Source organism: Prionailurus bengalensis, chromosome D2, assembly GCF_016509475.1.
Source record: "Prionailurus bengalensis isolate Pbe53 chromosome D2, Fcat_Pben_1.1_paternal_pri, whole genome shotgun sequence".
NCBI lineage: Eukaryota > Metazoa > Chordata > Mammalia > Carnivora > Felidae > Prionailurus > Prionailurus bengalensis.
Genome location: NC_057351.1, coordinates 70,041,318 through 70,113,406, shown reverse-complemented (window position 1 = coordinate 70,113,406; position 72,089 = coordinate 70,041,318).

Here is a 72,089-nt window from a genome sequence, read left to right as displayed (position 1 = left end):
CTGTCTTCTAGCAATCAGTCTCTAAGCACCTGGTCCAGGCTCCGCTTCTTCATTTCAGAGGAGATCCTCAGATGAGGAGCCCAGGATGCGGCAGGATTCTGGGAGGGACGAGAGACTGCGAACATTTCTGCTGACTCGGTGCCCTCGCCCTGGAATGGCAAGTGGCTTTTCTCCCAGGCGCCCTTGTGTGTGTGTGTGTGGGGGGGGGGTGTTTTGCTGGTGCCCTCACCTTGCAATCGGCAAATGGCTTTTCTCCCAGGAGCCCTTGTGTGTGTGTGTGTGTGTGTGTGTGTGGCGGGGGGGGGGGGGGGTCTTTTGCTGGTGCCCTCGCCTTGCAATCAGCAAATGGCTTTTCTCCCAGGAGCCCTTGTGTGTGTGTGTGTGTGTGGCGGGGGTGGGGGTCTTTTGCTGGTGTCCCTGATCAACAGATTCTTTAACTCAGGCCGAATCTTTTAGTGGAACACCATAGAGTTTGCAAAGGAGCTTTCGGAAGCTGAGGGTAAAACTCACATCGACCACAGGGTTTCTGCGGCCAGCAGGAGATGCTCTGGTCCACGCAGGTGGAGCCAACATGTCTAGCCTTCATGGCCTGCGCGCTAAGCAGGGAGGATGCCGCACACACTGGGGGCTCTCCTCATGGACTCCCGAAGAAGTGCTCTCTCTGAAGAAAGAATTCCAAACAGCTCCTAAGAATTTAAAAGTGCATTCGAAAGTTGTGCTCTTTTCAGAAAGAAAAATTCCAAATTCCCCAACGATATTCAAACAGGAATTTGTTGCCACTCTGGAGCAGGGGGGGGGGAGGGGGGAGGGTAATGGCAAGATGGAAAAAGATGAGGAAAAGGGAAATGTGAATTGGGGAGGAGCCCTCCAGGCGCTGGTTTGTTGGAGATGTTGGCTCGAGTACCTTGCTCTGGCCTGAAGGCACCACAAGATGGCAGCATTTCTGAAAGTTCTAGGGCCCCACCCCCCCCGCCCCCAAAAGGCTGCCTCTCTGGGCGCTGGGGCGCCTTGGCGTCCAGTCAGGAACACATCCTCCTTCATGTTTAGAAGGATTAAGAGTCCCGACCTGAGATGCTCTTGTCCTCAGCCAGAGAGAAGAGGGCCAGGGCCGAAAGGCTGGATCTCTCCGGTGCACGTTCAGCTGTTTAAACAAAATCAGCGTTGAACCCAAGTGCCTGTTGGCCAGTGGCCACTTTGGACGTTGGGCTGGGTTGTCTTAGTTTGTCTGAGAAACAGAAAGCTTGTTTGGCCAGATGTTGTGGGGGGGCCAAGGAACTTTGTGGTGCTTTAGAGAGTACGTCCCCGCCAGCCAACCTCGGTTTGGATGCACTGGGGGACTTTGCACCCCTGGTAGAGCCTGGCACCAGCACCTGCATTCAGGTTCCCAGCCCCCCCTACCACCACCCTGGATGCCCACACTGGTCATCCGGTGTGAAATAGTGGACAGTTGTTGCTATTAAAACTCTTCCTGCCGTTTTATATGCTCTGTTCACTCATTGATTCGTTCTTCGATACACCTACTCTGAGCCAGGAGTCCCGTGGTGTCCCGGGGATACAAGAATGACCGTTCTGCCATCCTGGAAGTTGCATCTAGCTGGGGGATGGAGGGGAGACTGAATTATTTATAATCGTAAGGGGCGCCTGGGTGGCTCAGTCAATTAAGCATCCGACTTCAGCTCAGGTCATGATCTCAAGGTTCTTGGGTTCGAGCCCTGCATCGAGTTCTGTGCTGACAGCTCAGAGCCTGGAGCCTGCTTCGGATTCTGTGTCTCCCCCACTCTTTCTGCCCCTCCTCTGCTCATGCTCTCTCTCTCTCTCTCTCTCTCTCAAAAATAAATAAACATAAAAATTTTTGTTTAATTGTAATTATAAAATTATATTCCTACTATGCAGGAAAAGTGCAGGATGTTGTGACAGGGATTCTGGATGCCTCTGCCATTTATTAGCTGGTATCTTGGGCAAGTTACTTAGCTAGGGGCCCTGCGTATGGTTTCTTCGGTTTTGCACGGGACGGCCGTGAGGACTAACGAATTAAACAGGTGTAACCGTGCCTGACGTATGGTAAATGCAAACAAATGCTGCCTGCAACCTCTAATACTGTTAGGCACCTCACAACCCCGGGAGGGGCGAGATGCACACAGACCACACGTGCAACTGATCTGGCAGCTTTGCACTGTTCCGAGACTCAGTTTCCTTATCTGTAAACAGAGTAATAATAGTGATATCATGGGACTGTTGTGAGCATAAAGTGAGATATGGGAAGAGTGATAGGCTCCAGCTCCATGCCTGCTGTCTGTTATTATTATTAGAACTCGAAGCCATGATATCAAAGCTCAATACAAAGGCTTAAACCTGCATTTTGGAGCCGTAGGTAAAGCCCCAGGTGACCATTAAGGTGTGTGTTTGGCTAATTAATGGCCTATTTTCAGCTACGAACTGCTTCCTCTTCCTACCACCTGAAGGGGGCGTGTCTGAGCTTTCAAGATCAGGTCAGTGCCCACCTTTAGGGGACCCGAAGAAGATCTAACATCTGGTCAGTCGGGTCGGCAAAGAGTCGGCTGAGGAAGGGAAAAGGGAAGGCCTCTCCCTTTGCGGAGTGACTCCCACAGCGGCAGCCACCGGACCTCGTATTTGTTATCCCATGTCACCCTGAGGGCGGCCCTGTGCCATAGGCCCTGCGTGAGCGTCCTTACAGATTCGGAAGTGGAGGCCAAAGGTCACTCAGAAAACACTTGCTGAAGCTAGGTGTGAACGCGGGTCGGTCAGACTCCAAACCCTGAAGGCTGTCTTGAGAGGTTTGATGGAATTGACTAGAATGTTACACGTGGCTTGTCCGCAGGCCCGAAGAGGCACGTAAATGCTTGTTGGATTGGTCCACTGGACCAATTCTGTCCTAACCAGGCTATCGATTGGCTCCACGTGTGGACAAACGTGTCTTTAATCTGGGCAGAGTAAAGCGTTTCTCAGATAAAGAAAAAAATGTTGTCACCAGAAAGTTGGAGGATTAGCGTTTTGGGGTTTTTTTTCTCAATGCGTGTTTGGCAAGTGGGAGTGGACATCTGAGGAGGTTTCCACTGGCTGGGATCAATTCCCTTTCTTCTCATACCAGCATCCTGGGGGTTCCTGTGCGAGGGCTCCCCTTCCCCACTCCTGGTCTTCTGGTTTGAATGGGGCTGACCTTCTTTACTTGCTCTGGGGATGGGCACCTGACCAGCTCTGGCCAATCTTCGCGCTCTGGAGGCAGGATTATTTCAGAGGTGGGTCTGAATCCTCAGCCAAACCGAAAGAGAGTCAGTCCTGAGGTGTTGCTGGGATCTGGGGACACCACCACCCTCTTTCTGAAGGGGTGGCTAAGCTGGAAGCCCATTGGCCTGGAGTTGTGAGTGGCTGTGTTTGCCCCTACGTGAGACTGAGGACAGACCACAGAAAAGAGGAGAAAGGAGATGCCGAGATTTCTGGTGGCATCTTTTGAGTGGCTGGGTTCAACTGTGAATTTTCCTAGTCACGCGAGTTAATATATTTCGTTCGACGTGTTTGCAAATTTGAGTACAGTTACTCTTAGTCCTGAGAGCATCCTGTCTAATATAGAAACGTTCTCAAAACACATCAGTAAACTGGGTGCTGAAAATACAACAGAAATTTCCTTTGAAATGTTATTTGGTACTCAACATCAATCCTAATTGTTTTTGCGTTGTAGATATTAAAGTTGTAAGAGAAATTGTGCGATGCCCGTATCATGGAAAACATAAACAAAAATAAACAAATATACTTCATCCTATTATCCAGTAAATCCCAGAGACCTGCTTCTCGGGAGTCAGAAAGATCTGAGTTTGAATTCTAGCCCTCCCAGTTACCTTGGACAACTGTCACAACTGTAATGGGCCTCAGTTTACTCACCTGCAGTTCGGTGGTAACTAGAGTAGCCACATCACTGGGACATTAGAAAGGATTGTCTGAAATAATAAGAACATCCAGCCTTATAACGGAATAGTGCTATGAGATAGGAACTTAAGGAAAGAAAGACTAAGTAACTTGTTCAAGGTCAGCTAACTCGTCACTGGCAGAGCTGGGATTTGAACCTGGGTAACGTGACTTAGGGCTTCCACTCCTGAGCACCATGTTTACCATCTCTTGAACCCGAAAGAGGTTGAATAACTTGCCCAAGTTTGCACCTCATAATATTGTACACAAAGTGCTTACCGTGGGGTCTGATACCAACAGACGTTCAGGAGAACACAGAGCAAGGGGTGTGTTAACCAGCTCGTTACATTTCAGGGCAGGGCCATGTATGCGATAATAGGGGGATGCAGGAGTGGGATTTAGGAGGCCTGGTTTTGACTTTCCTCCGTCACTAACGTGACGTGTGACCTTAGGCAAGTCACTTGCTTCTCTGATCTTTGGTTTCTCGTCTGTACATCAAGAGGATCGAGATTGTTCTGCACCCATTGTAACCATCTACTGGTCCGGGGTTTGGAGCCATTCAACAACCAAGGAGACTGAGGCCACATGAACTGGACTTGGCAAGGAGTTTGGGGCAAGGCGGCTGGATTAGAGACCCCATCTCCCTGCCAGTCAGTCTGAAGCCGTGGGTCCAGGGCTGCATCCCCCATGCTCTACATGGCTTGCAGTTTGGGGCTTCTCTCCAGTTTTCCATATTTCTCTACCCTCGTCTGTTTCTAAAATCAAGGAAGAAAAATGTGGCCGAAATTGGCCGTCTCTGACCCACAGCAAAGAAAGCCCAAGACTGGACCTCAGCCTTCTCACATGTCAAATCAATGGCCGACTTCCAGCCTCTTCCCTGATCATTTTAAAGGCTTTTATCACATCTGAAAATGCTTCCCGAATGGCAACAAACTCTCCCAGGAAAAAGTGTTTTGATGAGTTAAGTGTAAATGAATCAAAACCACATGGATTAAATTTCCCCTGAAATACACTCAAGATTGACCATTAAGGACAAATGCTTTGGGATAATATGGGCTGCAGGAGAGAGGGCTGGAGAGTCTGGGATCTGACTTGAAACTTCCCCTCTGCTCCTTAACACCGAGGCCATTTGCTGCACAGTGTGCACAACCCCAAAGGCTCAGACCCCCTAACTCGCGCTGTCTTTAACAAATGAACAGATAATCTTCGCTTGGGACTTAATAAGACCTTGGGGTAAAAGTTCAACTAACCAAGGGCATCTTGGTTAGTGATAAACTCGTTCAAGGTGACAGACAACCTTGAAAAGTGAAACTGTTCATTTATTCAAAGAACGCTCATTGAGTACCTGATTTGTGTCAAAAACCTGCAATGTAATGAGAAGCAAAGAAGAAGGACATGAGGTCCCGGCTTCTCTGTCCCTTCCCCCTCTGTCATGACATCATTGCCCTGCTGCTACTTCTCGTGGGTCTTTGTTGCTTTCAGTGACACGAAGCTCTCTGTTGACGGGCTTTCAAGCCAGTTTGGGAGTATTTTCTCAAGATTTTGGTTGAGTTTGGAACATACTGAGTGGCAGTTTCTCTGCTCTTACCCCCACTCGTGTACTGCTTATTCATCAGACCTCATCGTCTCCTCCCAGAACACCAAAGCAGACTCCTAACTGGCAGCATGTCTGTCCCCTATGAATCCATCCTCCACCCAACTACCAGAACAATCTGCCTCGACCTCAAATCTGACCACATCGACTCTTGAGAGTCAGAACTCCCAAGTGTCTACTCAGTTAAGGGCTATCTCCAAGCATGGTAGACAAGGCCTGCTACAGGACTTGGCCCTTACTTGACTCTCAAGCCTCTTTGGAAAGACATATCTTATATTCTTGGTCCGGGAGAATTAATGTTATTAAAATGTCCACACAATCCCAAGTGATCTACAGATTCAGTGCAATCCACATCAAAATTCCAGTGGCATTTTTTACAGAAATAGGAAAACTATCCTAAAATTCACATGGAATCAAAAAGCACCTGAAATAGTCAGATCTTGAGGAAGAACAAAGCTGGAGGCATTACACGTCCTGATTTCAAACTATATTACTAAGCTGTAGTCATCAAAACAGTATGGTACTGGGCATAAAAACAAGCATGAAGACCAATGGAACGGAACACAGAAAGCCCAGAAATAAACCCAGGCCTGCATAATCCAGTAATCTTTGATAAGGGAGCCAGGAGCACACAGCAGGGAAAGAATTGTCTCCTTAGTAAATGGTGCTGGAAAATTAGATATCCACTTGCAAAAAAGTGAACTGGACCTCTATCATATACTACTCACAAAAGTTAATTCAGGGGTGCCTGGGTGGTTCAGTCGGTTAAGCGTTCAACTTCGGCTCAGGTCATGCTCTCGTGGTCTGTGAGTTCAAGCCCCACATCAGGCTCTGTGCTAACAGCTCAGAACCTGGAGCCTGCTTCAGATCCTGTGTCTCTATCTCTCTCTGTCCCTCTCCTGCTTGTGCTCTGTCTCCCTCTCTCTGTCTCTCTCTCTCAAAAATAAATAAACATTAAAAAGGTTAATTCAAAATGACTAAAGACTCAAATGTAAGACCTGAAATTATACAACTCCTAGAAGACAAATTAAAATTAAAATTAAAAAAAAAAAAAAACTCCTGGAAGAAAACAGTGGGAAAAATCTCCTTGATGTTGGTCTTGGCAATGACTTTTTAGATAAAACATTAAAAGGATAGGCAACAAAAGTTAAAAGAAGCAAGTGGAACTATTTCAAACCAAAAAAACCCACAAAAAACAAAAAACAAAAAAAAACTACACAGCAAAGGAAACAATCAACAAATTGAAAAAGCAAGCTACAGAATGGGAAACAAAATATTTGCAAACCACTTATCTAATAATATATCAAAAATGCATAATTTCCAAAATATATAAGGAGCCTACACACCCCAATAGTAAAAACTCAAATAGTAAAAAAAAAAAAAAAAACAACAAAAAAACCCCCAAAAACTAAAAGACAAAAAGACCCAAAACTGTTAGAACTGAACAAAGAACCCGAACAGACATTTTGCTAAAGAAGACAAGTGACCCACGGGTACATGAAAAGATGCTTAACGTCACTAACCAGGTGTGACCAAATGCAAATCAAAATCACAATGAGCTGTCACCTCATCCCTATCATCAAAAAGGCAAGAGATGACAAAAGTTGGCAAGGACGAGGAAAAAAGGGGACACTTATACACTGTCGGCGAGAACGTGAGTTGTTCCTCAAAAAGTTAAAAATAGAACCGCCAGGTGATTCAGCAACCCCACTCCTGGGCACGTATCCAAAGGAAACAAAAGCAGTATCACAAGGAGATACCTGCACCCCCTTGTTCATTGTAGCATTATTCACAATAGCCAGGATCTAGAAAGAGCCTAAATATTCTTTGACAGATGAGTGGATAAAGACAACGTGAGATAATGTATATCTACATATCCCTCTACATATATCTATATGTACCTATGCAACGGAATGTAGAAGAAGGAAATTCTGACATTTACAACAACATAAACGAACCTGGAGGGCATTATGCTACGTGAAATAAGCCAGACAGAGAAGAAGACTGTATTTATCACTTACATGTGGAACCTGGCGGAGGGGGGGGGGGGATCAATTTCATAGACACAGAGACTAGAACGGTGATTGCCAGGGGCCGGGCAGAGGGGGAAATGGGGAGATGTAGGTCAAAGTGGACCAACTTTCAGTCATACGATGAGGAAGTTCCGAGGATCTGATGTGCAGCACAGTAACGATATAGTTAATAATATGATACTGAATACCTGAAATTTGCTGAGTAGATCTCAAGTGTTCTCACCGCCAAAAAGAAAAAAAGAGTTAAACTCTGTGAGGTGATAAATGTGTTAATTATCTTGATCTCTGTAATCATTCCACAACGTATATGCATATCAAATCCTCGTGTACACTTCAAATGGATACAGTTACATTTGTCAGTTATTCTTCCATAAAGCTGGGCAGGGGTAAAAGATACAGGAAATGTCTCTGTATTAGCTGTTTAATTTAAACATTTACTGTCACAAACCAAACAACTTCTGCTACCTTTTATATCATCTTCTAAAGACACTGCTATGTTTGCTCTTGTGAAAGTCTCTGGGGCACTTTTTTTTTTTTTTTTAGTTTATTTATTTATTTTGAGAGAGAGAGAGGGGGGGGCAGAGCGAAAAGGAGAGAGAGAATCCCGAGCAGGCTCTGCACTGCCAGCACAGAGCCAGACGCTGGGCTCCAACCCGCGAACTGCGAGATCGTGACCCGACCCGAGACCAAGAGCGGGATGCTTAGCCAGTTAAGCCGCCCAGGCACCCCTGGGCACTTTTTCATCACACACACTTTGTTCTTACACTTAGGGTTCACAGGACGTCTCATATGTCAATATAAGTTCTATAAATCATGACGATGAAATATACACATGTGCGTATGTATGTGTGCACACGCATGGTGCCCCATGGTGGGCGATATTAGCACGCGCCATTAGACCCAAGACCGTGAGAAGCACAACACACATCCAAAAACAGAATGGCGTCTTCCCTGGACTTGACTGTGAATCTGCTTGATTGTGTGGGAGCTGGGGCGGAAGAAGGTGGGCGTGAGACTCCCAGAGGTGGCTCTTGCTTAGGGACGGAGCTCACAAAGCAGCATGGTGTTTCCCCCATGAAGCAGCCAGTTTCACCTTTTGGTTGTAGCAGCGTTTCTGGTGGGGGAGCACTCCACCCGCAATCTGTGAGGAGCGGGTTGTGGTTGTAGGGGAGGCACCTCTCAGCACATCGGTGCAATTCCTATTTTTCCCAAGGAGAAGCATGGTGGGAAAGAAACGACTGAACCAAGCTGGAAGCAACCTGAGGGCCTACAAAGTCTAGCCTCAACTTTGGGCCTCTTCCGCTTGAGGGACTGAAAATGCAGAGGCACTGTGGCCTGGCCACTTGTAAAACCAGGACTTGGACCCACAGGCCAGAGCGCCTCATCTGCAAGGCCCAGCCCAGGAGGCCAGGCCGCTGTCTCTAGTGACAATCCAGGAGGCTGAACCGTCACGTCTGTGACAGTCAGCCCCAAACAGCCAGGACTCCATTAGTAACTGATGGGCTCCCTGGTTGTCGTCCCTGCTTCTCACTTAGGACCAACCAGAGAGAGAGCCACGTATGTCCCCTGGACCCCTAACCAACCACTCAGGCCACTCCACTTCTACGTAGCTTCCCCGGGCCAACAGCTTCCAGTCAGGCCACACCTGAAGCTTCCCTCTTTCACTCTAAAGCTTCCCCTCTCCTGCCTGCCTTTGAGTCTCTCTCAAAACAAAAGTGACGGGGGCTGACTTCCTTGCTATGGCAAAAGCTCTGATTACGTAGCCTTTGCCTTTTTCATTTTATTTCCACACACCTTTCTAGATATTTGTGGGATAGGTGATTCCAAGCAACCAACGGCATCACCCTCTTCCCTAATTCTGTCTCCTGCAGCCCTAGCTGGCCAAGAGATGGCTGTCCGCTGCTCTCTCCTCGTGGTCGTGCAGCCGGAGGTTCCTCCACTGACTCCACCCCTGGTGTGCGCCATGACAGTTTCCTGGGGTCTAGAGCAGGCCTGACGGTCAGCTCTAAGACGCACTGGGAAGGCATGAGTGGTTGTTTATGGCTGGTGTCCATTCTGTTGGCTCTACGCTCTTGCCCCCATTCAGCACCGTCTTCCTTCCTCGAAACTACTGCGGAGGATAAAAAGTTGTAGGTTGGCTTCTAATCCCAGAACTAGCAAGCAGAGAAAGCCACATTCCCTTCATGGTCCTGTCTCTGCTGCTGTAATATGAGGACAGGGCTCAATAGTATTTTAAGTCCCTTCTGTATCTTACCCAGCTGAGTCTTCTCCCCATTGGCTTCCGGCCCTCGCATGTGCTGGTCATTATAAAAATCTCCAAAGGACCACCCCCGATGGGCTCAACCTTTACAGAAGGAGGGTTCATTGAACCAGGGGCATTTGCCCTGCCTGGCCAAAGAGAGGCAAATCCAGGGTGCAATCAAGTCCCTCTAGTCCTACACCGGATTCGTGGTTCCAAATGGTGCCATTTAGGCAACGCCAACTCTTGAGCTGCCACACCCTTTGTTCTAATTCACACGCGTACACTTGATTCCCCTGGGAACGTGTTTTTAAAATTGAATGAATCCAGAGTTCACATATGTTGCCTGAATGCGACATTGTGTAATACCTTTTTGCCCCCTGACTGTCCGTACCGTCTCCCCCTTTCAAAACCCCCTCTCATTGAGTGGCGTTAAAAACAAAACAAAACAAAACCCTCGCTCCCACTTAGAGGCCCAAGTCCTGGGGAGCCAGAGCAGAGGAGAGGTTGTCACCTCTCACGTTCAGCAATAAAAATGACTTCCTCCTTTCAGCCGCTGTTCCCTGATGTGACTCTGTGATCAGTATCAAATGCTTGGCAGCAAGGATTTCTGTAGAGCCTTCCCAGCTAAAATAGATTTAACCTGCCCGCTGCTCTTTGTGCGGGAACAATGGGCGTAACAATAAGGCGCCGCTATATTGTTCATGCATGAATAGTTCTGATTCTAGATATTTGCTGTTGGGCCCTGTAGATTACCTGCAAAGAATGTCCAGCTCCCTCTGTTGAGAAAGGTTATGCTACAGGCAAGCAGTCCAGGCCGTTTCATGGTAATGAATCAATAGGGGCCTGCAATTAATGAAGCCTTATTTCAAAATGGTAGGGAGTCACCTTTTGAAATAGGGTCTGTTTTCTTCTCCGGCCTAATTGCACAGCCTGGGGTGTCTCCAGTTTGAATGGGTCAACTTTGTGTGTGAGCCGGGGTTGAGGGCTGGCAGGAAGGGGCAGAGGGTGACAAGCAAGGTGGCTTTGGGGGCTTGCTTGGGCCAGCTCTGGGGGAAATGAAACCCATATGTGCGGCTATTAGCATGTGGCTCGGAACCAGGCAAACAACAGAGGCAAGCTGCAAGGCCGAGAGCACCTTCTGAGTTTTCCAGTCCCAGTTTTCCAACTGGGCAAAATCTTCACCAGCAGGGGTTTTGGCCGTGTGGCTGTGATCGAGTCTTTGAGAACCCGTGGCTGGTGCCTGGCGGTTAATGGCGGGCTTTGGATCCAACACATCTAAATCTCGGTTGTTGCACTGTCATTTACCAGCGGTGTGATCTGAGGCAAACTACCTAACCTCTCTGAGCGTCCTTTGATCCGTCAAACAGGGAGAGCATCACCAACAAACGGGGATCTTGCACAGAAAACATGCCCCCCCTAATAGGGATCCGATACATGGTTGTAGCAAATGCTGCGAGTTTACCAATATTTATCCTTCCTTCCTTCCTTACCAACAGAATCTCAATTTTGTTCAGGGCAGCAATGTATCCAGCCAAGAAAATCCTGATATCTCAGGGTCCCTTATAGTTGAGGTGTCCCTATGACATAGTTCTGGTCAATCAAAAGGGAACGTCTGCTGGATAGAGCTGCCTGGAAAACGATGGTTTTCTTGATTTAAAAAACAATAAAGGTAACAACAGACTTTGCAAGGCTTTAGCCTTTTTCCCTGCCCTCCTCTCTTCCTTCCTGGAACGCAGTTCCAATGCCCGGAAGCATGGGAGCCGCCATCTTGCAACCATGAGGACATAAGCTGAGAGAGTGGGACAAAAGGGTAGAGGATGGGGGAAGGTTCATGGAGCTGTGGAGTGGCTGTACCAGTCCCTGAGTGCCTCCCTCAGGCCTCTTGACAGGCAAGAACTATAAATCCCCATGCATTTAAGTCATGGTTACTTGAGCTTTCTCTTATATGTGTCCAAGCGCCATCTCTGATACGTTCTGAGTATTATTTCTTCAGGCTGCTGCAAAGAGCCTTGGGAACTTCCCCCAAGACTGGCTAAAGTAAGGAAGAGGAATACACTGGGAGAAAACCACCTAGGCTCTGATACTTCAGGACCTCCCCTTTGTCTGTCAACCCATGCACCTGAGCTTTTTATTTACAGAGGCTTCCTTGCTTGTTATTAAATCGAGGCTTCCAGGGAAGTAGAGTGAAATTAAGGGAGATCAGGGGCAAAGATAGCCATGGCTACTACATAAACACCTGTCTGCATCATATAAGATGCTGGAGTTAATCAACTCCAAGAACAGAGGCAGTGCCCAAATGAACAAACCGCCTCCTGGAGCTGGCCATGGCAAGCCTGCTGAGTGCAGGAAGTAAACATGGGAAGCAAGAGGCCAAAAATAACGGCAATGAGATTTTTTAAACTTCATCCTTAATAAAGAAACCTTTGCTGAATTCTCATGCCCTGGAGAAATAGCCAAGGGTATTTAGGTTTATCCAAAAGGACTTAGTGGGAACTTGGGAAAAGTGTAGGCATGCCTTAGCCGAGGTTGGGATGGGGCCCCTTGACCCAGTGAAAGAGCTAGGAGGGAGTCTTCCCTTGACCTTTGAAAGTCAAGCTACTGGCCCATAGCTCTGGACAGTGTGGCTTAGAGGCTGCCTCTCCAGGAGGATAGTGGAGTAAAGTGAGTCGCAAATGAGCTAATCACCATTAATGTTTCGGCTGAAACTGCCAGTCTGACATCCTTCCTAATGGCTGACAAATGTCAGGGTGACTTGTGTGCTTTTTTTGTTAATTGAATTGGTTAATTGGGTCCCAGAGGCCTAGCTGCTAATTACGAGCTACAGCCGAATAGGAGCTTTTAAAAAAAAAAAAAGAAAGAAAAGAAAAGAAAAAAAAGATGCAAGGAAGTTAAAACAAAAGAGAAAATACGCACACGCACACACATACACACACACACACACACATACATACTCCAACCCCTTTGTGTTCTTTACAATCTGTACTGTTACCTTCTCTTAATTTTTGACCTGCCACATGTTACTACCTCCTTGATGTGTTCAAAAAAAGAGGGCAAGAAAAACTCCAATTCTGCCTTTTTCCATGAGGAGCATCTGTTCAATCAGTGCCTCGTTCATTAATTTTCTGCCAATTAGCAAGAAAAAAAGGTAGACCGGGAAGGGGGAGAAAAAAGTCCAGATTTACTGCTTAATGCCTTACCTTGTGAAGATGGTGTTTTCAAAAGCTACACATTGCCTCTCATTTGGGTAAAGACGCATTAACAGTCTAGGAGACCCAGTAGTGACTTGTTGATGTTAAACAAAACTTTTCCAGAGTTTCCTAGGACAGGTCCCAGGCACAGAACCATCGACAGTGTCCGTTGAGGAATAACCTTTCTCAAAGGTAAGTTAAATAACTTCCAGGGCACGGAGGACTCTGGGAATTTAGCGCTAAAGGTGTCTCCGGGGAAGTATCTCCCAACTGTCAACCGCGTGTTCCCAGTGTTGTCTTTGGTTTTTGCTTCCAAGTAAGGGACAACAATGAAGGCAGCTGGACACTCCAGATTCATACCTCCCGTTCACCCTGATTCCGGGAGCTGGCAGACCCAAAGTATCTGATAACACGGGTGACATTCTTTGGTTGGTGGGGAAGGAACCCGAGGTAGAGAGGAGAGAAAGAAGAGGCACTCAAAGGAACTTTGTGGCAGAATCAGATTTTTCCAGCCCCTAAAGTTCTGGCAGACATAATTGGATAGGGGTAAGCTGCCCAGGACAGCACTTCCTTATTCGCAGAGTCTTGGGCTAGCGGAGTCTGGGATTTTGAAAACATGTGGCCAGAAGTTTGGGGACTTGAAGAATGTGTGTGGCCCAGATACCGCTTGGAGCCATCTTGCCCGGGCAGATCAGGTGAACTTGACTCACATTCCCGATTCCAGTCTGCCTCCCAGCTCAGCCACTAAGGCCTCCTCCCAGTTTCTTCCAGGTCCCAGCCTCCCTCGCCCTCCATGAATTCCTGTGCACGTGTTCCTGGGGGTGATGGCTCAGGTTGGCCGCAAGCTAGATTTTGGTCCCTTGCTGTTTCCAAGGCTCCCAATCATAAAAGTTTTAACTTTTTTGAAGACTTGAGAGGGCAGGGTCATGGGCTACAAAGAGCCTTCTACGTTCCAGTAGCTCTCCCTCCACTGCTCCAGCATTTTCCTCTCCCGCCCCCACCCCCTTCATATCCCTGAGAATTTAGATTGTTACACCTGATGCCTGGCTGACAGTCCCTGAGACACACACATGGAAAGCTCAACGTTAAAAGAAAAGCTGCGTGTTTTTCAACGATTCCATTTGCGTCTCTGTATTTTTACCGGCAGGTGTGCATATGTGTGTGAGTGCCTGCATGAGCCCGCCAGCATTAAAATAGCATGAACTACTTGGGTTCATCTTGAGCAGGGCATCTCTGAAGAGTTGTCAGGAAACATTAAAAATCTACGGGGACAATGGCGAGGTTGAATATATGGGGAAGACAAAACAGTGGTAGCCAGTGGAGCTCACTAGTCAAGATCATCGCTCTGTGCCCTGAAGACCAAAGTCCAAATCCTGGCCTTGACCCTTCCTAGCTGTGCAAACTTAGACCAGTTACTTCAACATCTTTGAAACTCATGCTTTCAACTCCAAAATGCAAATAATAATAGCATCTGTCTTCTAGGCTGGCTTCTGGAAATAGATGAGACAAGGCATGTAAACAGCACAGTGCTTGGCATGTAGCACATTCCCAGGAAACATTCGTCCCTATATTTGCTTTCCTCTCTTAACTTCCTTTCTTTAAAATCTGAAGTCCGCAGGAACATCGGCTATACCAGGAATGTAACAGTATCATTAGCCTGGTTTGTTTTGCTTATGCATAAATGAATTCTCAAGTTTCTTTGACCTGTCTGGTAGTGTGGCTTCTGCTGCTCTTTCTTGAAGAGAATAGAGTTTTTATGACCTTTCAACCCGGAGAAATACCAATATTTTCTTCAGATTTAGTTTGGGCATTGCTTTACCCCCAGGGGTCTTACTTACATAAGGCTCAGAGGAGAGGTAGAGAGTGGAGAAAACGGATGGTCATGTTTCATAGGAAGTAAATGGTGTGTCCCATCATCCATACCATCTAGTCCTTTCCACAGAACCTCTTCTAGGAAAGACCTGCCTCGTATGCTCTCTGCGGGAAGAGGAGACACTGAAGTCTCAGTCCTCGGAGCCCAGGTTGCTTTGGGTGTCCCCATTCCCTTCTGCTGGAGATATCCCACAATTGGTCCCAAGATTTTTGGTTTCATCGTTAGCTTAGAGGGCAGATAATTTGACCACCTGGAGAGGTAGGGTGACAAATGTGGTAAGGTGCCCAGGGTGGAGTGGCTTCTTGGGACATGGATCTTTCAGTACTCAGGGGAGGAAAATCCAGGCAAATTAGGATGAGTTGGCCATCCTCCTGGAAGGCCGCTATTTAAATAGTTTGTTTGGGGGCGCCTGGGTGGCGCAGTCAGTTAAGCGTCCGACTTCAGCCGGGTCACGATCTCGCGGTCCGGGAGTTCGAGCCCCGCGTCAGGCTCTGGGCTGATGGCTCAGAGCCTGGAGCCTGTTTCCGATTCTGTGTCTCCCTCTCTCTCTGCCCCTCCCCCGTTCATGCTCTGTCTCTCTCTGTCCCAAAAATAAAAATAAACGTTGAAAAAAAAATTTAAATAGTTTGTTTGGAGAGTCATTGCAGTTGGGGGAGGTGCCAATCCCAAAGACCCCAGTCAGTTAATAAACTCAGTAAAAATCGGGGCCTCTCAGAGCATCATCCGATGCTAAATATGTATATGTGGCTTGGGCAGCTCTGATGACAAAAGTCATAGAAACACGTGATTTCTCAGTCACACAGCACATGGGCCGTGGGGACTCATCCCCTTGGAAGTTGGAGTCCCATGTAGGAACTTGTCAAAACGAAGTCCTGAATTAACCACCCACAGATTGCATTATGCAGAGAGGAGGAGGAAGTGGTTAAGTGGCAAAAGACAAAAACCATAAAATCCAGAGGCCGTGTGGGCATTCCGTACCCGAGTCACCACCTGAGGGAAGCCAACATTGTTGTCATGTCCCGATGCCAGCACCTAGAAACCTTGCCCTTCCCCGCCCTGGCTCGAAACAAAATGGCTAAGCACGCTTCCCTCAGATTTGCAAAGATTGCTGCAAAGAGAAAGGAGGTTGACATCTCCTCACAGAAGGAAAGAGGGAAAATAACAATTAGGGGATGATGCATTGAGAGAACTCAAATACACCAGTCCGTGGGTTACACAATATTCTCACTTAAGTCACAGAGAATCTTGAGAGGTTGGCGTCATGATTCCTATTCGATAACTGAAGAAACCAGGGCTCGGGCAAAGAGTAAGTTTTCTGAGTTCACTCAGCTAAGGAGCGGCTGACCTGGGAATTGAAATGATAATAATAATAGCAATGATGATAATAATGATAATAATTTAATCAAATAGCCATCATAATAGAGCAACAGCATTTCTTAGGTCTTAGGTACTAGGCTACATACACTCTTTATATTTAACCTCATCTTGTCCTGAAACAGTCTTTCAGAATGGTACCGCTCTTAAGCCCATTTAACATATGGGTAAACTGAGAATTAGAGACATTGTGGAAAGCACTGGAGGACACCCAGACAGTGAGTTGCAGAACGGAAGTTTGAACCCATGTCTCCCTGGCTCCTTAAACCATTGCACAACCCACGTGATCCGGCATCGTGTTACAAAAACACTTTTGTGCGTGTTACCACATTCAACCATCGAGACATATTTTCTAGGCTTAAAAAGGGAAGCCAAGAGAGCTTCTGACTTGTCCCAAAGTGTGGGAGCCTGGCGGAAAACTGACTCCGATTCCGGCACCCCCAGGAGAACCATGACCCTCTGGGTCCACTGGGGAAAAAAAAAGATATTCTCCCCAAATGGTGGGTTTCTTCTCTTGCTGCAACAGGGAGCTTCTTCAACAACCCAACCAGCCCCAGAGGCGATCGGTGACTCGGAATGGGAAAGAAGATGGTGATACTCGAGGGCAAAGACCAGTGGGATGGGTTTCTGCCTCCCCCAGACCATGCAGAAAGGCCCGGATCTTGCCTGTGCATGCAATATTGACCTGGCGGTATTGACGCACCACCTACGGGCCTGCCTTTCCTTATCGATAACCAATGGCAGAGCCTAAAGTTCAAACACCGCTGGGCGGCTTTCATGTTTGTAAACAGTATTGATGTGTATAAATAAGGGCCCATCAGACCGCAGGATTAAACAAGGACGGAGGCAGAACACTGGGGAGATTAAATCCGGAAGCAGCTCATTAAAATAAGCTGGGAACGAAGGCATAAATGGTGGCCAGTTAATGAAATGCCTTGCCAGCCTGGACACCCCAGTACCCCCAAGCCAGGCTTTCCCAAGCTGGTGGCCAATGACGCTGCCTCTTCCTCCCTAGGATAAAACTGGCCCAACTCTGCCTATGAGTTACTTCCCGACCACAGAGCCTCCTAAGCCAGCGACCCACAGCAAGCGCCAGGAAAGGAGCACTGTCTGAGAAGACTGGGTGGTCTGTGGGAGAAGACAGACATCTGACATCAGCACCTGGACCCAGGATAATTGGGATGCGGCGTGGAAAACAAATGCTTCATCTTTCCGTTAAAGAAACAGAAAGAAAAAAAACAAAACACATTAAGAATTGTGGAAATAGCAACACTTCCTCTTCGATTCCAGTAGGGTTCGTTTCAAGGACAAAATTGGACTCAGGGAAGGAGGGAGGTTCAAGACTCAAGGCCACTTGTCCTCACTACTTCTTAATTTTTCTGAGTCTTCTTTGCATTATGATGGCTCAGCATCAAAAGGGCCATATTGAAATGTCCCTTGACTCACAACGGCCTTGTCCAAAGGTCCTGCTTTGCTGTTGGGGCAAATGAGAAGAGTCGGGGCAGCAGCCAGTTGAAGCTGGGATGGAGAACCTCTTGCCCCATGGATCGCTCAGGGAAACAGCGTGACAGCTGTGCTCATAGGGAAGTAATTCATGCTTTTGCTGGTGACACACTTTCTCCTTTCCGCCATCTTTAGTGTGACTTTATTCAAAGCCAGTGAAAACGATGGCCAACATTTACTCCATACTCTGTGCCAGGCATGATCTTAAGCATGTTACATGCATGAGCTCATTTAGTTTTCTTAAAAAGCCCAAGAGAGGAAGCCAAGGCACAAACGGATAACGTAGTGACTTTGTTTCCCCAAGCAATCTCAGAGGTAGGGCATGTTAGTCTGATTTTTGACATGAAGCCTGAGGGGTAAAATGATTTGCTCACAGTCAGAGGTGGGCTTCTCGCAGGGAGCCCTTTGGGGGCGCCTGGATGCCCGAATTTGAGGAGGTGGGATGCCCAAGTTTTGTCCCAGACTCTATTTACCATCACCATTTTTTTCTATGGTCAGACATGGCCCAGCATGCTTCCAGAAGCATCTTTATTGGACTGAGGAGAGGAGGAAATGCCTCCTAACATTGGGCTTTCATGAAGAACAACAAAATCAAGTATTTGAAAGAGAAAAATGCTTTAAAAATGCACCGGGCTGTTATTCTGATTAAAGGAGCTGTCCCCAGGACAGACCCACAGTTGCTTTCTCCAAGCTGGTCGCGACAAAGGACCCCTCCACTGGCTTGAGTGGCAAGAAGGCTGCATTGTAGGAATGCACCTAAGATTTCTGGGACCGGGGGAGTGAGGGAACGAGCCGGCGTGCGAGGAGGGAGTGGTATCATGTTCCTGGTTTTCGGGTTAGCTCCAGGACTGGAATGCTTAACTCATGTGGTTTTTCAAGATTAATCATAAGTTACAACAAGCTACTCCCCCTTGGGGTATTTCATTTGCATCATTCTCTCTCCCAGAGGGTTGAAGGAAGAAAAAATATCCGCTGCACAGCTTTGGAAATTAGTTGCTTGTCACTCACTTGCTTGGAATGGGATTTGAATCTCATGGCCTTTGCTCCAGAGCTCTGGACGGGCTCCCCATTAAGTAAGAGACGTACAGCTGGAAAAGACACTGTTGCCAAGGTACTTAGAGTGAGGAAAGCCAGTTGTGGGCAGCTCAACGGTAACACGAGGCCCTGGTTTCTGAGTGCCATCATTTATCTACAGGCCCCCAGACACCTTCAAAACAAGGCATTTAGCCCTCCATATGCATTTGAGGATCAGAAGTAACAAGCACGCCCCATTCTCCACGGAAATGAAAGTCTGTGGTTCTATCTTGGGGGAGGGGGCTTTACGTGAGGTATTCAGGGTCTTTCGCAATCCAGTTGGGCGGCCTCCTGATTACCGACCTGGTTGGAAGGTTGCTGACTACCCTTCAGAAGGGTGACCCATCGTCCGGTTTTATAGTACCCAAACTACACAGTAAATGCAGACTGGATGGAGTCAGTGTCCATGGGAGACAGATCTGGGGAGTGGGGCATGTTGCCATGGTTCTCCGGGCATGACGTCCATGTCACCGGAAGGGGCACCTTTGCCAGAACCTCAAGATGGTGAGTCATCGAGGCCCAAGGCACTAGGCACTCAGTGCTCTGAGTTCAGAGAGGTGAGAAAACTGGAATTGAAAACCAGGAAGGCAGACAGAGGCTGTGCCACACGGACACGAATGGGGCGAACACGGTGAGATCAGGTCAAGGCCGGGCTCCTCTATGGCAGATGTAGGGCAGCACTCTTCATTGTAGACGCAACTCTGGCCAGTCAGAGGTTGCAATATTCTGCCTGCCGTGGGTAGACTGCCTCAGGTATGGGGGCTGATGCCAGGAACTGGGGAAAACAGGCCTGTGGAGACTCAGCGTGACATCTCCTTGGGTGCCGATTGAGGTGTCCCTGCTAAGTGAGGAGACATATCAGGAGTTTGACCAACAAAGTAGCTTCTGCAGGAAGCAATACGTGCAGCCATGTAGCCAGAGGGAGATGTATTTACTTCACCAAAGCCAACTAGTCTAGAAAACCATTCATTACTTCATTCCTTATTGTCCCAACTCGATGATTTCCTTTGCTCACATCGACGTGGTCCTGATTACATTTTGACCATCTAAAAACCCCCAAAGCACTAGAAAGTCCCTCAGAAAGCCGTAACAGTTTCTGATTGTCAAAAATGAAAGCGTGCAGAGTTAACCTATCAATCAAGACCAAGGCTTGCTCCCATGACCTGGTCCCAACCTACCTCCTCCAGCATCTCTCAGCCTACACCTGAGCGGGACCAGTGCACTTTCCAGGCCTCAAGCACACAAGGTGGATTCCCCACTCTGCGCCCTGCTGATACCATGCCCTTGTCTGGAGGATCTCTTCCTCCCCATCCCTACTGTTTATTTACCAAATTCCTTCTCATCCTGCCCTATTTGTTACCATCTCTGTGATCTTAAGAAATTGAGAGATATATCAGGTATAATTGTTAGAGTTGCCATAACCAACTATCACAAAGCGGCTGGCTTAAACAACAAAAAATATATTGGCTTATGTGTATGGAGGCTGGGAGTCTCAAATCAAGTAGCTGGCAGGATCAGTTCCCTTTCAGGGCTATGAGAAAAAAAATCTGTTCCAAGCCTGTCTCCTTGGCTTATCGATGGTTGTCTCCATGTTCACGGGGCATTCTTACTGACTGCATGTCTCTGTGTCCAAATTTCCCCTTTTCTTTTTTTTTAATGTGTATTTTTGATAAAGAGAGAGAGAGAGAGAGAGCATGAGTAGGTGGAGGGGCGGAGGGAAAAGGAGAGACAGATAATTTGAGGCAGGCTCTGTGCTGTCAGTGCAAAGCCCAACATGGGGCTCGAACCCGCGAACCATGAGATCATGACCCGAGCTGAAGTCGGACGGCCCGATGGACTGTGCCACCCAGGTGCCCCCAAATGTCTCCTTTTCATAAGCACACCAGTCATATTGGGTTAGGGCCCACCCTAATGATCTCATTTTTACTTGATCACCTCTGTAAAGACCCTATCTCCAAATAAGGTCACATTTTGAGGTAATGTTTGAGGAAATATTTGATTTCTGTGCCAAGAGAGCTAATCAGGACTATATGAAGAAGAGAGGTATGTGCAAAGATAGGAAGCGACGGCCACCATTATCAGGCCACGTGAACTATCTTCTAAGACAGCAAATGTTTGTAAAGGTAGAGGGAAGTAAAAGGTATACTGGATCTTGTGCACGGAGGGTAGGTTTTCTAAAACACACTGTATCTGTTAGAAGAGGCTGGGTCTTGCTGTGGTGACCTACAACCCCACAATCTCAAGGGCTTACAGCCACAAAGGTTCGCTTCTCGCTCACGTGACATGTCCACTGTATGCCATCTGCAACTCTGTTTCACACTGTCCTTACCAGGGGACCCAGCGATAAAGCAGCCTGTGACTGGAACTTTGCCAACTTTGTGGCAGGAGGAAAAGACATATGGCAAATAAAGCACAGCTCTTAGAGGTTCTTCTTGGACAGAGCTCACATTTCACTGGCCAAAGGAAGTCACCTGGCCAAGTCTGATGTCAGCAGACAGGAGTGTATAATCCTTCTGCAGGAAGGGTCACTGCAGGGAGGGGCATCGAATCCAGGCAAGCGGAAGCCCAATGAACCACCAAGTATAAGCGCCATGATGTATGTCTAAGAGAAGGAGCTTCATGTGACTTTGGGTGACACTTCACTTCTCTGGCCCTCGGTCTCCTCGTTTAGTAATTGGGAATCAATAGTACTATCTTCCCTTCCCCCCAGGGCCATTGAGAAAAGTAACCATGAGGCTAAATACAAAACTTCTTGGCGAATGATTCTGAAAGCATCCCTGGGACAAAGGCGTACATCTACTATATTTGGAACATAAAGACAATTGCGGTTCACATCGACTGCAAAGACAGGTGGCCAATGACAAACTAGATCTTTCCTCAGAAGCCCTGGAAAAGAGGGCAGGGAGCCTGTTATGGCCAGTGGGTTCAGCAAGGCAGTGCCCAAAGATGCAGCTCGGACAACTGGGAGGGCCAGGGCAAGAAGGGTCGTCTTGCTGGCTCGTGAGTCCACTCGCCATAGTGGATTCTTTCCTTCGACCAGTTCCCCTTCTCTACCCATTTTCCTGCAGGCCCAAACACTGGTCCACATTACAGGGAAGTAAATAGGGGCGCCTGGGTGGCACAGTCGGTTAAGCGTCCGACTTCAGCCAGGTCACAATCTCGCGGTCCATGAGTTCGAGCCCTGTGTCAAGGCTCTGGGCTGATGGCTCAGAGCCTGGAGCCTGTTTCCGATTCTGTGTCTCCCTCTCTCTGCCCCTCCCCCGTTCATGCTCTGTCTCTCTCTGTCCCAAAAATAAATAAACGTTGAAAAAAAATAAATAAAGGGAAGTAAATAGAACAGCATAGAACAGCATTGCTACCTGCATTTGGTAACTGAGGAAACAGGCACAGAGATATTAAGCAACATGTTCAAGGTCACACGGTTAAGTAAATGCTTACATAACATCTCCCTGAAGCACTTTATATCCATTAGTATTTAATCCTCGCAGCGATGTTAGGAGTTGTGTGCTCTCACTGTTCCCGTTTCACAGATGAGGAAATTGAGGTGCAAAGTGTTAAATAACTTGTCCACTGTCACACAAGTCATAAGTGGCCAGTCCTGGGAGATCCCCGGGGCTGAACATCCTGAGATGTATATTTGTGTCCCCGTATTGTCACATCTCTGAAATTGGGATGTGTCTTTTAATGGACGGCATATCGTAACTCAAGAATCAGCATTTTTTTTTCTTGGTGGTATATAAAATAATAATGCATCTTAAAATTAATGACCCTCTACTTGGCATCAATGAAATACGAGACATGATTTCTTCTCGACCTGCCCCTCCCGCTTCCCCTCACCAATTTTGAGATTTAAAAATGAGTCTCCCTTCTGGATGGAGGGGAACCTAGACCGGGATTCTATCAGTATTCCTTCCGCATCTCTCCAGCCCTCTGGGCAAAAATGCAAGAGATAAAGTGACCTAGTGAGGGTTCAAGACAGCAAGAATCCTGTGGACTGTGCGCAAGATGGGGTGTTAGGGAGAGAGTGGAGCTGTGCCAGCCAGCATTTCGTGGAATCAGAGTCCTGGCTAGAGGTCCCTGCACACAGTGCCATTTGTGTCCTTGTGCTGAGAGCAGACCCGTCTCCAGTGTGCAGACACGCAACTGGGAAACGCAAATAGGAATTCGGGGGCAGCTGCAGAAGGCGTGTCTAAGGCTCTGCACTTACTGAACAAGACACGAATCTGTGTCCATTTCTTGGGGGGTAAATACTACCACATGTGCCTCAAACTCTCACATCATTTAGTCTGCGCTGACATGAATCCCCTTGGAAGAGTTAGCATTTGGTTAGGTAAACGTTTCCCCTCTCCCTCCCCTCTTCACCTCCCTCATTCTCCATCAATATCTTGCAGATGTTGGAACAAGCCGATGACTGTCTCGGTTCCCACACTGGAATGCCGGCCAGGGGAGAATGCAGGCGAGCTTTCTGGCCGCCTGCGACCCTCGGCTACGATGGGCCTCCTACATTCTCTTGCTTGTGCATCAAGCCTTCAGCTGCTCACTGCCAAGTATTAAGTGCTTGTTCCACAAACCTGGTGTAGATTATCACTTTGCTGTATAGATGTATCTAATAGAATTAAATAGTTGGCTCCTGACCAGTAACAGATGTGCTACGTATAATGCAACAATAATGAGATTGAAACCACCATGTAATATCGAGGGAAGAGTGGAGGGCGACTTGCATTTCTCCAGCTTGGAAGCCGGCTTGAAGGAAAAAGAAACTAGAAGGAATGGCCATCTATTTGCACTGAGTGAGCCATCTCTGTGTGTTTCAGATTCCCCAAGGGGTGTCTTTCACGGCCCGGTCCGTGTCCGTGACAGGGGGCAAGAAGATAAACACAGTGGAAACGGGACTGGTTTGTGCCGGAGGCGGACTGATCCACCTTGTTGACATCCTACCTATCCCCACCCCCCCCCCCCAACCTGGTGCTGTCTGGTTTGGGGACCCAGTAATGAGACCATAATGAAATACAGTCATGTAGGCTGCTCCGAATGAGAAGTAACCAATGAAACCAGAGCTCAGGAGGCCAGCCACGTAGGTAGGGAGAAGACAGAAGTGCAGACGAGGACAAAAGAGCCCTCAGTGATCCCAGGTGGGGTCTCCAGTGCCCTCTCCTGACGGCTGTGCAGTTCTCGAACCCCAGAATCAGGATAGGCTGGTCCCTGGGGACATCTCCAAGAGTTGACAATCCTGGTTCCTGGGACTGCTAATCAGAAGACCCAGAAGGGAGGATGCCTCCACAGCAAGGGTAGCCAAGCTCAACCCTGGAGGTCAAAGGGTAATCACAGGGGTGGGATTCCTGCTACACAGTGGTGCTTAATGTGAATTCAGAGCTGGGGCTTTTCTGAGTGTTTTGGTCTGTCGCGGTGCCTTCTGCTCGCCTTTTCCCCCCACTGCCCCCCTTTCTCTACTCTTCAATATTAACGTCTCTATCAGTTAGTTATTGCTGAGTAACAACAACGACAATAACAAAAAACCCCCAAGGCTTAATATATGGTTTGTTTTTTTCCCCTCAGGGCCTCAGGGTCAGTTCAGCTGACCTAAGCAGCCTCCACCGAGCTTGGCTGGGCTTGCTCATGTGTCGGCGGTCAGTGGCAGATTGGCAGCGGACTGGCTGGCCTAGGATGGCTTTAGGTTCTCACAGCTCTTATAGTCCTTCGATAGGCTAGCCTCACCATGCTCTTACGACAGAGTGGCAATGGAGAGGGAGCCCAATTATGCAAGACGGTTGTGGATGTAGATCTGTGCTTTCAAACCTCTATTTGTACCACATCACTAGGATCCCATTAGCCAAGTAAGTCTTATGGCTAAGCCATAATCTGAGTGAGAAGGGACTACAGAGTTACAGGGCAAAGCACACAGTGAGGGAAGCCATGATCTGGGGCCATCAATGCAACCCACCTACTCTAGTATCCTTGGAATTTCCCAGAGGTTGCCTACAGATTAGGAACAGTTAACGGAACAGGTCAATGACATGCCCCAGAAACCCAAGTCCTCCTTCAGTCCATCCCAAGAAATGGCTGAGAGGGAGGTGGGCCAGTTTCCAGTTGTCCCCACGTAGATTTTCATCTTCTATCTTACTGCACGCTGACTTTGGGATTGCCTGCTTCTCCCTTTCTCTTTTGCCCTCCAAAGTACACATATACTCCCATGGGGAGACCCCGGTCCAATTTCTGGGGACCCTTCCTGCCGTGGTCCTCAGCCCCTAAGAGAATGGTAAGGCACAGAAAGGCTGGGTGTGAGAGCCCAGCACACAACCTCAGAGTTGGAGTAACAACAGAAGAAAGATCGAGATGGAACAGACTCGATACAGAGAGGCATTCACATAAGACCGGGTTTCCCTCATGCCCTGGACCCAAGGACACAACTGAGGCCAACACACATGGGGGTAAAGAGGCCCACTTTGTCAGGTGAACGAAACCGAGTGTAGCATAGCTGAGAATTCCTAACAGTACCAAACCATCAGGCTAGAAAAGCAAAAGAAAATCTGCTGGGCACGTAATAATTGCTCAATGGATATCTGAGGACTGACTGGCTAGGAAACTATTCTAAGAAACCAACAGAATCTCAAACAAAGATTTAGGAACAAGGAGAATCACTGAGGCATATTTGTAAGAGTGGAAACAAACCAAATGTTCAACAATAGGGAGATGATTAAATAATTTATGGCACATCTATATAATGGCATAGGATGCAGTTATTTAAAATGTTTTAAATTAAATATTTATGACCGGAGGAGAGGTTCACCATGTAATTTGAAGTGAAAAAGCAGGTTGCAAAACTCTATGCAATATGATCCCAAGTAGGCATAAAGTAAGTGTGGTTTTAACAGTGGTTTATGGGAGATTTTTGTATCTTTACGCTTTCTATGTTTTCCAGGTTTTCCATAATGAGTCTGCATTCCCTTTATGACTCTTAGTACAACTGAAGTTCTGAAAAGAATGCAGATCTTAATTTTGAAACGGGGACCAAAATGTTCACTTCCTGTTTATTTTCAGGCATCCCTTATATTCTCTCATATATGCTTCCGTATTTTCACTGGTAGCATTTACCACATGTTATATGTACTTGGCGGTCTTTCACTTTTCTTCCCCCACAAAATGTAGACTACCGGAGGACAGGAACTTTGACGGCTTGTTCACTGATGTGGCCCTAGCAGTCACCACAGCTTTATAGACACCAGGCCCTCAAGAAATATTTGTGGAATGAATGAACGAATGAACAAACGAACAAACGAATGAATGAATGAAAACACTCAAAGGAATTTCCATTCCCTTTTACTAAGTTAACTAAAATGTCCTGCAGCATCAGTATCAGGAGCAACTTGACCGATCCACAGAGAGAAATGTCCAGAGTAACTTTGATCTGCAAGTATTCCCTGCCTCCCATGGCTATAGATTGCCTACTGGGGACTTAACACGGTCCCAACTATGATGGTGGACAAGAAGGCAATACTTACCTAGACACAGCATATTGCAGGACAGGGCATTCATCATATCAAAGCAGGGGACTTGAGCACAAAACACAAAGAAAGGCTCAGTTGAACATGGCTGCCATTTTCCCCCTTGAGATGTACCTTCCCGGAGATCTTCAAGAACCAATACAACTGTACTTGGTCTCCTCCACCATTTGGGGGTCGGCACCAGCAACCACACCCATGTCCTTCCCACCCATCCCCTTGAAGGGAATGATGCACGTTCCAGAACCCCACTCTGTCTTCCACCACATGGAACTCATGTTGCATCTCAGCCAGTGTCTTGTCTCACATACAGGTCTGAGCAGTAATGATGCTATTAGTCAACAGTTAGAGTAGTTATTCCTTTGTATTCTTCATCTCTGTCTGTGGCACTCTCTTCAGACACATCAAGATAACCCTTTTCTGCTGCATCTTTCTTCTTGTCTCTTCTCTGTTTTCTCCTAGGTCCTATTTTGAGTCCACCCCTCGCCCTTAAAAAGTCTCAGAAACCACCTCAGGCAAATGAGTATTGTCCGCAAGAGGTGAGTGGAGGTGGTGGGGGAGAAGCGACCAGCAAAATTAGCCATAAAGAGGACATTCCTGCGTAAGGTCCTTGAAACTGTTCCCAAGACTACATTGGAATATTTTCACCCTTCTTTAATTAAACCTACCCTTCTGCACCTGCCAGTGCTTGAGATAAAGAAAAACAGTGTTTTCATCACTTACTGATCTTATTGGTTTCCTGTTTCACTAAAAGTGAAGTTTGCCACTATTTTTTAAGACACAAACATGCAGTATTTCACTTTCCACTAGCAATGGCTACTGTTTACTGAACTTACTGTTACCCAGCAGGTGAGCTAAGGACTGAATCTACCCGAATTATTTAATAACCTCAACAAACATGAACTAGCCCCATTATTCATTTTACCCATTGTTACTCAGTATTACTCATTATTCATTTTCCAGACAGGGAGACTGAGGGTCAGAGAGCTAAGTAACTTGCCCATGGTCATCCAGTTAACCTCTTCTTAGATGGATCTGGAAGAATAACCATTACTCATAACATTATTTCTATAAGGAAATATCTATTCCAGTTCCCAAGGACCAACCCAGACACACACACACACACACACACGCACACACCAGGAACACAACCTGCTTCTGCTCTTTAGAGGAGGGAAGGGTCATTGTGCGCAAAACTTTTGTCATTGTGGAAGATTCCAATTCAAGTGGCTTCTGGCGATCCAGCAATAGATCTACTTCTGGATAAATGCAAGTTCTTGTCCCTTCCCAGCCAGAATGATTGGTCCACAAGCCGAACCTGTCATTTAAGCTGGACCAATCAGGTCTTCTCCTAGAATTTTAAAAATTGTCACTGCGGGAGGGGGTGCTGGATGGCTCAGTCAGTTAAGCCTCCTACTCTTGATTTCAGCTCAGGTCATGATCTCACGGTTCCTGAGTTCGAGCCCCGTGTCCAGTTTCAGGCTGACAGTGTGGAGACTGCTTGGGATTCTCTCTCTCTCTCTCTCTCTCTCTCCCTCTCTCTCTGCCCCCCCCCAAATAAATAAACTTTAAAAATTGTAACTGGGAGGAAGCCCTACTTGGCCTCTTATGCCATCGCTGAAAGGCTATAGATATGGGGTGGCTGAAGACTGCCTATTTGTAGAACAGCCTATTTACAGGAGGATCGAAGGAGGCCAAGAAGAGAGAAGCAGAAACTAGCAGTGTTGGAGAGGCAGGAGAGAATGAGACTGAACCCAGCTGTCCCCAAGCTCTTCCAGTTTCGTGAGCTGCCCCCTTAACCGCTTCCTTCTCCTTACAATTGAAAAAGCGGAGCAGGGACAGGTCAGATGTTCACAGGAGGTTATGCACTGAGCTAGCTCCAGAGCCTGGAGCACAAGTCCCCGGCTCCCAGGCCAGTCAGTGCACCTGAGGACACCCGTGTGTCTGGGGGACTGAGGGCAGGAGCAAGCCGAGGGTTGAGAAGAGACGAGGGGAGATTGCTCCGCGCTTTTGGCCATGCCCACGGCCTAGTCATCCAGGGTAAGCGCATGCCCCAGCTCCGGGCCTCCGTGCCTGGCTGGCTCAATGGCAACCCAGGTGATGGCCTCATTAACTGGATCCACCTGTGGGCACTTTATTTAATTATCTCAACTGGAACAGAGTCAAGACGCAGGAGCTAATATCCTTCCGCTTTCTGAGAGCTAATTATCACCTGTGGCTTGGCCCCAGGCGCAGGTGCAAGGGGTTACCAATAGCACCGTAACTGTGTTGACGGGAGTCGAGAGCATTCCCTCTCGTTTTGGTGGGAAAGGGGAGTTAAACGTGACAGAAGGTCAGAAAGCATCTGGTCCGCTGCCTGCCTCCAGAGGTTAGAGCCCTGTGCCCTGGGTCGTCTATTTCCATCACCAGCCCGGGCCTAAGGAAGTGTCCAGGATCCTGGCACCAGAAAACAATAGCTACATCTTATGAAGCACTGATATGATTGCAAGCGTTCCCAACAGCTTTGAGGGTATTTTCACCTGCACCTCTGCCTGGGGTGGGTCTGTTGGCACAGAGGTTATGTGACTCGCCTGGTGCTTCTCAGTTAGGCAGCTGGGCTAGGATTCAAACTTCAGTCCAGTCGGTGTTGTAGCCAGAACGTTCCCTTGTCCCCTCTGCCTCAAGCTGGGTAACTGGTTACCTACTGTGTGCCAAGCACCGTGATCAGTTTGGGAAATAGAAAGATATTTACCTTCTACATATATCCATTTCCTTCCAGGAGTTCACCTCAAGTCTTTCTGGTATTGAAATATTTACACTATCCTGACACCGTAAGAGGAAGGTGCCACAAAAGCACGTCGAATGGGGAATCAAAAGGTACAGATTGGGGGCGCCTGGGTGGCTCGCTCGGTTAAGAGCCCGACGTTGGTTCAGGTCATGATCCCGCGGTCTGTGAGTTCTAGCCCCGCATCAGGTTCTGTGCTGACAGCTAGGAGCCTGGAGCCTGCTTCCTTTCTGTGTCTCCCTCTCTCTGTGCCCCTCCCCCACTCACACTGTCTCTCTCTCTCTCTCTCTCTCTCTCTCAAAAATAAATAAACATTGGGGCGCCTGGGTGGCGCAGTCGGTTAGGCGTCCGACTTCAGCCAGGTCACGATCTCGCGGTCCGGGAGTTCGAGCCCCGCGTCAGGCTCTGGGCTGATGGCTCAGAGCCTGGAGCCTGTTTCCCATTCTGTGTCTCCCTCTCTCTCTGCCCCTCCCCCGTTCATGCTCTGTCTCTCTCTGTCGCAAAAATAAAATAAACGTTGAAAAAAAAAATTTAAAAAGTAAAAATAAATAAATAAATAAATAAACATCAAAAAAAATTTTTTTTAAGGCAAAGATTTGATTTTCCGCTCCACCCCTCCCTAAATGTATGATTTTCCATAGGTTTCTTATCCTTTTCTCACCCTGGCCTCCCCATCACGGAACACGGAGCACGGAACTTGTCTTTTTCCACCCTGTTCCACAGGGTTGCCAGGAGCGCAAGTCCGATGACACACGTAAAAACTGTTTACAAACGCACGGCTTTGTTTGTTGTAGAAACTATTATTATTGGATGGACTCCAAGATTGACTTTACTCCTCAAGGAGACGGAGGCTTGATTATAGCATAATTCACAAGTGAGAGGTCTCGGCTCGTGAAGTGGGGCCCCGAAATTGGAATGAGGTCCCTGCTCCGCAATTCTTCCTTCTGCCTCACACGGATCCAGCGGTAAGCAGAAAAGGGTACCTCTGTGCCTTTAAATTGACCCGCCGGTTAAAAGTAATAAACCAAAATCATACTTTGCTTACAGACACTCTGCAACTGGAATGGAAGATGATTTCTTCCCGTCTTGGCCTAGGAGATTGTTTTAGGGGAAAATTTTGGTCTTGTTAAACAGTTGCATGTGTCATTGTTGTTATTTGCTTCTTCCTTTGTCATAAATCAGGAGGGGAGGGGGGAGGGGCTGCCCTATAGGCAAAAAAGTACGATGGCCTTTACTAGGCCGACTTGCCAGGTGACCTCAGACAGACAGAGCTACAAGCGTCGAGTGCCTGTTTTTCTGAAAACGCTCTTGATGTAAACGCCTAAGGAGGTTCCTCAGCGTCAGACCATCCATACTCATAGGATGACCAACGCCTCCCAGTTTGACTGGACAGCCCTGGTTTTAGCTTTGGAAAGCCCCGCTCCCCAGGACCCCCTTCAATCCTGGGCACCCTGGGACAGGTGGCCACTGTACCTACACTTCACATTCAACCGTCTGGGGCAGACAGCACACAGTGGGACCCAGTTGGCTCTGGTACCCGACAAGGGCCGCGCCTCTTCTCCATCCTGTGGGGCAAGTGGTATAACTTCTCCGAGTCCTCGACTCTCCATGTACAGAAGGGGACAGCGGCAGAACCTGCCTCCTAGATCACTTTAGGGAAAAAAACGAACATACGTGTCAAGTGCTCCATAGAGCGCAGGCGCACGGAACAGTTGTCCCTGGTTCTTATTACTGCCTGGGGCTGGCCAGAAGAAACTTCCGGTCAAGTCCAGGGGACAGGACAAATATGCCAACAGGTAGCTGGATTTCTTCCTCCTCTTCCCTTTGTACCTCCCTTTCTGGTTTTGCGTCCCCATCTACCCCCCGACTCTGCCCCTCTGTTACTTGTTGCCTCAATAGAGATTCGTGGTGCTGGGTCTCTCGCAGTATGTTATTCACATCTTGGCAGGGCATGCCGCGCTCATAAGAATTAACATTTGGGTTTTATTTACTGGCTTACAAAGTGCCAGAATTGCATCGGGGATTCAGTTGCACAAACTCTCTTGATGGGAAATCAGTGACAAATTGAGAAGAAGGGGGTCTCGAGGATCAAACAGCAAACCCTTCCCAATCCTTGTTTGAAAACTCAGTCCGGGCTGATTTATTGCCGTTCCCAAAGAGGTGTGGGGGAGGGACGAAGTCTCTCTCTGGAGTCTTCTTGAACAGTTAGGCCCGTTCCCGGTTCCCGGTCTTACATGAGATTAGTCACAGGATATTTCATTTTAAATCCAATGGAATGTTTTCCTAAATCAGACAAGACTCTTTCAGTGTTTATGGCTGTTTCGCTGGAATTCTCTTTGGCTCCAGGAGGGATTTGAAAATTAGATACATTTCCTTTTGGTGACCTGGGGCTGAGCTGGAGGGAGATCAGGCCTTAGGCTGGGGCCAGCAGTGACTTGTCAGTCTTGTTCCAAGAGGTCTCTCCCATTGGCCAGCCTTCCCAAGCACCTGCGGCCCACCGTATGGCCAAGCCAGGCGCCTCATCCCTACAGGCCCTCTTTCCCCTACCGGGCCCCCTGGTATACCATGGAGACATAGCACAAATGTTTTGCAAAATTAAAAAAGGTGGGGTGAGCTCGATCCATTTGGCGGTGAGAAGGCTCGCGTGGGACTTCTTTTCGTTTCAGAACTTTCTTTTTGCCTGCATGGTAGGGAAAAATATAGAATTCTTATCAAAGTAACTACGGTCAGACGCTGCAGAATTAGTCTGATATGGTAGGTTGCTATTTCGCTTGTTCTGAACACACATGAAGAGATGAAAAGAACAACAGTCACAGAGAAATGATGGAGACGAGATTATGAAGAAATAGCAAGAAACAGGGGTAATTGCTTCAAACTAATGCTCTGTTCTCCAAAGGCTGCAGTGGCTTCCCTGGAGACTGATGAAAGTCTAAAGGTGTGTTTTTCCCATTTTATAATTTCAAGTGAGTTCTCTTTTAATTGATCACTTCTGCCTCTTCCCTTACGCACTTTTATCTGTGGATCATAGAACCACCTCGAATGAGAAACAATTCAGCTAGTGGCACAGAATCTGAAGCCAGACGACTTGAATCCGAATCTAGCTTCAGCCACTTAGCTGAAGTAATGTGTCTCTGGACACATTACTTAGTGTCTCTACATTTCTGCTTCCCTGGCCACAAAATGTATATAACGCTGGGACCCACCTCACAGGGCTGTTGAGAAGAGTAAATAAAGTATATAAATGTCTCAGACGTGGCCCTGATGTATAGGAAGCTCTGGAACAGTGCTTGCTCTTATCAAACCTGACTTAATCCAGAAGCCTGGTATCGCCACAACTTGTGTCTCCCACAGGGCTCCATCCACACAAGAACCAGAATCCCTACGAGCACTGCCCAGGCTGTAAGATAGGCAGGGATTGGGTCGAGCCGGGTATTTTTCCTTTGGGAGGGACCCAAGCCCCGATGAAGCCAACTGGAGGTACAAGCACAGAAATAAATTTCTGGTTCTGTTTTATCAAGTATGTCCATTAGGACATGCTAGAGCATGAATAACAGAAAACTCCACATACACAGACCTACACACTGAGGAGTATAGTCATATCCCAAGTGCAGAAAGTCCAGAGGGAGATGAGCTTCCAAGTTGGTTCTGGCTGATCAGCTGGATCAAGGACCCAGTGTCCTTCCTTTCCTTCCACGTGGCATCTCTGGAGTTGGCATCATCCTGAGGCAGGCTTCCCTTGTGGTTATAACATGGCTGGTCATGGCGTCAGGGTAGTGGAGTGTTTCTCATCAGGAGATAACATAGGGAGACGTTCTCTGGATGCTCTCCATTAAGAAACAAGACAGACTTTCTCAGAAGCCTCCAGTCTACCTCTTCTCATATTGTGTTATCCTCCATTGAGTCCCATGCTTGTTCCTGAACCTCTCATCGGCTAGAAGGATGGGCTTACCCCAACAGCTGTAGTAAAATCAAAAAGAGCACTTCTATGACTCAATTAGGGGAGAAGCAGAAAGACACTGACGAGGTGGCCCAATTGTCCACCATTCTGTAGTTTAGGTGCCCTTCGCATTACATTAGATGGTAATGTTCAGGGACATATGACTTTCTAGGAGTTCCAGAAAGTTCCATGACGTCAGTTAATTCCATAAACCACACCGCATGGTGAAATTGCTAAGAAGGGAATTCTGAAGATGAGATTTTCAAAGGTACGTGATGGTGAGCATTGGGTCCGTTGTCTGTCCTGTCCATACCAAAGCCCTCAGCTTTGACTTAACTATTGTTTTGGATCAGACAGAATATTCCAATGCCTTCCCCCGATTCTTCCTTCACAATGACCAGTGAGAACAGTAATCACTTCTGCCTACTTCTCCACTGTATTCCATGTTGCCTGGCCAATAGTAACTTAATATTTTTTGAATGTGTGAACCCTGCCTGCCAAAAAAATACTGGAGTTAGTCCTTTTTATTAACTTGTATTCATATTCTTTGCTCCTGTTGCTCTAAATGTTCTCTCTTTCTCTCTGCTCCCTGTGAGGCCTTGGTGACCTTGAAATGACCACTTCCTCCAGAAACAATAATAGCTTTCATTTGTTTACTGAGCACTTAAACTATGCACCCTGCCCCGTGCTAAGAACTTGATGGATATTACCTCACTGAATGTTCACAAAATTCAGTAAGGTGGGTTTATAGGTGAAGAAAATACCTTACCAAAGGCCACATAATCCAGAAACAGAAACAGAATGGAGAGTCAAGCCCAGAGGGGCACCAGAGCCTGGCATGCCAAGCACTCTGTGTATGCCTTCCCAGACTTCTGCAGCCCTGGGGACATCCTTCCAGGGCCGGTCTCTTGGCTGTTCTCTCCTGTTGCTTTCCAGTGTCCCTGTGTAAATTTCACTTCCCCCATGCCATGTTATTCCCTGAAGCCCAGAGGGCTGTGTTTATCCTGCTGAGTCCCCAAAACTCATCCTAGCAGAGATATCTTGAGTAGATATCATTTGAATTGAATTGCATCTAGGGCCCTGGCCTCGGGATGGCCCAACTGCATTCTATATGTGGAGACTGCTGAGTGCCACCCCCCCCTCCCGGCTTAGCCTGTGTGTGTTCTATGTCTAGGCCAAGCCAGCTTACAGCAGGCCACTGCCTCAGAAAATCACTGTAGAGCAAAACTCAGTGTCCATCTGGATAAAGCATGAGGTCAGCCAGTCCAGTCAGACTGGCTTGACTTGGTTTTCTTCCGTATAAGCGAGCTCAGCGACCCTGGCCTCCTGGCCTTGCTATAAACCTCTCTGCCTCATACAGTCCATTAAAGTATTTGTCTATGTGTGCATAGCTCGTCCAGGCTAGGGAGGGGCACCCAGGCTAGTGGGGAGCACCAAGGCACCGGACTCTTCCCCCTCCATTAAAAGACTACAGCAACTCTCGACCTCTGACTGGAGACGTAATGATGGAGCAATTTACAAGTGCTTGTTATGGGTCGTGTCTTTCGGGGCATGCTTTAAGAGCTTTCGGCTGGGCCACACATACACACATAATCTGCTCAACACAGCCCTGACCACTTGTTCCTAGAGCCCGGCCAAATTTAGGGCAAGTGTGTGGCCACTGGTCTACTGGGCCAGCTATTGGAGATGCTGGCAGAGCTGGGGGCTGGCGGAGTCTTCGGGAAACCAAAAGGAATTGCTGACATCTGGATGCCGTGGGAGTGGGTTCCAAGTGCTGGATAATTAGTCACAGTCATGGGAGTAAAAAGCTGATAATGAGGGCAAGAGCAGAGAGAAAGCCTACCCGCTTCCTACCAGGCCTAAAGACTCAGAAGGCTGAAATCCCTCTGCCACCAAGGCAGAGTCCACAAGTTGTTGTGAATCAAGTCCTACCATTGAGATTGTGACGCTTTCCCTGGCTCTGTCTGGTAGCTCTCTCTGCCACCTGCTGTCACCTTCTCTGTTTGCTGCTCTCTCTGATCTCATTCTTTGCCTTTCTCCCCTATTATTACGTGGGCAAAAGACCAAGGGAGCAACACCCCATTCTCTCCTGGCTCTGCACCCAGTTTTTTTCCTTCCTACACTAGCTCTCCAGGCCTCGGGGAAATAAAGAGATAGGGAGACTCAGGACACAAAGGATAGAATTTCCTAAGGAGGTCAGGGAATCGCTCATATGTAGTCTTTGTTTGAGATAAAAAGGAAACAGAATGTTTTCTCTCATCACTAAGTTCAATACAAAGTAAGTTGGGAAGACAAGAAGATTTGATAAATGAAAAAACACAAAAGAAAACAGTTTGAATAAACCCAAGCTGCTGAGTGATCACAATAAATGTGAATGGATCAAAGCCATCATATTTAAGAATGAAGACTTCCAGACTGGATAATAAAAATACCCCAAACCGGCTTTTTAATACTTAGGAGCGGTCCCTAAAATAAAATAACACAAGAAGAAGGGTTGGAAATTAAGGGGTGATAGAATAGGCTCCTAAACAATGGGGAAGTGTGGATGGAAAACAGAGAGACAGTGGCCACCAGACCTCTCCGTGCTCTCTGAGAAACAATATATTTAGAAAAAAAAAAATATGCTGCCTGATTCTATCCTCAAAGTGAGCTTGAAGAAGAGCCTTTAGGGAAAATGGGTCCTACCGGCATCTCCAGGGCAGGCTTAACGTTTCTCCTCCATTTATCTCCCATCCCCTCCAATTTTAGAAGTCGGGAGAAGGACAGAGTCTCTTGAAGGGGCCATTCAATCTGTCTGTCTCCTCTCTGTTTCCAAAGAAAGGCAAAGATGTTAAATTAAAATCATGTTTAGAGAGGGAGGCCTGGGTGGCTCAGTCAGTTAAGTGTCCGACTTCGGCTCAGGTCATGATCTCACGCTTCGTGAGTTTGAGCCCTGCATCAGGCTCTCTGCTGTCAGCGTAGAGCCCACTTCAGATCCTCTGTCCCCCTCTCTCCCTGCTCCTCCCCAGCTTGTTCACTCTCTCTCTCACTCAAAAATAAATAAAAATAAACATTAAAAAAAAAAATGTAGAGGTCTCCCCATGCTTCTTCCCAGTACTATCCCAGAAAATGGCTTCTGGCTGGTCAGTGTAGACAATTCCCCAGGCAAAGAAGTCACATAAAGGCCATAGAGCCAATTTTGTGAGAGGACTAATAGGGCCACATATTGAAGCATCCAAGTGGTACCAGCACAAAGAAAAATGGTGACGACCCAACAAGCCAATGTGTGTACATGCAGATATTCCATAGATGGGTCTCAAGGAGTTCAGAAAATCCCTTCCTATTATATGAAAATTATGAATCTAGGAGCCCTCCCCACCCCATGACCCAGGAACAGAATTCATAGCTTCCAGCACATTTCCAAATGGATTCATGTCTCCAAGTGTTTTTTAGAACCACGGACTTGCCCAGTAATTTCAAAACATGTCAAGGCTTGGGGTCTCACTGCATTTTACAGAGCAGAGATGTCCCCAAAGTTGGTAAAACTAAGCATGGAACCAGTTCTCAAGGAGTAGGGGTTGAGGGGAAGTACAGTAGTGGGTTTGAGGAGGGTAGGGGTTCATGTAGGCCTCACAGGGAACTAAGAGTAAAATTCGTTTTTCACTGGTTCCCTTCCCCAATCACTTCCTAATTCATGTATATGGGAAAGCATCTTCTAGAGCTAATCTCATAAACCTCACCTCAAAAAAAAAAATGGATTCATCGGTGGAATAAATTTGGGAAATGCTACATAGGCTATCCTCCCCCCATGAAGATTTGCAGTGCGTATCTTTATAATAAAGTTTCTGATATATCCTGTAGTAAAGAGAAACAATTTAATTTAATTTAAACAGTGTTTCCAGAAGTTATTTGAGCAGAATTTTCTCCTCCCTGGAACCCCTCTTAGCATAATGCCACTCATGCAGGGTTCCACTGCTCACACTTTGGGAAGTGCAAGGAAAGTCAAGTCCAATGAGCCTCTTGGCACTCTGGGCTTACGCTCTGGCCCTTCCCCTTCCCCTTCCAGCCAAATGTGGTGCCCACTCTCATGCCATCCCACCTTGACCTTTCCCACCTCTTGCTTCCACTGGCATTATACTTTTAGTAGTATGCATAATACTTTTTTTAATTAAAAAATTGTTTTTGTTTGTTTTTATTTATTTCTGAGAGAGAGACAGATGGCAAGTGGGGGTTGGGGAGGTGCAGAGAGAGGGAGACACAGAATACAAAGCAGGCTCCAGGCTCTAAGCTGTCAGCACCAAGCCCAACATGGGGCTTGAACTCAGACAGTGGGGTCATGACCTGAGCTGAAGTCGGACGCTTAACTGCCTGAGCCACCCAGGTGCCCCAACACTCGTAATACTTTTAGCATCCCTTCTAGGATTCTTCCCTGACCCTCTTGAAGGCCGCAGCTCTTACCCATCGGCAGCCCTAGCCGGCATCTCTCCTTTTTTTCACAAAGACTTTCCAGCCAAGAGCGGATGCAAAATAAAGTATGCTAGAATGGGAGGGAACAATACAACAGGGAGGGTAGCCCTCTGTGGCCATCCCCTGCTATCTTCCAGGCCCTCCGGGACAGACTGTGTCCTTGGATGTTGAACATCTAACTTCTACTTTAACTCACGGAGCTGTCACCCAGCTTTCTCTCTGCATTTCCAGGCTGGAGGTGAACAGGAGGAGGGGGAAGAAAGAGAAAATAAAGCAAATTTAAGCAATGGATGTATCAAGTTCAGGCACAAAGCACACTTGACCCAACCCTGCCTTGCTCTTGATATGGATTAGCCTTTGCCTTCAGGATGAGGCTCCTCCATACCCAATCCCACCACTCATACCTGCTCCTGCAATGCACCCATAGTCTGGGCCACAGGGCAGTTAGTGTTCAGCACAGGCTGGACTCCAGTCATCCTCAGACAGTCAACAAAAGGGTGCACCGGGTACTGAACTTAGTAAAGTACTGGTGCCCTTGAAAAATTGTCTAGATCCCCAGCCAAACTCAGAATGAGTACTGAATATAGCGGACAGGTCTGTGGTTGACCAGATCTCCAAGTTCAGAAGTGCCCTTTGCTGCAGAAACCATAGCCACGTCTTCTTCCATGCTCTATGGCACAAAATTTTGTTCCTTGATCTCAGGATGGGAGGGTAGGCACTGACCTACACTCGAGTCCGTGGGAGTTTATTGTCTTGAGAAGACCCAGAGCAGCAGAGACTGGTCCTCATGCCTAGCCTGGCAGCAGAAGAGAACAAGAGGAGTGATGCGCACTCGGGTTGGTGCCCTTCCTTTACCACTTGCAGGCTGTGCAACTTTAGGCAGGGTACTCAGCCTCTCTGTGCTTTAGCTGGTTCATCTGTGAAATGAAGATAGGAACTGCATCTATATCACAGGTTTATTGTAAGGACTACATGAAATATAAAACCCTTCATACAGACCACTTGTGAGTAGCCATTGTCGTGATCATGGCCATCACTATTAACTGTATCGTGCCCTGGACTTGGGAGTCAGTGCGCCCGAGTTCTTGGCCCTGGTCTAAAACTAATGTACATCTTGGGCTTGGGACATTCTGGGCCTGTTTTTCCATTTGGAAAATGAGACTTCCATACTCCCTCCTCAGGAGAGTGCCCCAGGGCCCAAATGAAACGAGAAGTGTTGAGGTAGTCTGAACAACGAGAGACTCTAAGAGGTTGGGAGCAAGCAGGCAGTCACCGCACGCAGCGTGGGTCATCCTTTATTCATCCTTTATTCATCCTCCGCAGCATCCCGGGACTTGACTGGCAACTCTTCCTTCTTGCTGGGACTCTCGACTCCGATCACTCGCCCTGAAGTACCCAGTGTCGCTGCCAGGACTTTCTTTGCTGTGGCCCCAGCCTTTTAGGAATCCTCAGGAGACTCAAGAGTTGAAAACCAGGGGCACCGAGTGGCTTAGTCGCTTAAGCGTCCGACTCTCGGTTTTGGCTCAGATGGTCTCATGGTTTCGTGAGCACATCACGCTCTGTGCTGGCAGCATGGAGCCTGCTTGGGAGTCCCTCTCTCCCTCTCTCTCTGCCCCTCCCACACTTGCACTGTCTCTGTCTCTCTCAAACATAAATAAACTTAAAAAAAAAAAAAAAAGAAAGAAAGGGTTGACAACATTCTTCCAGAATCTTGGAAGACCTCACTGACTTTGTTGACTTCCCGTCTGGCTGGACACCAAGGTCTTTTGAGTAACTCCCAAAATGGACCTTTGGAGCAAGGCTTACGCAAGAAGGAAAAAAATGCTTCCTCTGACAAGACTTATTACTGTTGTCATTACTATTATTCTTAGCCAGTATTATTGTGGTTATGGTCCTGATGGCAAGCACTTTCTGTAAGCCAGGCACTGTACTGAGAGCAGAGCAGTTAGACATTCATTCCTGACAGAAGCCTATGAGGGACGTGCTGGCATTACCCCATTTTACAGATGGTGAAGATAAAGGCCAACCTACTCCTGGCCCCACAACAACTCACATCACAAGGCAGGGGAAAAGTGGCCAGAGTCAGGGAAGGAGAAAATAGCCCCCTCTGACACTGACATCTTCCTCTGGAAGGTGCTCGCCCTGGGAGCATGTCTCCTGTCTTCTGCTGTGTCCTTTGCATCTGGGTCTGAAGCCCATGGAAGGATTTGGGCTGAGCTGGTCATCTTGGCATCATGGCACCACTCGGGCACCAGTCTCAGGTCTAACGTTAGAAGACTGTCAAAATTACATTGCTTTTCATTATTTTCACTACCCTTGGGATGCAGTATTGAGTTAATCATACTCGAGCTCATGACGCCTCATCATTGATTGATTCATTCATTCATTTTACTTCTTTTTTAAAGAAAAAATTTTTAAGTTTCTTTATATATTTTGAGAGAGCAAGCATGCAAGTGAAAGAGGGACAGAGAGAGAAGGAGAGCGAATCACAGGCTCTGCACTCTCAGCATGGAGCCTGAGGTGAGGCTTGAACTCATGAACCGTGAGATCATGACCTGAGCCGAAATCAAGTGTTGGATGCCCAACCAACTGAGCTACCCACGTTCCCCCTTACTTCTTCCTCTTGATCCCTAGATTCCATTTCATTCCTCTCCTCTGTAGGCGCTCTTCTAATGTGTTTAGGGAAATCTTTTTGTTTTATGTGTACGGCTGCTTTCTGTGCATCTACTTTAATTTATGTAAATCATAGTGGCTTATCTACTTCCTTCTACTCCTCTTTTTTTTAAACCCAGGATTGTGTTTTTAAGATCCACACACATCAACAGATGCATACGCACACTGACTCCATTCATTCCAACAACCGGGTAGCTTTCCAAGGGAAGGATGAGGCAGATAAGACAAAGGGCACGTAGGTTGTTTCAAAGAGTCAGTGCCAAGTCTGAGGGAACGAAGGAGAAGGTTCTACCAAGAGAAGAAGCTCTGTGCTCTCTCCAGCCAACACACTAAAGTCCAGAAGGGACTCCCCCAGACCCCACGTTCAACAACATCAACCAGAAAAGGGAAAGGAGAATAGGGAGGGGTGGAAGTCAAGCACAGTGGATGCTGACCCAGTCACTTCCTCTCTGACAGACCCGCGTTTTCTAGAATGTCTGTGGTGCCCAGCCTCGCACAACCCCACCCAGGCTGCAGTGCCAACAACATCAGGAGTGTATGTGTGGCCCCGTGCCTCCAGGCCACTTGTGTGTCAAGTCATGGGAGAGTTTTCCACGTGTCCTGGGCACAGCAGCCTGGCCTGAGGGGCTGCCGAAGCTGGGGGACAGGAGTCGTCAAATGTGACCCAGCCTTTTGGCAGTTCTTCTTGCCCTCTCTCCATCTACACAGAACCAGAGGAATGGGCTGGCTTTTTAATAAATCAAAACCAGTTTCATTCTTTAAAATTGAAATTTCACAGGTCATCAGCCTAGCCTATGGCCCGCTGCCCTTGGAGAGGATGGAAAAATAATTGGAATCATATGAGCCAGTTTGATTAGAAAAGTGAACGTGGTTTGGAGCGAAGGCCTGGATTCCCTGCCCTCGGTGACTAACGTGACCTCCCCTTCCCTCAGCAGAAATTCTTTAGAGATAAAGCTGCTTCTTGCTCAGGGACATTATCCCCACTTAAGAAGCGAGAGGTCACCTACCACTCCAGAGGTCAAGATGGTTCGCCACCAGAACAGACAAAATTGGAAAGTGAAAAAGTCAACCCTATGACGGAGTGTTTCCAAACCTTTGACAGATGGCTGTCCCCTACCCTCTACCCTCTTCTCGCCCCACAGAAGTGACCAGTTGTTGGGCTGTAGACACCAGTGTAAAAACACAACGTCATCGATGTCCCCAAGGATTGGGTTCTGCCATGACAAGCTACTTCATGTTTACAAAGCAGCTCCAGAAATGATAATATAGGAAAAGAGGGAGAGACTGCATACAAGGTTCCTTGTTAGGCCTCTCTGACATTTTCTGGGAGATCTGACGCGTGGTTCTTAATTTCACGGCGACTACATCCAGTCAGGTTTGGCTGGAGGAAGCAATTAGTTTGCCGTGTCCCACTTAACACATCAAGGAGTTAGGCAAACTCCCAGAAATCCAGATCCTACACTCTCTCTGGATATCTTAAGCTAACATGCAAAGCAATACGTTTCAGTAGTTAACGGATGAACATGGGTCTCCTCAATGGTATTGCCATCCAGAAGTTTTGGAAGTTACGCTTCAGGAGTTGAGTGACCCTTTAACTTCAGTGGTCTCTTCTAAGTTCTAAGACATCTTCCTCTCAGCTAGTCTCAAATCCCCAACGCTCCCATCCACCCTCCCTCTAAACCCAGGAATACGTCCTTGTATTAGGACTTAGGGCTTGAGTGGCAATCTTCCCTCACTGACAAGAAAAGGTTCTCCAGTGAGGCTCTGCATCCGGTCACACACAAAACAACCTCCCTTCGAAACAAAGAATCAAGTCAAGTGTCTTCTGTGAGCACCTTGGAAGCCTAAAATCTTCCCGGTTCCAAAACTCAAGAGTGGGGAATTGGTGAGTGGCCACAGAATTGCCTCAAGCTGCCTGAGCTTTCCTGATAACCTGTTCTGACCCACAGACCAGTCCCACAGCCATATGGAATGCAGACCAGCCATGACCTCTACCGACGTGGACTTTCACAGCCAGGTGTCTCAGAGCCAGCAGTGGCTTCGGCCAGATGTGCATGCAAAATAGAGCTGGTAAAATACTGAAGGTTTTTTTTTTTTTTTAATGCCTCTTGTTAAACATGTTTTCTCCAAGACCTCCAGCTCTCTATTGCTTTTTTTTAGGCTTAGTGAGGTGAACTACCTTTCCCCCATAGACCTCCCCTGCAAATTGCTTTTCAATAATCCCAGCACAACCTGCTGGCAGCCGCATTCTACATAACAATGCGACTTGCAAATGCATCACCTGCAATTATAACTCCAGCTTTGATGTCAGACCAATTTAAAGATAGAGAATCTGGGTCTAATTAAGGCAGCTCAAGCTCAGGCTGATAAGGGCCACCTTCATTACAGCTCAAGTGAGCTGAAAGCAGTCCCAAAGACTCAGGAATTGGTTGGGAATATGTTCCTAGCATTTCAAAGCACATTTTATTGTAAATCGGGATGCCTCCCCCATTTACTTCCGTGTACCGTGTACTCCTTGGCGAGGAGTTTTTCCCTCCCTACTTTGGTCTACACCTGCAAAACAATTTCTTAACATTTGAAAGAGCCCTTGACAAAGGGTGGTCCTGTATTCAAATGTGTTCACTCTGGGTCAATATCCATGGTGTCACCCTTACTTAAAACCCTCCAGTGGCTTCCCACTGCTTCCGAACAAAATCCCAAGTCTTTGCCACGGTCCCCAAGGCCCTGCGGGGACTGGGCCCCGTCTGCAGGTCCAGCCTTATCGTACTGCCCCCTCCCCTTGGAGCAGGATTCAGCCCCCAAGCCTTATTTCTGTCCCTTGACCCCATGGAACTATTCGCACCCCACGGTATTTGCGTTGGCTGTTCCTTCTGCTTGGGACCTTCATCTTTCTGCTGTTTGCATAACTGGCTCGGCTCAGTGTCTCAGACCCAATTCCACCTCTAGGAGAGACCTTCCTTGCCCACTCTACGTACAGTAACCCGTCCCCTTCCCCGGCTCTTCCTCTTCCATTCATTCACGTATGTTTTCATTCCAATGCTGATGGCTCCTCTCTCTGAGTCAAGTTCCATGAGAAGCTCCTGGGGACCTGGTACAGCACTAGTAGAAACTCAATTTAAAAAAAAAATCTGAAATGACAAAATTGACAAAAGGCCAGTGGCCCCTGGTCAATGGGCTAGTACGTAATGCTACGGTCTCTATGGCTGCACGGATCCTGGGGTTTGGAAGGGAGGGGGCTCAGATGTCCCTTGCCAGGTAAAAACTCCCTCTCCAAGGTCATAAATGAGGGTCCCCAGCCTCTGCGGGGACACCTCTGATGACATGGTAGTCTCATTGTGGGCCATAGGAGCCCGTTTTCTACAAAGCTGTTCTGAATCTCCATGAAAAATACCCTCTAGAATGGACATTGCTCACAAGCACCTATTACAGTGATAACCTGCCTTCACCAAAACCTCCTGGCAGTAAGCAGGATGCGGGGTGGGGGGGGGAGGGCTGTGGGTGGTGTGGGGGTGTCATCATTTTGGTTCCTGGCTCTTTCCACGCAAAGAACCTTAAGGCCAAATTTAGAACCGTAAATGAAGAACTTGGTGCTGGCGATCTCGAACATTTACTGAGCACATAGCAGGTGCCACGTTCTATGCTTAGTGCTAGAAGCATTTGTATCACTTAATCCTCACGCCCACCCTAGGAGGCGGGTACTAGTATTGTTCCCATTTTAGTGGTAGGGAAATGGCACTCAGAGAGGTGAGGTAACTTGCCCCAGGTCACACAACTAGCCCAGGAGTAGCCCAAGCCCGGTTCTGCCTCGATTTCCCAACCCACCCATCCCATTTTGCCCCATTGTCAGTCTAAAGACCTTGGAAGCCAGGCCTCGCTCTCCATCCGTGTCAGAAGGAAGCTTCCAGAGCCAAAGCAGAGGTTTCTGCAAAGTTGTGGACATGCAATTAATTTGCAGGCAAGAGGCAGTTCAGTGCCCTCCTACCGGTGCTGTGAGCACTAATGAAGGAAGTCGGAGAGGGGAGGCAATGGTCAGGAAGAGCCAGCTGGGCCTGGGCTCGGCCTGGGAGCCCGGTGCCTGCCCCCGCCCGGCGTGCAGCGTAAATGATTTCACACTTCGGCGGTCCAATTGGGCGTTTCTCTGCTTAAAAATCACTGGGATAAAATGTTTCCTTCTCTATAGTCAGGGCATGTTCTTGGCCCTTCAGGGGGCCTTTGAAAAGGGCCGGTTTTGTATTTAAGAGTAAAGCATCGCTATCAAGAATTTTTAATATCTTCGCCGGCAACTGACAGATGACACCGCCTCAGAACCTCCGGAAAGAGATGCCTCTGAGGGGATTTGGAGGCATCCTAGGGAGGGGGAAGGTCCGGTTCAGGCTCTTGGTGGAGGAGGGGCCACTCTGGGGCGCGGAGGGACGGCAGAGGTGGGGGAGGGAGGCCTAATGTTCAGAAAAGGAGGAGGGCAGGGCCCTGGGCAGCAGGGCTCCAAGGGGTCCTCATGGGGTCCCTGTGCAACAGGAAGCCAAGCGGGGGAAGGCCGCGTGGCCCACTGTCTAGAGGCCCTCCGGGGTCCACGCAGTGCCCTGAGCAGAGACGGTGCTTCTCTTCAGCTCTAGCACCTAAGCACCCTCAGGGCTCCCTACCTACCTTAGAAAATGTCTCTGCAGGTTCTGACTCAAGAAAACAGTATGGACTCCAAGGCAACACCAGAATTTCTACATAGTAGGGCTTAGGGGTAGTTAGACACGACTGCAGGGGGTGGGAGGCATTGTTTGGGGGTGGGGTAGAAAGGCCCATGTGTTGGGGGTAGGGTAGAGAGGCTGGAATTAGGCTTGGCTTCGCCAGGGCCACAAGGGGTCGGGCTCCTCCCTGAAGCATTTTCTTCATGACCCTTGATGGGAAGGGGCCAGTGTGGCTATTCCTGTGAAGTCGGTGCCTCTTGGGGAGGGGAGCAGGGAAGGGGGAGAGGGAGGGAGAAAGGGAGGAGAGGGAGAGAAGAGATCTAGAGAAATCCATGGCATTATCCTTCAGGGAACTCAGACACTAACCTACCTGTGTATAGCTAGAATAGACAATTCAGGCAAATAGCTGATCAATTAATGGAGAAGCCCAGACCTAGTCAAAATACTTGTTTTCCTGGAGAATCTAATCAATTCAATCAAGGAGATTGATTCTTTGTCCCTCAAGGGCCATGGAAAGTGGCTTCCTATGTGTGTCTGTTTCCGGAAGTACCCCCACCCCCGCCCCAACCATTGCCAGCAAAAGAAGCACACCATTTCCCTCACATTGAAAGTAAGGGCAGTTATCTTTTCTTTTTTTAAGGGTAAAACTTAGAAAAGAGAGAGAGAAAGCCCACTAGAGTGCCACTGACCACCTCTGCTCCTTAAATTCTTTCTAGGCCAGGAAAGAAACCTCTGGAACCCAGTCCTCTGCATGCTCAGAGGAGTTAATTTCCTGATTACAGGTCTCACGCAGTGATCTGAACCTAAAATAGTAATTGCTGATCTTGAAGTCAACCACTGAATTGACTGTCATCTTTATTAAGAAGAAAACAGTGGTAATTTCAGATTTCAATAGAGTTTTTGAAGATGAAAATAGGACTTATAGTAGTTTAGAAAGATGGTAAAGTCTAAGAAAACGCAAACATTCAACTGCGTAGTGAATTTTTCAAATGAATGGCTCATGCGTTTGTATAAAAAGCAACAACTTAATAATACAGGTGAGTAATTATAAGTAAATAAATAAGACAGGAAGTAGAGGAAATCGTCCATTTCCCAAAGATGGCAGACATGATGCGGGCATGGGGTGGGGTTGTACCTACACCTACAAAGTAAAACCAAGGAGATAACTATCTGTGTGGCCAGATCCCATTCCCCCCAGTATTTAGATAATTGGAGCTACATTTCCTAAACGGGGTGGGGTGGGGAGAGGTGGCCTCAGAGGGTTATTGACAAAGGCCTTCCATGCACTGGAAGATCACTTCAAGATTTCTAATGCCTCCTTCCAGAAGATCATTAGTGAGCCTTCAGTATACTCAGTATTCTCAAAGTAGGAGAGAGAGGGGGGAGCCAAGTCAATACCACGGTGCCCACTTATTTCCACATGGAAACTTTTCAAATACCAACCACGTTGGACACTATTGCACTCCAGTCAAGGCCTTCTTCCGGAACATGAAGAATGGAGCCCACAAAGCCTGTCTGACATTCGGAATCTGCACAGAAGCCAATCTTCCTGAGCAGGAAGCAGAACACAGCTTTCCTTAAGGTCCAGTGATGTCTGCCCAAGAAGGGGACCCACTCCCACAGGGCTGAAGCACTCTTACCAGACGTGTGGTGTCATGGAGCCCAAACCCCTCACTGGGCAGAAGGTTCACTCTGTTTGGTGACACTGGGCACTGTCTATGTTCACTGAGAATTTGAAAACACCCGGTTGTCCTCTATCCTGACGCTGAGGTGGCTCTCCACGGTGTGATTGCTGATTTGCCCTAAGCTCACTGCCCTGCACACGAGTCTGGGTCTCAATTTCCCCGTCTCTCAGGTACATTTAGATGAAAGTTTCCAAGGTATCCCCAGAATTTCCCTTCTAGCAAACCGTATTCGATCTGTAGGGTTTTTCTAATAAATTATCACAAGTTGGGTGGTTTAAGACAACAGAGGGTGCCCGGGTGGCTCAGTTGATTAAGTGTCGGAGTTCGGCTCAGGTCATGAACTCACGGTTCATGAGTTCAAGCCCCCTGTCAGGCTCTGTGCTGGCAGCTCAGAACCTGGAGCCTGCTTCGGATTCTGTGTCTCCCTCTCTCTCTGCCCCTCCCCCACTCGTGCTCTGTCTCTCTCTGTCTCTCAAAAATGAATAAGCATTAAAAAATGTTTTTAAAAAACAACAGACATGTTATTTGCTCACAATTCTGGAGACCACAAGTCCAAAATCAAAGTGTGGGCAAGGCCATGCTTTCTCTGAAGGCTTCAGGGGAGAATCTTTGCTTGCCGCTTCCTAGCTTCTGGTGATTGCGGGAACCCTCGGCATTCCTTGGCTTATGCATCTCTCCAGCCTCCGCTTCTGTCCTCACACATCCTTCTTCCCTTGTCTGTCCGTGTCGGTCCAAATTTTCCTCTTCTTGTGAGGACACCAGTGATTGGAACAGGGTCACCCTAATCTTATGTTGATGGTATCTGGAAAGACCCCACTTCCAAATAAGGTGACCTTCAGGGTGGTACCGCATCTTTTGGGGGGATCCCCAATCCACGCCAGAGACCATACGTTTTCTTTCCATTCTGTTGCATTGGGGATTAACTTGGCATTTATGTTGGCTCCCAGGTGACCACGAGGAATGTTAAGCTCACGCATTCTGTCTTCTAGGCCAAGGAAAAGGTTAGGCCACTTCCGCGGGGATTCAGGACAGCTACCAAGATCAGAAGGTAGCTCGAGAAAAAATTCCCCCTCGCCACCTTTCTGGACTCTTCTTCAGCCCTCTACTTTGCGAGATGAGAAGCGACTTGCGTTTGCACGGATAGCTACAACTGAAGAGGCAGCAGAGCCCCAGTGGCTCAGGATGCTGTGCTTTCCAGCGCTGGCTTCGCCTCCTTCTGGCAGCGTGACTTTCAGCACAGGACGCCATCCCCCAACGCAGGGGATGACACAGATAGAACAGGACTTGACTCAGCGGGTTAGAGTGAAGGCCAGATAAGCTCATCAACAATAAATGCCGTTGTTGATGCCCCTACAAGTCAGTAAGGGTCGGATCAAGTTTAGTGACCGTCATTGGCAGACCTCTGCTTGTCTGGGAGGGCACACTGTTGGATCTGGGAGCGTGGGTCAGCAGATTTCCCCAAAGTTGCCAGGTTGGACTAATGTTATGACCCAAAGATCCACCTGAGTAGGATCTGTTACCAGTAAGAATTCTGAACGCTTAACGACAGTTAATGAACCTCGAGGTTAATGGCCTTGACAGTTAATGGCCTCGTGGTTATCCATCCCCATTCTACAGATGAGGAAACTGAGGCGCAAGCATTTTGGCAATTTGCGCAGGTCACACGGCCAGCCCCACAGCACCAGGCTTCGAACCCGGGCAACGTGAACTCTTAATCCCTAAATTCTGCCCCTGTGTGACTCCCACCCCAGGACTGTCTTCTGGAGAAGAACTGGGTCTGGAACGGAGCCATCCTGCCTCGGGCTTCAGGAGACAAGCAGACCAAGCTTAGAGCGCGAACCCCCCGGGGGGACCCACCCCCATACACACGCCGGGGGGAGAAAAACCCTCACGCACGGCCTGGTGAGCTCCGCTCTGTTCACTCCTAGCTGGCAGCTTCCTCTCCAGCCTCTGGGTCCACGGACCTCCCTCCCTGATCCCTCTTTCTCACAGTTCTCTGCCGGGGGGAGAAGCCACGATCACTCCCAGACACCCTCACGCCACAGGCCGGGGAGCACCTGGGAGCAAAGAGAAACACAGGAGTGCCAGCTCCCACCCTGGAGGCCGGATTTCTCCCCATTCCCAGGCAGAAACACCAGGGGTGTAAGCAGAGCCTTCTGGGGTCCCCCAGAAGCACAACCTCTGGCACCACGGGGTGGTCACCCTTCTCCATGAGGCAGCCGCAGAGCCGACGGGGGGGAGAGGGGTGCTGGGGGAAGGGGGTCACCAGGTTGCAGCCCAGAGCCACCGCCGCCCCTGACTGCCCACCCTCCCCGGCCCCAGCGTCCTCACGCATCCGTTTCCTTCCTGCCTGGCTGAAAGCTCTGACTTAACCTCCACCCAAGTGCCCAAGGTGACGTGAGGCAGGAAATCTGTTACCAGGGCAGCGGGGAGGAGCACCTCGTCCATCAAGAAGCTGGCCTTTTGCCCAGAATGGTGACTGTTATCCTGCTGCCTGGGCGAGTTCGCAAGCCGTCCTCGAGTGTCAGTTTCTTCATCTGTTAAATGGGTAGACTACCATCCTCGCTGTGCGAGAAGCAAAAAGATTCGAAGAACGTCCCTAAAGCACGCAGGGCAAAGCCCGCCACGAGCACTGGATGCTGTTCGCATCCTCCTCATCAGAAAAGGAATGCGCGTGAATCCGGAAAGGCACTTCGCTGCTGCACTCTTGGGAAAAGGGGTGGAAAACAGGGGAGAAGGATGCTTTCCCATGACTCGCGCCTTCCTGGTCTGGGCTCTGCCAGAACGGGAAGGGAAGAGCGGAGCGTCCGGATGGGGAACAGAAGCTGGCGATGGCGAGCGTTAGAGAGTAAAAAAGAGAAACCGACCTTCCCCGAGGCCTGGCTAGTGCTGGGCTGGACACTGAAGTGTCCCCTACTGTTCCCCAGGAGGGCAGGGAAGGTTTCTCTCACTTTGCAGGAGAGAAAGCTGAGATTTGGTGATAGCGAGAGACGTGCCCCAAGCCCCTCACGTGGCCAGGCGGTTGCCTTGAGATCTGAATGCTCCTCTGACCGGCCTCCTCCCTGTGAACAGGTGTTTCACACCACGAGGTGGACACAAGGCTCGTCGGGCGAATAGCTTGACATAAGCATCAATAAAGGCAAGAACTGGAAAGTGCCTCCATCACTTAGTCCAAGGCCCCTGTTGTAACTGAGGACACCAAGCTCAGAGAGGTTAAGTAACCTGCCCAAAGACGCACAGACAGAGCTGGTGACCGGTTGAGGACATCATGCTGAGTCTCTTCAGAATGGCCTCTGGACTCTTCCTGCTCGGAAATACGGACCTGGATTTGGAAGGAAAAGAGGTCTTGAAAATGTGCAGGAAGAAAGTTCCAAGGGTCTCTTGGTGAGAAGTTTGGGTGAGCTGTCCCTTCCAGACTCGTTTTTCATGGCACATCGGGGAGCACGCCCGCCCACAGAGCGCCTTCCTCCCGCTGCTCCCCAGGGATCACACAGCCCACTCTGACAGTGAATTTTATTTCCTCATCTCGATCCTTTCTGAGAAGGATCAGACACCTCACTTTCAGGATGCGTGGACCATTGCTGAAAGGGTAATAGAGACCCCTGCAAATGTAATTTTTCAAGAATCATTTGTATCTTGAAAATACACTTTGTGTCAAGAGGCTGCGTCATTTGAAAGAACACTCTTGCCAATCTTTGAAAGGATTTTGGTACCTGTCGTTGAGAGCCGTGTCCAGTGAAAGGGGCTGGGTTAAATGCTCCTTATTAAGCTAACCCTAAGACACCAGCCCTGGTGTGCATAGGTGCCTTCAACATGAGTCATTATTACCACAATGACAATGGTATTATTCATAATAATAACTAGTTATCGGGGCGCCTGGGTGGCTCAGTTGCTTGAGCGACCAACTTCGGCTCAGGTCATGATCGCGCGGTTTGCGAGTTCGAGCCCCACATCGGGCTCTGTGCTGATGGCTCAGAGCCTGGAGCCTGCTTTAGATTCTGAGTCTCCTTCTCTCTCTGCCCCTCCCCCGCTCATGCTCTGTCTCTCTCTGTCTCAGAAAGAAATAAACATTAAAGAAATTAAAAAATAATAATATTTATTGAGGGCTTATTTATGTGTCAGGAATGGTATGAAGTATGTCACACAATTTCCTCTCTGTCTCCCGTGCACTGGCAGACTCCCCACCGCCTGATAGACAGTGTAGTTAACATCACCACCTGACAAGTGAGAAAATTGAGGATCAGGGAGGTCAAGTAATTTGCCCAAGGACACAGAAGTTTAGGAGCTAGGTTTTGAACCTGTGGCATCTGCCAGCAAGCTGCACCCTTACCCATGAAGGCATTGATTAGAAGACCCCATAGTTCCATAGGAGCATCAGAGGCAGACATATCTGCCTATTTCCTATCTCTCACTGGCCACTCCTTTCTACCTGGTGTGGCCAGTTGTCTGCTCTTACCTGTGAGCTCAGGCCTATCACAAAGCCTTCCTGTATTCAGTCAAAAGACATCACCACGTGCCGACTATCTAACAAGGAGACGGGCACCATCCAATGCTTTACGGACCCATGGATGAAGAAGGTGATGTTCTGCTTTCAGGGGTCCCATTGTCTACTGGGTGACCCAGGTCGGAAACAGGCAAATGATGGTCCTGAATGACCGTAGAACAAATGGGGCCAAGTAGGGAGCAGCTCGCCGAGAGTAGAGCATCGACACCCAAGCTCTAGGAGCTGTGGAGGGTAGAAGGGAGTTTACCGGACACAGAGGGGAGAGCATTTCATGCAGAAGAAGGTACAATGGCACAGGGGCACAAAAAGGACCGGGTAGGACTGAAAACTGAGAAGAGTGGCTTGGATTTCAGGCGTGACCTGACTTTGGTACATTCAGGGCTTGCAGCCCCATGGCCATGCTGTCCCCTTGGCTGGGATCTCTTCCGGACAGGGAGCCGGCTCTTCCATAGATTCAAGTGTGCCTGTTGGCTTGACTGTTGCCCAGGCACCAAGATTCTGAGCCACAGCATCTCTTGACTGTTATACGACCAGGCTCCAAAGCTTGGAGGGCCGAGATAGCTTGGGATCCACCTTAGGATCCCTACACCCCAGCACCAGGCTGGACACACAGTAGGTGCTTATAAATAATGGCAATAAAGAAGTCCTATCCTGCCTGGTTTCTACTGGGTCCTCTGAGGACAGTGCCCCTGTGTCTGGAGCATCCTCAGGACCGCTCCCCAGACTAAGGGCTCCGGAGCTCCACCTCTAGCTAGAGTCCACTTCTCGCAAAGTTCTTCTTTTGCGGCCCTCCGTCACCTGCCCTGGCCTCCTGCTCACAGCTCTCCAGGTTCACTGTCCCTACAGCCCTGGATTTCTGAGTCAATGCCCCCTGGATGGGAAGGGAAGGCCACTCTTACCACCTAATATTTCATAGCGGGCTTCAAGGGGTCCAGACACCCTTGGCATTGCATACAATTTTTTGGTGCATGGGTGTATGTGTGTTTTTATGGAACTAGTTCAGTATGGTGGTTGAGGGGTCAGGCTTTGGAGCCAGACCACCTGTCTAAATCCTGACTTTACTACTCATTAAATGTGATGGGTTGGTTGCGTCTGGGGTGGGGGGAGAAACCATGTAGAAGTCCTAACCCCAGTACCTCAAAATGTGACCTTATTTGGAAACAGAGCCCTTGCAGTTGTAATAGTTAAGATGATGTCATTACGTGGGCCCTAGCCCAGTATGACTGGCATCCTTGTAAGTAGGGGAAGAGATGCACAGAATGACACACACACACAGAGAAGAATGCCACGTGACAACAGGGGCAGAAGCTGAAGTAATTCAGCCGGGAACCAAGAAAAGCCAAGAATTGCCAGCAACACCAGAAGCTAAGAGCAAGCCATGGAACAGATTCTCCCTTAGAGCCTCTGAGAGAGCGTGGCCCCGCCATGGATGCTTTGATCTCAGACTTCCAGCCTCCAGAGCCGTGAGAGAACAAATTGCTGTTGTTTTACGTCACTCAGTTATAGGTTGTTATGGCAGCGCAAGAAATTAATGCACTAAGTATAGCTGTGGCCAAGTTCACTGAACTTCCTGTGCCTCAGTATTTGCACTTGGCAACAGTAAGTCGTATCTGCCTTCTGGGGTTGTTCAGAGATCAGATAGTCCATGGAGGCACTTAGCATAGTGCTTGGCACATAAGAAGTGCTCGGGAAAGGTTGCCAGCATTCTTACTTTTTTCTTTCTTTCTTTCTTTTTTTTTTTTTAATATGGAGAGAAACCATGGATTTCATTTGATTCTCTCACTCTCTTTTTTTAAGTTTGTTTCTTTATTTTGAGAGAAACAGAGAAGAGGAGGGGCAGAGAGAGAAGGGGACAGAGGATCCAAAGCAGGCTCTGTGCTGACAGCAGACAGCCTGATGCGGGGCTCGAACTCACGAACCATGAGATCACGGCCTGAGCTGAAGTCAGATGCTTAACCGACTGAGCCACCCAGGTGCCCCTCAATAGATTCTCAAAGGGGTTATGTCACAAAGAAAGAGTTAAGAAGCACTTTCCATCTACAGGTGACTGCAGCCGAGGATGGGGCCCCTCCACCTTCTTCCAACACCCTCACCCCGTCATATGTGTGTGGGGTCCTGCCCCGCCACAGGAGAAAGGTGCTGAAATCCCTGTGCACCTGCTCTCTGCTGGAGCGACACTGCTCCTCGTGATTCACACATACCGTCTCATTGTGTGCTTACAGCCACTCCAAGTGGCAAGAGAGATCATCCCCGTTTTACACACGAAGAAACCAAAGAATCGATTACTCTTGCCCCCTCTTGTTAGAAATATCACGTATCACTGGCCCAGCTAGGGACACATCTCAGGAGACCACAACCCTTGGCTGATCTGACCCAAGGGGTGGACAGTATTGGGGAATCTCAGAATCACAAAATCTTGGGAACGAGTCCTCAGCAAAGGTCACAGCTTGGCCAAAAAGAGGTGCTAATTTGGTGTCCAATAGAGAGTCAAAAAGGCTTAGGAGATGGAGGTAGAATGGAGTTATCCTCTGGCTTTTCGAGTGATAATGGAAAATTATGTCACAGCCCACCAAGTTAAAGACTGTTCCTACTAATTCTGCTGTGCCTGTGGGCTTCTCCATTTCCATCTGCAGCCACTCGGCCGATGGTACTAATGAGTGGGTAGGTTCCATGCTATGTATGAGGAGGCAGACACCGTGTCACCCAGGCATTTCCTTTTTGGCTTCTGCCGCTAAAAACGTCCAGCCCAGGTCATTGCTCAAGTCCGAAGATCTACTCAGCCATGTTCCTCAAAGCCACGACTCTTTTTTCTACCTCCATGAAATGATCTTGGCTTCCTTTTATTTGGCTGAGCACAGCGCTTTCTTGCCTGAACTTCCTAGAGCCATCTAGGGAATAGCTGGGAGTAAACTCTAAATGCACAGTGACAATGAGACAGATCATTTGCTTAAAGTCTCCAAGAGATTGGCAGGAAAATGGGTTTTCCTGGATGGCAGAGACATACCTGGAGGAGACAGACAGAGCACAGGAAGCATGATAGGATAGAAGGCATCTGGCCAAGTGGCGTTTCCTCCACCCCCACCCCATAGATAGGTGTGTGTGCCAAGACTGGTGGCCTGGTATGCTTGGAGCTTGGCAAGAATCACTGATTCTTTCTCTAAGTTGGTTCAATCCTTCTGACTGATCTTGTGGGTTGGTTCAGTCCCCCCAAAGTCAAAACTTATTTTCAACTTTTCATTAAAAACGGCCACAACCACTTTCCTCTCTATGTCTTAATTATCTGCACAAGGAAATAACCACACCTGTGGGGGGTATACTTACACACATGGGCAGCACCCTCGTGTGTAGATTCGAGTGGATCACAATGGAGACGCGACTGAATTTTTTTTAAACATGGCGGGAAATACAGTCTTGTTCTTGGCATCCCAAGAATGAATTTAAATATGAATCATCCAAACTGGGTCTCGAACTGGGTTGAGGTCACAACATGGGTGCCTCCCCTGGTCCCTGTACCTGCCCCACCTGTGTTGATTTGGACCCCAATCTTGAACTGCCTACGGTTTGGATTCTGATAGTCTGGGGGCACGTTTTCTAGGGGAAAAAAAAATCTTGAGAAGAAATGCTCTGGGAGATGGCATTTGGGCTCCCTCCCAGATGTGTCTGTCCTGAGTTCGTTCAGCCCTTCCTTCCTGCATGTGCGGTAACACACCAGATGGGAGCGGAGACCCGGTCCCCATCCGGAAAGCACGCTGACATCAGTGATCTCCTCAGTGGTGGTAGAAGAGGGTCACAGAGATCACCCAGCTTCCCCAGATAGCCCAGCATCCCCGCGCAGCCAAGCCCAATGCAGGCCAAGCAGTGAGCCAAGAGCAAGGCCTGCCCCAACACCTCTGAATGCTGATCGCCAGGGTACTCTGAGACTCAGCTTGGCAGAGAGAGAGGTGTGAAGCCATATTCTCTGAGCTGGATATTTTATTTTATTTTATTTTATTATTTTATTTTATTTTCATTTTATTTTTTTAACATTTATTTATTATTGAGAGACAGAGAGAGACAGAGAATGAGCAGGGGAGGGACAGAGGAGGGGGAGACACAGAATCTGAAGCCGGCTGAGCTGTCGTAAGCCACGAGATCATGACCTGAACCGAAGTCGGACCTTTAACCGACTGAGCCACCCAGAGGCCCCTCCCCTGGATATTTTAAAAACAAGAAAATTCTCTGGACGCTTTGGACCCCTTTCTAGTGTGGCTCATATCTCAGGTTGCGGGTCTCTCTTCACAGCTGTAGTTTGAATGTTTCTGTGTCCCTATAATTCATTATGTCAAAACCCTAACCCCCAAGGGGATGGTATTAGGGATATAGTATTAGGGCGGAGCCTCATTAATGGGATTAGGGCCCTTATAAAAGAGGCTCCAGAGAGTTCCCCCAGCCTCTTCCCTGCATGGTGAGAAGTCTGCGGTCTGGGAGAGGGCCCTCACCTGACCATCCTGGCACCCTGGTCTCAGACTTCTGGCCTCCAGAAGGTGAGAAATAAATTTCCGCTGTTTATAAGCCACCCAGCCCGTGGTATCTTGTAATAGCCCAAATGGACTGAGACGTTTATCATTGGCCCACCGAGTTATCACTTCCTACCGTGAGCTGGTCACCAAGCCAGGGAGTAAATTCGCCTCGCCGTCTTCTCATGCACTTGCAACTTAAAAAAAAAAAAAAAAAAAAAAAAAAAGCCAACAGCATCTATAATAAACTTTAAGAGGCTAAAAGACATAGATCCATTGACCAGATCTCCCATCTCTGATGGACTCAAGAGCTGTGCCGAGAAGCACCAGCTCCCCACAAATCCAGGCCCCACACACGAAAAAGTGAGCTTCCAAGTGCCAAAGTAAGAAAGGGCCGGAGCACCAATCTTTCCCCAAACGGGATGTTTCATTCTCCCCTGGCTTCACTCTACACATTTGGAAATAGAATGACGATGATCTTTTTTCTTCTTTACAACCAAGCGGCCACAACCACTTCCCCACAGCCCCCTAGCCATCTATCCAAAACGCACCGTCTAAATATTTACCATAGCGTAACACGGGGTCGGCTTGAGTTCATTCGTGTTTCTGATTATCCCCGGCATGTGATGTGAGGAATGCCCCAGATACTGTAAATATTTACAGACTGCTCAGATCGGTGAGTCTGGCCATGGCTCCAAATGGCTCACCCTTACTCTCTCCCACAGGCAGGACTGGCACCAGGGCACATACGTCGAGTGAAAACCCGCAGGAACATGCGAAAGCTGAGGCTGCAGGTTGGGAAAGCCGCTCACAGAAGGCACAGCTAAGCAGAGGTGCCCTGAGCTTTGTGTTTCTATAATGGAAGCACCTTTAATTATTCATAAACACGAGGGTTTAACACTATTTATAGTATTAAAGTTAATCATTTATTTAGTATAGTTTCTCCAAAAGAGTTCAAGATAACCTTTATCATGCTCATTAAGCAGCAACTTATAATAATTAGTACTTGTTCCTTTTCTGTCTTCCTGGCTGGACCATAGATGTCCCAAGGGCAGAGCCAGTATCTGACTGGTTTGCTGCTTCGTCGGTGCTTAGAACACAGTCTCTTACATAGTAGGTGCTTAATCCATATTTATAGATTGAACACATCAATTGAGACCTTTGCTTTTCATTTGACTTTCAGAGATGTACAGGCAAGATATTATTTTGAGGTTTGAGCTCAACTAGGTTAAGCTCCTAAATTTGAGCTATTACCTTAAGTTTCTCTGAATGGTAGACTTTGGGGTCCTCTAATGAGCCCTGAGCAGAGAATTAGGGCGGCCTGGTGCCCTTTCTGCCACTAACCAGCTGTGTGCTTTGAACAAGCACTTACTGAGAGCATTGATCAAGAGTTCTTTGCCTGGAGGGGGGGGCGTCTTTGAATCCCCTAGAGGTCCATGGCCGGACTTCAGGGGCTATAAAACCCCCGAAATCGTATTCACAAATGTGCATGACCCAAATGTACACTTCTGTTTGATGAGAAAGAGTCCGTAGCTTCAACCAGATTCTCTAAGGGCGCCATACTTAAAGTTAAGAACCCCTCTCTTTGTTTCTTTAATAATTGAGGATGGTGGTGGGACAGACCAAATCAAGCCTGCCTGACCCATAAATTGGGGTTACCCTGCATCATGCTCTCCTACTCCTAGCCCTGGACATCCCCTCTAGGGGTTCTGCTGGCCAGGACTGAGGACCCATCAACTGGCTCATCACCATGGGCCCATCCAGCTCCATGTACAAGCTAGTGCTGGGCCTTTCCCTTCTCATCTTAAATAGAGTTCCCAACATTGAATAACCCTTGTTTGTTAGATGAGAAAATAGTAAGTCTCTTCTCTCCACACCTGCCTACAATGCTGTGGGATGTTTTTGAGAAAAGAAACATGGGTATCTTTCTAGGATGATGAAGCTGGTGAGTCCAGAGTCTACTATTTCATTCTGTGGAGAGCAGCAGTAAGTGGAGTGGAGCCTTGGATCCTTGCAGCCCAGAATCCCAGCCAGGAATTAGGTGTTGGGGGTGAGAGGTTGGGAGGAACCAATTAGCCCCACTGATATTCAGTCATTCACACATCTGCCCTTGAAGTCCACACTTCCCCATTTCGAAGATGCATTTTAAAATGCAATGATATTGAGCCACCCGAGTGGCTCAGTCAGGTGAGTGTCCAACTCTTGATTTTGGCTCAGGTCATGATCCCAGGGTTGTGGGATGGAGGCTCTGGTGCCGAGCATGGACCCTGCTTGGGACTCTCACTCTCTCTCTCTCCATCTGTCCCTCTCCCTCACTTGCATACACACACACACACACACTCTCTCTCTCTACAACAAAAATAAAAAATAAAAACATATAAAAATGCAGTGATATTACTTGGGATGGTGGAGTTTGGGACTGGTGATGCATTTTGAAGGTTATCAGCTAACACTCTAAGTAAGTTGTCACTTGGGCAAGCCCAGGAAAATCTAGTACTTTTCGGAGGGTGAGTCATTTGACTTCTGTGGGCTTGTGTTTTCTCATCTGAAAAATGGTATGGTTGGGCCATATCAAACACACAGGCCTCAACTCCAATGTAATTCTAGTTGCCTAGACCCGTGTTTCTGAAACTATTCTGTATACAGGTCATCTAGGGATCTCTGTTAAATTCAGATGCTGGGGTGGGGCATGAGGTTCCAAATTTCTGTCACATTCCCAGATGAGGCCAATGCTACTGGTCCACGGAACACTTTGGGGAGCAAGGTTCTAAGCCGCTCTACTGGAAAGATTTTTGAGGTTAGCCAGGTCCCATGAGGAAAGAGAAGCATGACTGATTAGTGATGCCTGCCCAGGAAATGAAGGAGGCGGAACATGGCTCTGGAATTACCATCCTGACTAGATGCTTCTTAAGGGAACTTCAAAACCTAACGCCGTCATTGCCAAAGTTGAGCTCTTGACCAACAGCAAGTGTATCACCTAGGAACTTGAGAGAGGGCCAAATTCTTGGGCCACACGCCATGTCTACTGAATCAGAAGCAGGCTCCAATCGTCTGGAGTTTGGCATGCCCTCCAGGTGATTCTGGCACACCAAGTATGAGAACCAGTGATCCAATATGTAAGTCTTCTACAGAATCGGTGGCTACCCACCAAGGTCAGGAATGAGCACAAGTTCAGCGTGAGAGGTAGGGTGTCCCAAGGGAGGAAACAAGTCCAGATCGTAGATCCAGATAACACCCCTCCCAACGTACCCTCTTTTTCAAGTGCAGACTTCTTATGAAACATCATTACATCAAATACACTTCACACTGCTTTGGTCTCCTCCAATTAAATGTTTCATCCCACCCACAAAATGTACATCTGGTTCATGTCTTTAAAAACTGATCATAATGTAACAAAGTAGTGTGATCCACCTGTCGCTTCCACAGCTTTGAGAAGCGGGCCAGATGAGCCTTGAATGAGGTTCCATTTTGTTCACAGCTGGTACATGAACTGAGTCTCAAGCTTGACCAACGGTTTTTTTCCTGATCGGACTATTTCTGTATTGCTTAGCCATTTTAAACAGCAGGCCCTAGAGAGAGTTAGATGCTGAGACGTCCAGGTCAAAGTAGAATCTTAGCCCAAGGGAAGTTAACAATGACAGTTCAACCGCCAGTGACTCCTTCAAATAAAGGAAAAATCATCTACACACTGGAAAGTGGGCACGGGCTCTCTCCTACTCCATCTCCACAACTCTGGGAAAAGTCCTAAAACTCAAGTAAAACAACACTCAGGTGTGAAACAGATTATGGTTCACAGCTGGAGGCAAAGAAGTTGCAATTCCATCCAATTACACCAATTTAATTGGGTGTGAAAAACATCTTAGGTCCCAACAGTAGTTCTCTGGCCAGACAGCAGTCTGTAACGAAGAGAAGTGGCACCTCCCTTTGTTAGGACTTGAGATTCGGGGCCGAGGAGAGAAAGCCCGACACATTGCTTGGCGTGCCCCAAGGTGGGCGCCATCTTGACTTTGGCGATGAACTTGATGTCTGGCTTGAATGTTGAGGCTCTTCTCTAGGGCCTGCAAGAGCACAGTGTGAGCGTGGGGTCTGCACATGCTTTCAGCCCATGGGCTAGTAGGAAAAGCCCTATATTTGGACTCTCCCATTCACTTCTTACAAATCTAAAAACAAATGCCAAATGCATGAAAAATTTGGCAGAAGCTGAACGTCCAACACTTGGAGGAAGTTTGAGATACTTATAACACTATCACGGCAACAACCGCAACCTGTATAAATTTTCATGAAGAATTTCTGGTGACGTGGTGAAATGGTTATGATATAAAGTTATGCTCTCAATAACGGTCCAAAAGGCATGAAAAGCAGTCAACATTTAAAAGTGATTTTGAATGCTTTTTATCTTGCTTTATTGGACTTGCTAAAACTCCCACAACTTCATATATTATTTTGATACACATAAATGAAAACAATTCAATAAAAATTTTTGCTTTTACTCAGAAGTGCTGCCTTAATCTGACTGCTCTGTTTTCTGTCACTGGCTTGCACATTTTTTCTACTCGTTTGCTCCAAGCCATTTTTCGTCCCCTGGAAAACTCTGCTTGCTCCTCTCTCTTTATCCAAACCTTCACCCTGTTGGGTTTCCTGTTCATCCAGGGAACTGACTGGGGCCATTCCACTCATAGAATATTCCCTCTTCTGAATACCTATACCACTGTTTCATATACACCAGTTGTGAAGGCTTGGAATGTGAGAGATCTTCATTGTCAGCGTGTTATCCCCATGCCTAGGTCACACCCCAGACTAATGATTTCAGAATCTCTGAGGTAGAGCCCAACCATTGGTATTTTTTTTTTATGTTTTATTTTGGATTTGAGAGAGAGAGAGACAGACAGAGGCCGAGCATGAGCAGGGGAAGGGCAGAGAGATGGAGACAAAATCTGAAGCAGGTTCCAGGCTCTGAGCTGTCAGCACAGAGCCTGACGCAGGACTCGAACCCATGAGCAGTGAGACCATGGCCTGAGCCGAAGTCGGACGCTAACCAACTGAGCCACCCAGGTGCCCCAACCGTTGGTATTTTTTAAAGCTTACAAGACAGAGATGATTCCTATGTGTCGCCAAGGACTGGAAATCACTGGTCAGAAGTCAAAAACCACCTCCTATATATACAGCAACAATTTGGCCAATTCTAATTCAAGTCTCTGTCCAGTTGATCCTACGTAAACCATTCAAGCTTCACAGAAATACTGGTGTTCCGGTGTTGAGCTAGTATTATTATTACCATATTAATTGTGTGTCAGAGAGGCACTTGGATGCCAGAGTCACATCACATTTTTGTTTGTTTGCTTGTTCAGATACGTTTGTTTTGAGTTTCAAAAGGATTGTCAGATTTCATAAACAAAAGTATGGGATGCCTAATTAAATTCGCATTTCAGATAAACAATGAATCGTTTTTGAAGGATAAGTATATCCCAAATATATCACGGGGCATATTCATCTTAAAATTGTATTCATTGTTTATCCAAAATACAGATTTAACTGGGTGTCTGTATTTTATCAGGCAATCTCTGGTTCAAGAAATAAGAGTTTTTGTACCTGAGGACTTTGATTTCCTGTAGTGTTAGCATCATGGAGCCTTCGCAGAATCCAGGCTGAACCCACCATGTGACTGAATTACTGACTGTAGAATAGACTCATCCCAGATTCAACTGGGAGAAAGGCCCTACCTTCCAGGCTTTGTCACCGAGGGCACTTACTCGTTAGTAACATTTTACTTGCAGAAGTATAGATGATACCAAAGTACAAATTTTGCTTCCAATTCGCACCTGGAGTTTGAGAATCACTGGTCTACACTGGGTGGCAGCTCAAAGTACAAGGTTCTGAAATGAGAGTTCTGGGTGTGGCTGTCACCTCTCCCCGCTGATGTATATTTTGAGGCAAATTAATGAACTTCCGTGAGGCTCAGCTTTCTCATCTGTAAAATGGGGCAAGTAACATACTTTAACCTAACTGATCAGTTTTAAGATTAAATGAGATCATGTTTCAAAGCTGTTGGCATAGTGCTTGAGTCGTTATTATCATTAATATAAAAGGAACATTCTGTTCCACTTCAGCCAATAAAAATACTGACGGGCTTACTGCTGCCCTAGCCCAGCTACCCTTCCGGTCCTGATCCTGCCACTCATGATATAAACAGACAGTCATGACTGGGAAGGAGCAGGAGAAAAGCCTGCTGCACGAACAGAGGGCAAGATAATTCTAGAATTTAAGACCGAAGATTGCTTAAATAAGGCAGATCTCAGTTGGTGGAATTTTATGCAAATTACAAGCAAGTAGCTGGCCTTTGTAGGTTTGTGCCCCTGAGTGTGGTCACCAGCACATCCGAATGGGAACGAGTGGCCAAGGTCACGGCTAACACTGGGGTCTTTGATCGGCCCTGAGTGCTGGAACCAAGGGCCAACGCATCTCCCGTGTGTCACTCCTTCAAATTCCTGCAGGTCAAAAACCATGTTTCTCTCTCAGGGATTGTTTCTACCCTGGGGCAATTCAGGATCACCTCGTCTGATGCTACCCACAGCCACCCCTTCCGGAAGAACGAGACACTAACCAGATTTGATTTTTCGGGTTTTCAAAAACAAGTTTGAAAAATATCACCTGGGACAGCCCGAAAAAGAACGCCTGCCTACCTGCTCCCCAGTAGTCCACAAAAAAGACACGTCAGCCGCCAATCACTGTCAACTTTCTGCTTAGACCGTGACAAGTGTCTGAGTGGGGAGGAGATGAAGACCATGTGACGAGGACATCCTTCCCGCACACATCCCAAGAGGGGACTGAAAACGGGGCCCAAAGGCGAGAGGGGACAGGAAGGAGTCAGGAGCCCAGCATCTGGCAGTCATTCGTCCAAGACCAGGCTCTGCTCCATTAACGTCAGATTATTGGGAGCTCTCTGGACATGTCTGGGGGACAGAGTAGAGCGAAGGAAGGCTAGCTCCATCCCAACGTGAGCAAACCACTCAACCTTCCCGAGTCCCAAGATCCTCTTTTGTGAAATAGGAGTGGTATCCTTGCTCTCCTTACAGCAGATAAGAGGTTAAGAGGAGGTCACTAATGTGCAAGGTCTTGGCAAATTGTAAAGGTCTGAAGATGTTCTGTGTGTTACTATTAGTACGTCCCCTTTGTCCACTGGGACAATGAATCCACCCAGATGTTGAAACAGCCAAAGCTGTGAGGAGCACCATGATCTCTGCTCTCCTCACTCAGCCCAGACCAGGAAAGCAGCTCACGAGCCCATGATAAACAGTTGTTTCCAACCTGTTCTGTTTCCCCACCGTGTACCTGAGTTCTTTTCCAGCGTCTGTCCTGTATCGGGGAAGGTTAAGCTGGTGAACCAGTGGCTCATAGGTGGTCAGGCTAAGGACAAGGCTGGGCTAGAGACTCACGACAAGCTAGGTGTGGAAAGCCATTGCCTTAGTTAAGCCCAGCTCAGAAACGGAGTTGACCTCACTGGGCTTCTCACTCGATGCACACCCAAACGAGGTGACAACACACTGCAGAGGACAGGGGACTGGCCTTGTGGTTTCCCATCTGGTCTCGTTTGGCTTTGGGGGCTCAGTGCCTCTGACAGACACATGGAGAACAGCCCTGTCATCTTGAATCAGACAGCCGGCCTCTGTGCACGAATACGTGTGAGATTTCACACATGTTTGCTGGGGGACAGAGGCCACGGAGCAGGAGAGGAGGTATATTTACGTTCTCTGCGAGTGTTTAGACTTTTAGAGAAAAAAAAAATAGACATTTCACAGGGAATGTTATAAACCAAGGTCAGCTCTCCCCCTGCGTGGTATTGAAGAAACGTGAACAATCTGAAGCAGGAGAAAAACCTGCTTCTGACCTGCTGGGATTGGGACTACCCACCTGATTCATTCAGGAGATTCACTTTCCTTATTCACTCTGCCTGCTATCATCTCACGACAAGACTCAAGGGCAGGATGATATTTGTAGGTTTTATAACAAGAATCTGTTTGGGGTGATTTGGAGTCTATACCCCACATGCAAAGGACCAAAAAGTGACTGACTTTGAAAACCAGAGGTGAGTGTTAAAAAATATGGGCAATTTTACTTTCTTGTGTTATTTGACTTTTCACAATAAGCATGAATCACTTAGCAAAGGCAAATAACATAATGGTTAAAAAAGGAGCCATCATAAGGACGGCCATGGACACAGAGCCACACTGCTAATGCAGCTGGAGATGGGGCATGCGGACGAGAGCCGGCGTAGGTAGCTTGGCGGGAAGAACCGCCACCATCCCCCACCCACCCCCAACTCTGATGGGAATGACTCCTCTCATTTAGCATGATTCTTCTCAGACGACCCAGCCAAGTATGGCCATCTTTATGATGCTGTGAAATTAGCTAAGTAAGAGGCACTTGTGAAAATGCTAGAACGCGCTAGAGTTGACCAGTTCCGTGTACAGTTCCATTTAGTCACCACAACAACCCTGTGGGATGACAATTATTATCCCCCTTTATAAGGGATGAAGGTGAGACTCGGAGAAATCCAAGTGTTTCCTGTTCCCAAAGCTGAGAGGGGAGGAGCCGGGACTCCTGAGTCCACATCTCCCCTTCTTAGACTTGGCCAGAGGCCAGAAGAACCGAGTGATGAGGCTGGCAGGTGCGGGTGCCAGCTGTCTCGGTCCAAGTCCTAGCTCCCACACTCACTTGCTTTGCTGACTTGGGAGCGAGATATTTCACTTCTCCGACTCTCAGTTTTCTTATCTGTAAAATGGAGGTGATAACAGTAGGACTCACTTTGCAAGGTTGTCATGGAGACTGAATGGCCAACACATGTAAAGCACTTAGCTCCGTGCGGGTCATGCAACATATACCAGCTACCTGAACTTGGGGATCGGTGAGAATCAACGCCTTCACATTATGTTTTCCATTCTACTGACATTTCCTGGTATATCTTGTCTTCCAACCATCTTTATAACCCAACAGTCACCACACCAATGGAAAGTTCTCTCCAGACTAAAACCCATTTCCCAGGGCTTAGAAGTTGTGGCCAGACCTGTTTTATTGCGACAAAGTAAAAAAATCTCTTCTAATGCATCTTCTGGGTTTCTTGGGAAGTAAACAATGGCCTATGAACTCCTTCAGACCTGCCCAAGGCTCCCACTGAAGTGAATAAAGGAGTCGGCCTCTTCCTTGTGGCAATGTAGATATATGTTTTTGGGTGGAATAAAACATTACTTAAAATAATTTAATCCCTGGGGGAAAGGTATACAAAAACTCTACCAGGAGACACTCTCCGTGACCAAGGTTTATGCCTACAGGGTGGGAGTAAGGCTGGTAACCTGTAGTGCTTGGGCATTTCAGCAATGTTTGAACTTCTTACCACAGATATGTAATCAGAAATTACAAGATGGCGCCCTACCAAGGCTGGCGAGGGGGTGCACCTTGTAGAAACTCCCCCCGGGCCCATCTCAATAGGGAAACTCTGGCTTTTTCCTTAAAATCCAGCTAAATGACCACTTCTGCTAGAAAACACTTCCAGTGGAATCCATTGTCTCTTTGTTGACTCAACAGCATCTGCACGTACCCGTGTTGCAGGACTTCCTTAACTCAGCCTTCCATTTGTTCATCCACTCGGCACATGCACTATGGACAAGGCCCTGAGGGAGGCTCTGGTCGGCAAAGGCCAACCAGACAGGGGAGGTACCTGTTTACACGGATCATGTTCTGGAAGGGGTGAGGGACAGGAACCCCCCCCCCAGCCCTGGACTCGTTAGCTGTCTGCAGGGCTCTGATGGAGAGAGGACACTCTCGAGAGACCTGATGTAGGCCCAGAGGCCCGGGAGGCTTTCTCTGTGCTAGTGACCTTTCAGCTGGGAGCTGAGAGATAGGAAGAAGCATTAACTAGGTGAAGGAGTTGGAGGAAGACCAGTGGGCTTTGGGCTGAGCGCCCGGAAGGGCATTGATATGAGAAGGAACAGAGCTCACCAGGAAGAAGAGAGTAGATCCAAGCTCGCTCATGCCTCAGAGACCGGAGGAAGGACGGAGACGAGATCAAAGAAGCAGGCAGGGGCCAGATCACAGGATGCTTTGCAGAATATGGGATTTTCAACTGTACCCTAAGAATAGCCAAAAGCCACTGAGAGATTTATCCCAGGGACCCCATTGGTTTTCTTGTCTGCCTTCGCCCACTTCCACTTTGACACCCCAGCTCCCTGCTCAGTGCCCAGCACTTAATGGGAGCCTGATAATTACCGGTTGGACGGCTGAACCCAGACACCCTAAGGAGCAGGAATCTTCAGGCGAAGAACATGACCACACATCCTACCTCTCTCCTGCTCTCTCGGTCTCCCCCGGTCGGGGCCAGCAGGTTGCTAAGTGTGAAATCCATACAAAGAAGGAGCCATTAGCAATGAGATGCAGAGCGAAGCCATTTCTCCCACCTCCCAGCCCATCCAAAATGTTCACAACTGGCATCGGATATCATCATCCTGACCAACGAGACCAACAAACCCCAACTGGAGAATCGGGAGGGGCAAAGCATTTCTCGAAGGCTGTACTGCAAAGCCGTCGTTGCTCTGAGAGTCACGTCGCGGCCAGTTGTCAAGGACCGACTACTCCATCCTCTGGCCTAAAATACGTATTTAGAGGCTTAATTATGTGAATTTGCTTTCCTTTGGCTCAAAGAGAGTAGGCGTGGGGACATTTTTTAATGTGGCACTAAAATGAAAGTATACTGAAACCATCCTGACCTCAAACTGGATGTTAAAGCAGTTGGATTCCTCAGCGGCAACTGAACACTTTTTATAGAACGGGAAGTCAATTGAGAAATCATAAAAAATTGGAGTTGGACAGGACCTCTGCGCTCACGGGGGCCAGGTCCCAGGAGCTGCCGCAGAATTGTTCCCTGCGGTGAAGGGTCTAATGTTTTGTCCACTCAAGTTTTAAATATCTCTCCAATAGCTGGCCCCCGGGGGACGCCTCTCCACAGGGCAATAGATCTTGCTGTCAGGACTTTTTTCCTGCTATTCAACCTCACTTTTCCTTTCCTCCACTTCATCCCATTTGTCTTTGGCAATGATTTAGACGAGAAGTGTGCTGACGGCTTGAAAACAAAAAGCCCTGTCTTTGCCTTCAGCTGCATTTTTTCCAGACCCCTCTCCCTATGGAAACTTCGAGATCTGGGAGGAAGGGAGGAAAGCAAACAAGCTGAGATTGGTTCTGGAAGAAGCCATTTCAAAGGGCCAAACCCGAAGCGGACAGGCCTCCAGGCGGGCGTGAAGAGAGAGGCACGAATGCCTCGGGAGGGCACAGGTCACCCAGGGCCTGACCCTCAAAGGCAGAGGGGACAGTCACCGAGTTTTCTGGACAGCCCAGAGTTGAACAGCCTCTCGGCGTCAAGGCTGGGACAGAAGGTGGCAGCAGAGTATCAGGCTCTGTGGGGCTGAGTGGTCCCGGCGACTGCCGTGAAGTCCCAACTACTCCGCATCCAAACTCTGGAGAGCGTGTTTCACGGGGCCAGCAGGGCCACGCGTCCGGAGGCCGGGAGTGAGCTTCGAATCAAGGCTCTGGCCGGTCTTCTAAGACAAATCCCAAACAGGAGTCTGCGAGGACAGTCCGTTTTCTTCCGAAGAACGTCCTGCAACCAGAGCTGACTCCAAAGTCACTTCTGCCCTAAACACGCATGTTGATCCAGGCCGCTCTAAACGCAACAATTTACTGCCTGGTCTGTGCATATGTTGGTGTGTTGGCTAAAGAAATTTGGGGTTAATCCATTTTTTGTTCTTTATTCTTCCTAGCCCTGAGCTGTTTCTTTTCTGCATTTGTCTCTGGTTTTCCGGTTTCCCTTCACTCAGTTTCTTACTGACTTGGTCATGTTTGCATGCGGTCCTTTGGAAGCAGAGATCTAGAGAGTGAGCCTTTCTGACTTCAGGCTGGACTCCTGCTGGGGAACCAATTAAATGTACTACCCACCAGGGAGAGTGTGATATTTTTTATTACTTTCTAATTTCGGGCCCTGAAATGGCTTCAGTGATCAGAACATTCTTCTGCTTAAGAACCTAAAGAAGCCAGTGGAATGACGCTTTTGATTTGTATTTTATTTATAACAGTCCATACTGGCCATGAGTACTCCAAGGGTTTCCATGGGGCCTCAGATCCTTGAAGTGGGGAAAAGGCAGGACAGAGCAAACAGCAACAAAAATGTCCCCCTCCCTCGCCTTATCGTACTGGAAACTGCCAGCTACTTTGGAAAGTCTTTCTTTGAGAAGTCAGTGAACTGAGAAAAAAAGGATAGAATTAGAACAAAACCATTTCACTGGATTCCAAATCTATTTAAACTACAATAGTGAAGCAAAGCCATGCCTCTCTCTCATTACCGATGGCCTGATCGCAGGGCCTCCTAAATGCTCGTTAAGGCAAAAAGGAAGAGTTGTGTTTTATTTCTAAAAACATTCACAGGAACCCCCACCCAAGGTTCTCTTGCTGCTTGTTTTGTGCCTCTTTCTTCTCTTTAAAGAGTTACCATGAAACAGAAAGGCTTGAAAAAGAGGTGGGGATAGGGGTCTAAATACGTTCTAATGAGGAAGAAGGAAATAAAAGTCCAATTCTCCCTGAAAGTCTGAATTTCTGTTTATTTATCTTTGCAACAAGGAAGGATGCCTTAAAATCCAGAATTGCTCTTGGATAAAACCAAATACTAACAACCCAGCAAAACAGCTGAAAGCCCAAATCATGAGCTCTTCCAAATCCTTTCCACTTGCCACGGGGGTCTTGGGTGAGATTTTTTTTTTTCTTTTTTCTTGTTCTTTCCTTTTTTCTTTTTTCTTTTTTCCCCGCTTGCTTGCTTAGCCAGGAGGTAATTCTGAATGTTTATCTGAAGTATCTCCCTGATATTCTGAGGGGACTTCTCTCAAGCAAAACCTGCCCTGAATGGTCTTGTTTTATTCCCATTAAATAATGCTCAGTGTTGAGTCTTTCACTAGCGAACGGTTTCTTTGGGTGAGACTGACGACAGAAACTGACATATATAACCGTGCCCGGCGTCCACGTCTGCAAAACGTGATTCAAAAATTAACATTTATAATTTTATAATCAGCTGGCTACCATGCTCGCCATTATATGATGCTCTGTTAAAATTATCTTTCCTACTTTTAAATACAAGTCCCACAAGAGCAGAAATGTTTATCTTTATTGTTTATAGCCCTGGTAAGTACCACTTTATCACAGGATTTAAAATTCAACAATGTAATTTAGCAGACAGTATTTATTTATTTAAAGAAAGAGTATGTTTCTTCAGTTTGTCTAAATTTAAAATCACAAACCAAACCACCTCTCTTCCTTTCTTTCTCCCTTACGTACATTCATTTTAAAACACAGCAACTTATATGTTGTTGGGTTTTAAAAGTCCAAAAAATCAATTCCCTTTCAGGAATAAATATTTATAGATTATTTAAGATGACCAACTTCCTTGACATGCCTTTAGGAAAAATACTCTGTATAACTTTGACTAAAAAGGCAATGTTCCAGGGGCACCTGGGTGGCTCAGTTGGTTAAGCGTCCGACTTCAGCTCAGGTCATGATCTCACGGTTCATGGGTTCGAGTCCCGCATCGGGCTCTGTGCTGACAGCTCAGATCCTGGAGCCTGCTTTGGTTTCTGTGTCTCCCTCGATCTCTGCCCCTTCGCTGTTTGAGCTCTGTCTCTGTCTCTCTCTCTCAAAAATAAATAAACATTAAAAAAAAAAAAAGGCAATGTTCCAGATCAAAATAGAGTCAAGGTCTATACTGGCAAAGGGAATAGAACCAATTACACAACAAATAGAAGCACAAATGCATGAATCAAGGGATACATAGACAGACATAAAGCAGCATCAAAATACTCCAAGCATCCAGTTCACCGAGGCAGTGAATTACCTGGACAACTGTCTCTATTCTCCATGAGACTCTTGCCTGCAACTAAGTCAACACTCATCGGGTAACCTCTTGCCTCCTGCAAGAAACAACAGATTGTCAGCCTCTGGGAAGTAGCATTATTTCAATCAACCAATTTGGCATGTGGTGTTTTACAGTTTCTAAAATTAACATAGAATCCAAACAAACACACGGCTGGTGTGGAACCATATGCAAAGGATGCTGTCGCCTGTTTGCCTCGAATCTGTTCATTATCAAAATTAGCTGCCTTGTTTGTCCTACTCCCGTTTTTGAAGGCACACTATCAATTAGCCAACCTGTCATTATGTGCTGGCAATGACCAACTTTTCCAGGATTCTCGTTTTAAATACAGGATTTGACAGGAGTCCCAACACTGGGGGAAGAAGAGGCAGGGGAGGAGGCAGAAGTGTTGGCGAAGGTCAAGGAGATCCACAGGTAGGTAGGTCCAGAGTTACTCGTGGCCACTCTTGATTGCTGAAGCAAGAGCTGCGCCTGGAAACAGGGCCTGTCTGTTGCCTTGCACGGAACAAAGCTAAGATTTTCCAGGCTTCGGCAAGGAATTGTCCTCACAATATCTGCATGAATGACAAAGCTGATTACCAAGCAGGTGTCGGCCGCTCCTTCCCTCCTGTTTGCTCAGGGCACATCGATGTTTAAGTCATCAGGCCCGTGGTGTTTGTCTCCTTTTCCAACCCATCTCATCTGGAGGCTAAAAAGGAACGGGGGTTTCTTTGTTAGTCACTTTGATTTTACACTGTTTCAGCGAATAGATAGATCCATGGAATCCCGAAGAGAATGTTGACAGAACTGACGTGGGGAAGGAAGGAAAGAGGAAGAAGGGAGAAGGCAAGACAGATGATAAAAACAAACAAACGAACAAAAAAATACACGAGCCAACGAATAGTTAACAATGCATTTTTCCCCAAAAGACTTCTGTCCACCTAAACTGAAACTGTTTCCTGGGGGTGAACTATCTTCGGGAAACACATCCCGGAAGGCCTTCGCAGGAAGCGAGTTCAATGTCCAAAGGAGCCAGAGCAGATTCTTAAAATTCCGTCTTTTGCGCCCTGATTTTCCACTTGAACACACTTATTAAAAATTTCCTCTATCACCCTTACCATACACAATTTTCCAAGGCAAAGAATGACTTTTTAGAGTCTCTGTGCGCCCATAAAATTCTGTCTCAGAGATTTTATTAATAATCATAAAAACATCAGTATCCATCAGGATCACTTGGGAAAGGGAGAGCAATTTTTCCTACAAGCATGTTCAAATCGTCTGAGTCCCGTGTTAAAATAAAAAGGGGGTTAACTCGTGACTGATGATGGATTGACCTTCCTGCTTCCCTACTGTTCTGCGTCGGGGACACACCGGCCGGAAGCTAACGCGAGCTGCTTGGAAGCAGCTTCACGTAGGGGGGAAGGGTTCCCCACGTCACGGCTGCAGGTTGTGCATTTATCCATGACATGGGGGGCGAGGGAGGGACTAGGGGTTCAGCACTACATATTTTTTAATGGCATGAGGATATGTTTCTCGGGACTCTGGGAAGTCAGTTAAGAGCAACCAAAATAGCAAACGGTGAAATGATCCCTGCAAAGGGATATGTAGGGTGGTCTCCTTGGCTCGCCTTTCAGAGGAGGCTGGTCGTGTGATCGCGAACCTTCTTCCCCAAAGGCCCTCTCTTTTTCCTTTTCTTTTTCTTTTTTTCCACAACATACCCTAAGCCCTGCAGTCAGGCAAAATTCTGATCAGAGGAATTCAACACTTTAAGAACCAAGTATTTGTGAGGGGTTGTGAGCGATGGGGTATATGGCTTGATGCAATGGTCTCACCAATAGGGCAGCTACTGGGAAGCCATCAAATGATCCAGTAATCCACCAACATGCAGGCGGCGTGGGGTGGCTTTGAGGGCATGAGCTCTGGAGTGGGACAGCTTGAACTCTCCATCAGTTCTGTGACTGGCAGACCTCAACCTCTCTGCACCTCAGTTTCCTCGTGCACAAAAAGTAGGGTGATATTTACTCCAGCAGACCGTTAGGCTTTCGGGAACCCATGCGTAGAAAGCACTTGACACAGTGCCTGGTGTCTAGGAGGCCCTCAGCTTATGTCCGTGTCTTCTCTTAATCACAGCCAAGAAGTGTTTGGTAATTACTTCCTGTAACAAAAAAGGTTCGCTAAACTGGCTGGACAGCAACATCGACTGAAGAGACATATTCCCACGTACTTTCAGGGATGAGACCTAGAAATCTCCCACAGGTGGGTCTAACTGCAGCCCGATACTCCGTCCCATCACGACCACAGATGATGAAGCGGCATTAAGGGCAGCCCCGTCTCCAAGGGGGTTATGGTCTGGTTGTGAAGGCCAATGCATCGGACGTATCAGCACAATCTCTTCATGAGTAATACGAGACAGTAGAACTGAGGAGTACCTTGTGTGGCATTAACGAGAGGTTCTGAAAGTCTTCAGAGAAAGGAGAATCCCAGTAATTGGAGGACACCAGAATGACTCGTGGATATGGTGAGTTCTGTGGTGGTTGGGATTCATAAAAGTTGCGAAATTTGGCATGCGTGTGCATGACTGTCCCAAACACTTTACTTACAGTATCTCATGTAGTCCTCACCACCCCCCTTGAGGTACCATCTTCATTTTGTAGATGGAGGAGGAAAC